Raw genomic sequence first — 51,856 nt, forward strand, 5'->3', positions numbered from 1 at the left:
AAAAGGTATCCAATATTATTGAATTGAGTTCAACATTTTTAAAATTTAACAGTCGTGAAGTTGTACCAAAAAATTCTTTCTAATTTTCTTTGTAGATATACCAAAAAAGATTCTATCTGAAATCAATGGATATCCAACAATATTTATATCGATGAAAAGAGACCTTATTTATTCAAAGGTTCAGGACGAGACTTAGTGTCACGATTATTTTGTTTAACGAGTCGACCGAGTGGGTTGCAATCTATCTGTAAAACAATTTTAATGCTCTCGAGCATGCTCTACGCCAGTGAAACAAGGTTTCGAGTGGCCCGGGAAGAGAAACTCACGGGTGGGATGATTTTTCGAATCGGAAGAGCCACTAGACCGCGCGAAGTGAGAAGTTAGCGCGGGGGTGTTCGTGAAAGAGGACGAGGGCCGGTGCCACGGCGTGGAATTTAAAGGGAGAGACAGGGTGCAACGAACTCTCGAACTCGTGGCTGGCTCGAATGACTTTCGTACGTATACACGCCTGCAAGGCGATAAATTTTGAGACCGTGAGACGATCTCAAGGATGGAGCGAATCCTCGTCAAACCTTCGTGCGTAGCTGCAAGGACAGTGTCGACTCGCGCTGAAATCAATGGGGAAAGGCGAAAAGAATCCAGGGGTGGATCACCGAAACAAGCGTAATGCATCCACCCTAATATTCGCGCGACTTTTCACCTCCAACCACCGCGACACTCGTTCTTCTTTAACCCCTTGACGTACTATTTATCACGAGTCATTTTTCAAGTGTATTAATTTTATTTAAATTTGTCCGTACCATCAACCATCAATTTTCCCAACTTTTCCTTATTTATTTTTTATCGTTTAGAATAGCTAAATGAGATTTGGAATGTAAGTGTACAAGTGTGGATATCGTTTATGCTTCAAACAAATTTAATAAAATGACAGCCTTGCAAAGTGCAAGTTTCAATTTGTTCGAAGTGGAATTAGGAGTAGAATTTCAAAATAAATCTTTAAGAATATAACACAATTAATTTCGTTTCACAGATTATGCTATAATCCCGTTCTTTTCCAAACTCCCCCCTGACCCCCATAATAATTATGTAAATTAAAACATTCTCTTTTCTCGAGGTAACAGGTTTTTGAAACGTTTTCTCTCATTCGTGGGATTAACAAACACAAAAGTCTCAAGGATTACAATACAGAACTCGCGTTAATTTCTTCTTTCAGAACTCGTGTTATAAAGACTAACCCTAAGGACATCGCGATCAACGTAAGAAACTTTCTAAAAAAACTCAACCCTTAGCAAAGAATATTGCTATGTCATTCAACCTGTATCTATTCTAATCAAACGATCATTGTCCATGCAGTTGCTCGATATCTTATCATCTTTAACCCCGAAATCGATGGATTTAATAATCTTTCTTAAGTTTTCATTTTTTCATTACGAGAGATTTACGAAAAATTCATCGACACGGTACGTTCAAGACTTTTATTTTCCTCTTTTTTCCACGGGACACGTGTATCCGTCCAACGGTTTCCATTATCTCGAGCTATTTTTACAGTGACTCCTTTCCTTTCAGAGGCCGGATCCTTTCGTTTCATACACGATTAGATCCATAGACGACGCTAAGCCGATCCACGATCCCCGAAACAGGATTTCTTTTTTTTCTCCGTCTCTTCTTTTCTCCGAGGCCTCGTAAGATCTGAAGAATTTCACGCGAGTCACGTTTCGAACGGGGGATCGCGCCTTCGGGGCCTCTGACTCGAGATTTTTCAGACTCTCCAACACCGGGAACCGTCCCTCTCGGCCACTCGAAGCTGTCCGAATTCAATTATCCAAACAACAACGCGCGAGCGACTCTCCGGTGACGAGAAGCGTATCTCCTAAATATTTGCCTGATAATGGCCGATGCGTGAGAAGTTCGCGTGGGACTCGCGCGATGTATCCCAACGATCGACCGAGTAATGTCAGCCTGCGATATAATTCGTGGAAAATGAGGTCGTTCTTCGTTAAAACATAAACAAATAATTCGATACAAAAGCTTCTTTATCCCAAGTTCACTTTCCCAGAAAATTGACTTCACACCCCAATTTGAGACTTATTCATACTCATCAATCACATCGAGTCTGGTACTTGTTTAATTACTCTAAAAACTCTTCAGAAATAAAAAAAAAGCGATAGTAATACTCTACAATTAGTCCGAACGTTAAAATTGAATATCAACTTTTTCAAATTGGAATCTATTGAACTTCTTGTTACCGCCATTAGTCGGTTCGATAAGGTATCTAAAACTTTATCTGGACAGCGAATCTACATGGAGTCAACGTGTATGTAAGACAAAACATAGAACGTGTGAAGTTGTTTAACAAATTTATGAACTGAATAGTGTCTCGAAAGATTTGAAGCACTTTGAATCGTTTGGAATTTATATAAGTGTATGGCGAAGAGTTAAAATCAAATCGAGTATGATTGGAAACTCAGGACTCTTGAAAGTTTTAATTAGCTCGGATATCTGGAGTAAAAATTATTATTTTTCTATATTATCTCTATTTTACTTTCTCTCATTTCCTTTTGTTAACCTTCATTAGTTGTATGTATTAAAAGCTACAAAAATAGATATTGAAAAAGAATTATTTACGAAACCAAGTTTCCCAGATATTTTTAAATATTGTATATTAGTGTGAACTGATAAAAATGCATATGAGATATTAAACACTGATTAATCTGTCAAAACTTAACGAAACTTTCAATACAATCGATACATTCGAGGCATTTTTATGATTTTCATAACTTCCAAGATTTACCAAATTTTGAAGACTTTCAAGAATTTTTAAAAATCGAATCATATTGCGATACACAAGATTCGAAGCAATGGGAAGCAATTCGAAGTTCCAGCAATACCCATCGCTACCAGACACCCTCTGTCTAAATATCAATCTGAAAACGTTGCTCGAACAATGCCAGGAATCTCGATTCCCTCCCGGAAGCTGCTTCCGTCTCGAAAACTACAAGAGAAACAAACTCGAAAATCCCATAAAGCGTGACAATGGAGATCGCGCGCCACCCCGTTCGACGGTGGAAATCGTTGGTCGATTCGAGCCGCGATAAGGGTCGCTGTGGATAATATCGAAACTCGACCGAACGACGTAACAGTTCACGCGTATGCGCGCGCAGATTCATGAGGCGCCGTGCACAAAGCCGCGCGCAGAGGCCTCGAGCCAGCCTCGACGTACACAGCTGTTGCGCGGCAGCTGACGGGAAAAAAGGGGTTAAGAACCCCGGATAGTTGTGTTCTGGAAGAAAGGAGAAAACGCGCAAGGAGGAAGGGGGTCGAAGAAGAAGGACCTTTGCCCGGGACGATAAAGGGGTGGAGAGTGGGAGCAAGGGAGAGAGAGTCGAGATCGTGCAGGGCCATTGAATCGTTCCACGAGCAAGAGAAAAAGAAAATAAAGGTCCCCCCGGGCTGGGCGAGCTTCGCGATTTCTGGATTTCCGCGTCTTTAGTAACCCGAGAAGCGAAAACAGTAGGGCAGGTAGCTTCCAGCAGAATGCCTTTGGCAGGGGAGAGGGAGAGGAGATCGAGGAGGAGGAAATCGAATACCCCTTCGGTGAACCCTTTCAATCTCTCTCTTTCGCGTCTGAATGAGGACCAGTTTTGGGGAAGACGCGGTTGACACGACGAAGAAAAAGAAAAAAAAAAAAAAAATTGCGCAAGATGTCATCTCACGGCCACCTTTCTCCCCCACTGTTCGTCCCTGCCACGTAAGGATCCCCGTTCCCCCGTTGCTCGATTCTTCCAAATTGACGGAACCCGCGTTACCTGCTCGCCAGCTGTGTTTTCTCAAGGGATTTCGAATTTTCGGACTTCCCTCCCCTCCCCACCTTTCTTTACGTCTGTGCCCGATACCACCTTCGGTTCTTTTTACCTCGTTCGACGAGCCGGTTCTGGACCCTCGAATCCCACCAGTGGCTTTTGATCGAGTTTGACGCTAGATCCTGATACTGTCTGCGCGCGAAGATCCTGATCCTGCGGCAGAATATCCTGGACCCGGCCGGTGTCGGTTTCGTTCGCGGCGATCGCGTTCCACCAGAACGAAACACGGACCCGCGCTCCTAACCCTAACCCTTTGTCTAAACCCTGGTCCTTGTCTTTCTGCGACTCGGACAATCGCGTTTCGCGACTCACTGCGGAACAATTTTATTGAGTGGTTCTTCGACGGTGTCGACGCAACATAAATCATATTTTGCGTCGAAAACAAGGTCTAAAACTTCAGGGACTGCGATAGTAAAGTCACCTCATATGGAATCTTACAAAATCTCATCATATATAGAACATGCTTATTATGATACAAATGCTTCTAGCTACTAAACAAATTGATGCAAGGAAGAAACTTTTTGACATATCTATATATTATCTATCATAGTCTGTTACATAACAAAAACAGAAATATAAATAGAATACGCAAAATAATAACAAAATGATTCGAGTATTTTTCAGTTATTAATTCGTGAATAAAGTTTGCCCTACTCTGCTTCTATTGTAAGACATGCAATTTTTGTGCAATAATAACACATTGTACATCGTTGATAAGTAAACTAAAGTCTCGATTAAAAACGCTTTGAAATTGTCGAATAAATGTAATAAAATTGATCGCAAAATATACGATGTGCAATGTGTACTGAACAGCATGCGCCCTTTCTACCAAAGGTTGTAATTACTATTATTAAATTACGAACTGGTATATTGGCAAAGATTTTCTTAATTACGTTTTAACAGAATTGAGTCTACCTTCCTTGATTGGACGATAATGTTTTTTTCCTTGTACATATTGGACCCTGGTAGTAATATGGTAATAACGTCTCGGATCTTTTGATTTAGGTTCTCTTCGATATATTAGAAAAGGAAAGGTGGCTATTAACGAGCAAATACGCTTGACAGTTCCCGATGTATATCAGGACAACTTCAAAGATAACTTCTGCAATACTCTATCTACATTTGTATATATAGTTCATTTGCATTCATTTACCTCTGAGTTCCCTATATCGTTAACATTTTTACCACGAATAACTCGTTGCTTTATCAAACTACGGACTTCATAATTCTTTCCGTCGATAGCCGTGGTGTGTGGTATTAAACGAAACGAGGGAAATTTCATAAATATCCTACGTGGAAAATAAGTTCGAAAAACTCCAGAATATTGGGACAATCAATGTTGGCTATTTTAGATGTCGAATACGAACGTCAAGATATAGATCTTCGTTATTCACATTTAAATGAACATAGAACCTGGGAAAACGTAAAAACTTGGGCTAGATATTTTTCAAAGATACAATACGATCCAGATAGAAGACAAATATTCAACGTAAACGCTAGAGAAAAGTAACTTTAAGATTTTAAGATGAGATCAATAAATCAAACTTTCTCGACCGTTTCGATTAACGTAAATAATTTTTATAAAGCAAGTTTGTACCTATATCGTGTCTTTCCCTTTTTAAATCAATTTTTACAAAATTCTATAGTTATCGATGACTCTGATTCAATGTTCCCGCGATACGAGAAATTGTTTATCAATTTCGAGACGCGGGTTAGAAGCCTTTTACCGAAAATTTTCCATTATTTCAAACCCTCCGTGGATGCTGGATTTAATCTGTGTATGCTTAATAAAAAAAAAAAGAGGAACGCTCGAAAAGTTGAAAGTCCTGTACCTTTTTCCCATGGCTCAGGTAGTCGCGGAGCGACTGGAGGATCCAGGGGGGGTTCCTCGAAAAATCCAGGATCTTGTCTTTCTATTTGAATAAGATTCACCCTGTTTATCATTTTCTACGATTTCACCCCTCTACCACGCCGAGCCGTTTCACCCTTTTGCATTCGCAGCGAGCCCGGCAACCACGCGCGCATAATACGTAAAAATCCTTTCCCAAGGGGTGAAACGAACCCCCGGCTTTTTTCACCCTTTTACTCGTCAGTTTCTAACGTCAAATTAGAATTTTGTACGGACCGGCTGGATAAAAATTCGATTTTCACCTGGACCTTCTCTTTTCACCCTTTCATACCCCGTACTAGTTTTACCCTCTCGTTTACCCTCTTCCCATGTCGCAAATTTTAAAGCCTCTAATGGGAATCGTTTTTCAGCTAACTGACCCGTATTTCAGAAACTTATACTTATTTTTTTTTTTAATTGTATTCGAGAATTTTACTGGTTTCAAGAAGTTCTTGCGAGAGGTTAGAAACGTTGAACAGAACCTATTGCTACATATTCTGATATTTAATAAAACAATCTATGCACCAATTAGAAACCTGAGACATTCCCTACTATTTTTATTCATCTTAAACAAACTGGTATTCCAAATATAATTAAAATCTGAAGTAACAAAAAGTATGAGTCAAAATATTAATAAAAGGATAGCTTGTTTAAGACTAGCAGTTAGTCGTCATTAACACAGATCGAGTGACTTGACAATTACGATTACATTTCCTTCGATCAGTTGCTTACCGAATTGTTCCTAACAGTGTATAATTCATACACGATTATCAACATTAAAGGAAAGTTGAGCAAGACGAAATGCACACAAACGTGCAAATATTAGCCTCCAAAAACATGTCGACGATCCCATAAAAATTGGAAAGGTGTTCCCTGTCGCCTCGACCATTAAAAAGCTTGTTTTCTTGGGGGAAAAACGACGATCAACGGTCATCAATTTCCCGAAGAGGCGGAAAGAACCAGTAACTTTCGCCCGGAAGGGAGAATTCTTGGCGACGAGCGAGAGAGTCGTGGAAAAGGGTCGATTTCCACCCAAGAACCAACGAAACACCCGACCCGCGTCGAATGACAAATGGATATCTGGACTCGATTATACCCGCTAAAAATCAGCGGGTTCCTCGTCGAAAAATTTGATGGATGGAGAGGCGCGATCATGTGTGGAAAATTCGCGCCGCGAATCGACGGCTCGATCGGGCTTTTCACGGGACGTTTGAGCGTGCTCGACGACGCACAGCGTCGATCCACGAATCGAAGTCATCGAAGAGTCCTAACCCCTTTTTTATCGTCCCGTGTCTCCGTCTATCCTTCGACCTGTCCCCGCGGTCTCTGTCCTCTGTCGGATCGGCCGGACTATTTATTTTCGGCGTGTCAAAACGAGTGACTGATGACGGCACGATGCTAATTCCGCCATGTGGGAACCGATCGTTACCAGATCTCGCCGCCACGGAATAACAAAAACCCGACTCTTATACGATTTGGCCACGAGACACGGAATCGTGCTCGAAAAAACCGCCCCTGCCTCGCGGACAGAGTTTCTCGGAATACTATTGGCCGCTCTGGCGACTCGGGGATCCTTGGCTCTATTAATTAATGACGGTAATAATATCGTGACGCGCGAGACTTCCAAGTTACCATTTAACACGTTCCCTGCCAGACCAAAACCATATAATTTTTTACGAGACCGAAACTTTCATTTCAGACGTTTGTAAACTGTTATAACTTAGAAGTCTTGGTACTTATTCTCATAACGTTAAAATTTATTTCCTTTAACACTTCAACTTGAGAATTGTTTTAGCTTAAAAGAGTACACCAGATACTGTTTCGCTTTAGAATACCACATTCAGTACCATCCTCAACATCCTTTCTTGCGTTTATTAGGTGTATTTGAAATACTAGTTTGCTTAAAAGGAATAATAAATAAACTGGAAAGTCGAGAAGAAATAGAATTATATAATATCATAGGAAATAAACTTTCAGTAATAATAAAAAACAGACGCTATCTGAAAATTTGAACCAACTGAAACTATCAGGATATCTTAGATTTTAAATATTAACGAATACGTTACATGATTTTCTCTAAAGTTTTTCACGTATTTTAGCCATGATTAAAATTACGGTTCATCCATAAATATGAATCGTTAACAGGTAATTTGCTCCTACTATTCGAGCACTGTTTCTCCACTATTATTATTTTTCGACTAGAATTGTATACGCTTGTGACTCTAGCCGATCAGGAGTAGAAGATTGGATCGACTCGTGAGAAATTTAACGCTCGATTATGGCAGATGCAGTCAGAAATTAAATCGCGAGGCAAGGGGTCAAGTACTTTCGTATCGAATTGCTCGAGTATCATCGATACCCTATCGCAGTGGTTCTCAAACTTTGTTCCGCACAGCCCTGCGAGGGCAACGCGGAAAGCGTTGAAACAAAACACCTACTACAAAAATGAGGATATCTCGGTCTTACGAACGTAAAAACCTCATAATTTTTTAAGCATATCGACACGATTTCTGATTCTGTGTTAAAAGCATAGTATCAAAACTGTTCGTTAATTTTGGTGCAACATTAAGCAAGAGTATGTATAATTATTAAAAAAAAGCTATTCTAGTTTGCAAAAACCAAACGTTGCAATCCTTTGCAAAATCAGACACGAGACTGTTTTCGATGAAACCAAATACAAAAGAACTTTGTGCCAAGAAAAAACGATGCCATTTGTTCCATCGAATTTATAAGTAGTATCCCTATAATTTTAATGAACGATGAAAGAAAAATGCGACCAAGTAAAACGTTTGGGCTCCGTGCATAATACGTAATACTAAACAAGTTTGAGAGCCACTGCCGTATCGTATCGGTCCTGTCGCTATTATTGCTTGTTTAAACGAATAAAACGTGGTCCGTGGCGGACGAGTTCGAAAACGGCCGATGGGTAGCGCGCGTGTTAAGCTAAAAATGTCGGCCCATAAACTCACCGAATCTGACAAATTGGCTGACGATGGACACCATCGGTCCGTGTTCCAAGGAAACACCAACGAAGCCTGGCCGATCCCCGCGGACCAACCATCGCGTGGAACACGCTTGAACCGAAGAGAGGAGACGCTCAATTTCCCGGTGAGCAGTAAAATGCATGTTATTCTCGTAAAGTGGCGTCTATCCGCTGAGAGAAAGAGAAGAAAAAAAAAATACCAGTTCCATCTTATTTACCTGACAAGGGTGGAAAAGGAAGAACGCGAAACGAAGATGCGCGCCCGGAGAAACCTCGAAATCAAATATTGATTCTCAGTTATGCGCGTGCAGAGGGTCACGCGATGCCGGGCCGCCTTTATTAAGTGATTACTCTCATTAGCTTGCACGCGATGCGCTTTGTAGCGGTCGTTACAAGCCGATGAGACACAAAATGGCGTTTCTCCGTTCGCTCCTCCTTTCGAGCACGAAGTCGGACGCGCGTTCGCCGCTCGACCATTCCGCGTTTCGAAAAGATACCATATCTCACTTTTTCCCGTATTTGCCGGTGGACACCGAAGGAAATGCTGTGATTAATTATAAATAGACTGGGAATAGACTGCAATAAAGATTATTGCAGCAGCGGATGAAGAAAGTTTATTGGATATTTTGGGTTGTAAAGACTTAAGAATGGTTTTTAGTATTTTAAGGGAAGAATGTGTGCAAGTACCAATTTTTGCGAAGAAAGGTTATGATAAGAAAAAACTAACAATCAACTGTATCGTGGGAATTACTAGTACCTACTTGGATTCGGATTTCGAAAGAAACTTGGAATTGCAATAAGTGTTTTGAATGTTCTCAAAAAAATATCATAACAATCGATTATAAAGATTTATCATTATAAAATACATATGGAAATAGTTTAGTGTCATTCATACCGTGTAATATAAAGTGCTATAATTAACGAAACGGTAACAGTGCTGTATTACACGCGACTCGCTGCGTAACATCTTCCTCCGTCGTGCATTATTGTCGACAGTGAAAAATACCGTAGTTTTCTTTGACATACGATCCCCGTTACGTTCTCATGAAAAGTAATTCCCTACCCCTTTTCGACCTATGCAAAATTGATCTTCCAAATGGAGGAACAGACGCCGCTGCAACTGGGTATCCCTCGTCACCCTGCGCCCAGTCGCCCGGAGAGTACCGGAGACCTACAGCCATCATTAATATTCCGATTTCGAGCTGGGAGCTTGTATTCGATGCTCTGTATCGCGGACAGGGTCCTTGTTTCTTGCTGGAAGAAACGAAGATGTTTTTACTGCGCTTTGTTTGGAAATCATCCCCTATTGTTGCACCGGGACAAAAGAGATATCTGCATTTCTTGAATCGATGATGTAGCAACGAATCATTTCTTGCTCCGATTTCTGAACACAGCTGGGAGTTCATTACATTCCCGTGGATAGATTTATAATTCAACGGAGGAGGTTCCTTACTTTTTATTTTAAAACGATCTTCGTTCGTCCCTTTTAATCCCGCGCGACTCCGAAGCCACGTATCTGTTTCAATATGCATCGAGACTATCGAGCGTCATTTTAAACTGATACCACGATTTCCAAACAATTTCGCAACAATTATTTCATGATTAGTAGACCGTGGTTGTTTATGCATTTATGGGAAATTTTAATTTTTACAAGAAACCACAGAGTGCACTTGATATGCAAAAATATAAGGAATACTTAAAGCAAGATACGAATTATGAATACTTAAGGGTTGAGACAAAGTTTCGATTTCTTTAATTCTATTGATAAAAATACGTATCTGCATAAAGATCCGCAGTCTAATAATTAGGCACGCCAGTGTACCATGACTCAGGGTCAACGAATTTCCAACATCTTACTGAAACAAATTTCTAAAATTCTACGATGATCGTCTAAATTACGCAAACGTTCGATCGCTATTACCTAGATTTGAGGTAACTAACAAAGTTAACTGCTTGAAAAAAACAGTCAATGAGGAGCACTAACAAGCAACTATTCGTATGCAAACATGTTTCATACTTAACTTACGTTCGCAAATAAAACAATACGCTTGTTAAAAAGAAGCGTCCGTTTTTTAAGCGTCTGCGAGTTAGCAACCCCAGACGTGACTCGCGTCTACCCAATTATGCAATTACTCCGATACGACGTGCGCGCCGAGCCTTCTATTTTGCGTCGCGAAGACGTCGCGGTAATAATAAAAATACTAAAAAAAAAGAAACAACAACAAAAAAAATCAACGCGTTCCACGAGTCGCGTCGTCTATAAATAGTCCCGATTCCGATGGGTCTTCGATCGAACCGAAGGGAGAGAACGGAATTACGTAAGGACTATTAGCCGTTTCACGGTGGGTTGCGTCCACGGCGACGACACACGGACCTCCAGAAAAGAGAGAAAACAACAAGGCCGAGGGGGCAGGAGAGAAACGGAGGCATCGAGAGAGAGAGTTCATCGATCGACCCGCGAACTGATTAGCCTCGTACGGGTTGCGGGGCAGGCCACGCGGTCGCCTTTTTGCGTCGCGATTTTCACCGCTGCTTATTTTGCCTGTCCCTTTCTTTCTCGGTTTCACGCAGCCACGGACCTCCCTAGCCCCCTTCGCTCGCCCTCCCCCGTTTCACGATCGAACGACGCGCGCTCTTGTCCATTTGCTCGTCACGGTTTGAATTCTTACCGACCGTCCGACCGGACGACGAACCAGCCATTTGGAATTCGATCAGAAATACTTAACGTGGCGTCCGCGCTACTCCACCTCGCTCACTCTCTGTCTCTCCTCTGCCCGTAAGTCACCAATCAGCCCTCCCCGCCACCCCCTTCACCCCCCTACGCCATCTCCTCTTCGTCAAAACTCGCTCAGCGTCGTCGGAGACGCGGTTTTGGCCTTCTCCTCTATCCGGGACCCGCGGGCTCACTCGATTCCAAAGGCTTCCGAAAGAATTTAAATTAAACCCGTCCACCTCACCCCTCCTCCTTCCCTCCCAACCCGCGGCATATCGAACTGGCTAAAATTAATTGATTTATGGGAGCGCGGTTCGACTCTGCTGCCGTTTGCCTAAGTCGTGTCGCGTCGCCGCGAGTCGAGGAAAGGGCGACGCGAGGGGGGAACGCGAGCGCGGGTTCGATGGTTCCGGATGACGGCCAATTACCGACCCGGGAGAGACTTCAGGACGCGCAAGAAAAATCAGACGGTCACGCTGGACTACGAGTCCTCCGCGATCCTCTCGCGGCGACGTGCCCCTCGGAGGGGGACACCGCGATCGACGTCCGAGGGAGAATTCCTCTTCTTCTTCGGCCACCCTTCGGGCCTCGAGCGGACGTCGGGGTGACTCGCGACGAGGATGGAAACGATAATTATTTTTTCACGAGAGTATAGAGATCCGAGATCAGAAGAATTTCTTTGGCGTTGCACCGAGATCCGAAGATCTCGAGCAGGGGTGATCTACCCCCAGGCTAGTTTACACCAGACACCATAACCATTTCGAGTACAATTAACCCCTTGCCATACGATAACGAGCCTGACCTCGTTGCAAGTTCTTGATGTCAAGCTTCACAATCATAAGGCTACTTATCATCGAGTCTTACGTATCAAAATCAACACATTTTTACATTCACGAGTTACTCGTAAAACAAATCTATCTTTTTTCGTGGCCATTCCATGTACGAACAAATTTAAACAAAATTAAATAGTATACGTTTGAATAATTATTTGGAATTAAATTGTATGTCAAAGGGTTGAATGGAAGGACGTTTTCACTTGGGTTTCATGCGTTCTGGTTGAGTCTATAAATTAACGCGTTGACTGCTATGCTAGTTTTTCCTGTCTTCATATTTTTTCAAATTATAATGTAACAGATACAAATATTCAATAATTTTAGTATTAGTTTTTTTTTTGTAGTGTTCGTAATGTCAATGCCGCGTAGGTTTGAAGTGAAGTATATTTATATCTACTCGAAAGGTTGAAGAGGATATCAAATTGTTCTTGGAACTGTTTTTTACTGAAAAAGATAACAATATTTTAGAATCTGTTATGAAGGTGCCTGAAGGATGGCGAAATGTAATCGAACAATATGGAGAATATTGTTTTTTTTTATAAAAAATTAATTTAATTTAATTTGTTTTATAAAAAGTGTAGAATAAAATTTGTTTACACGAGGCTCTACTTTCGAGACACTAGTCTATATTGTCTCTATTTACTATCAAAAATAGTTTTTCATAGTTTATATCATTCATTAACGATCTTATCAAGGTAAAAGCCATGATAATGTTGGATACACGATGTGCTCTTGCGAAGATGAGTTTGGCAAATTATTAGAAAAAGTAAAGTGTGCGAGGGGGATATTAATATAGAAAGTTAGAATGACCTACAAGAGAAGCGATGCTAACGTCGATCGTTCATCGAAGATAAGGATTGGGATTATGATTCTTGAAATATAGGTTAATTATGAATATGATAAATGGAATTCTTCAGACTAGAACAGTCTTTCACGGCATTAACAAAAGTGGCCTGATCGAACCACGACTTTGTTAAGTGTGTGACGCGTTTATACGATATAAAGTTGACTTTGACAAAGCATTAAAACTTTCAATGCAAATTTAAGACTTTACTGAACTTAAAATTTGATAAATATAGTACTTTATCATCGAGTACTTTAATAAATAGCTCTGCCACGAAAGAAGATAGCCTGATTTGTACTGAAAGAAGACTCGATTTGATGTTCATTTTAGAGTTACAGAGGCGATTCGGGTGGACAGGACGGATATTTTCGATGAACCTCGCCGAATACTGATTGTTTCTCGTCAAAAAGAGCCCGTGAACTTTCAATGAAAGGTGGAAGCTCATCAATAAGTTATGCACGCGTGAACATTGCCCTTTGAAGTGCCGCTCTTCGGGGTTTTAACCTTGCTCAATACAATTCGAAGAGTTGAACGATCGGGGGGAACTACGATACGAACGCCCAGAAATTCCCGATAAGGTAGCTCTCAAGCGTTTTAGTGGCAATACGTGATGCTAGTTATAATGGTTAGACTCGAGATGAATGAATAACTGCATATTTGAGAAGCGGAAGCAGTGTCCCCGAAACGTGAACGAACTGGGGAGTCGATTCGACAAACTGTTAGATGACTTTATTCGACTCTTAATGGTCTTCGTCACCGACAAGTACATTTTACAGTATTCTACGAAATTAATGTGTCAATGCCATCTAGTCGATCGAAGGTTACAATTCAGCCTTAGATACCTTTTTCAAACTGAACGGTTAATTTGTTCTAACGCAATTTACGAACCATCAGTAGGTGAAAGGCGAAGATGGTTGTCGATAAAGAAAATTCCCCTATGTAACAGGAAATCTGTGGTAACAGAATACATACAAAACGCGATGCCTGCGAAATTAATGTGTCCATGCTATTTAATTAATCGAAATTTACAATTCAGCATCTGATGTCTTTTTCAAATTGAACATTCGTTTGTCCTAACGCGATTTAGTGACCATCAGTAGGTGAAAGGCGAAGACAGTTGTCGGTAAAGAAGACTCCCTAGGGAATTGTATTCCCATATGTAACTAGAAATCTGTGGTTGACTATAGAAGGGATTGAAATTCATTTCTAAATCTGTTGGTAACGTTGCGAGTGACACGGAAATGGTAATAGGGGTTTGGAGCCCCATAAAAATGGGCCGAAAAAATACATTGGGGGAAAGATCTGCCCATATACCTCGTCTGTGACAATACTCTAGAATCTTTGACGAATCAATGAGAATCAAAGCTAACCTAGTGAAGAAACTTTATATTTATGACAACCTATGCAAGGCGGATCGCAGCCAATTTGTTCATATCATTTAGTTTTTAATTAATAATTGTATTACCCAGCTAAGAGTGATACGATTATTAATCAAACGCTAAATAATATTTCCCAGGTCTCACCACGTGGAGGTTGCTGCGAATGGAGACCCGCCCTAACCGAACCCCATCCACCCTCCATTATTAAACTTCTGTGACCAACAAACGAAAGTACAATCCAACGAAGAGAGCAACCATCGAAAGAATTTTCTGAATAAGAATCTGCCTGTTAATGCTCATTAAAAAAACGCAGAAGTAGACCAAAATATAGCCTGCCTAGTTTAATGGTTAATGTTGACTGCCAAACTCCTGCCTAACTATAAATCTAAATTTGTCCATATCCTACCTATTCATTCATCTAACAAAATACATAGAAAATATATTCTTGCCTGTTGATCCTTCGACGAAGATTTCCTGAAACAAATTTTTATTTTACAACGCTAATAACAAACCGTTATCGATTCTTATTCGCGACTCTACTCTGAAAGAAATCGCGAAAAGTTCTCATTGTTCGCAACTCTAAATGGAACTGTAAAATCGAACTTGCAGAATTCTCTGAACAAACAACGCGAGTATCATTTATGTTTCGCAACGCTAATAAAAAACCGTCATCGGTTCTTGTTTGCAACTTTAAAATTGACCACCGAGAAGTTAAAATAATTGCAACGCGATCATTCATGATTCGCGACTCTAATGCAATCTGCGATTTGCCCAACACTGGTCGTTGTGGTACGAGTGCAAGTACCATCTAGAGAACTACAAATACTACAACTACAGGCAAGTGCAGTGACAAAAGTAGTAACAGAGAATGACTCTCCATCCTCATCTGAAAGATGAAGATGAAGAGCCATTTGTTGCAGCCCACTCTTGCGACAGTTTGTCAGGGCCTCTTCGACTCCATCGAGTCTTTTCTTTCTTCGGCGGTCCTACCGATGCCTGAAACTTACGTAAGACTTGGCTCGAGATTTCGTGCAATACGTGGTCTTCCAACAATGTACGAATTGTTGGAAGAGCATGCGTGGTCAATCTCGAGGGGACGAGCGTTTCGAAAGGGGCCTAGCCACGATCGCGAGCGCGAAGAGCGACTTCGAGGAGTCGAAAACAAAGCCGAAACAAACAGCACAAGTGCACCGTTTGAATCAGCAAGATTTCAACTCTCGAAATCGTAACTACAGGTACAGGACTGCCACGCGAAAACGCGCCTACCCGAATGACTAATGTGGACAGTCCTGCCCTAACCCTACCTACTTAGATTTAACACACACACACACACCAGAAGGGAAGTTACCTACCTACCTGACCCTATATTTAAAAAATTGCAAAACTCTTTCTCGCAAACAAACACTCCACGGTTCTCATTCTTAATGTCCGGGCGCGACCTAAACTAGGGAGGAATCCCCGGGGTTCCTCCGACACCCGAACATTGCAAACATACACACTCTAAGATACGTACCAGACCCTGAAATCGACTGACAAAGGCTAGTGACCATTGCGTATTTTTATTATGTATATCACGTTATTTTATCTTTGGTAAAATGTACTATTCTATGAATGTTATTGTCGTAATCGACTTCCTTCAGTTTACTCTCGAAAATCAAGGAGCTATTTGTCATCAAGTATGCATTTTATGAAATATGTAAAAAATATCTATGAGGTGAAATAAAATTATCTTTGTAAATTATAATGAATATTTCAAACGACGTAATTCCACATCCTAACCACAAACACACACATGTGAATATTACGTCGTGCACGATACAGTTAGCAATGTCAGTCGCATAGGTGTATGATTATGAACTAAATCATCGTGCCCATTGCCTTCACTCACGCAAGTAGCACCTGGGCAGTCGGGTGAGATTAGGCAATGAACACGGAAAAATAATCTGAAAATCCTGACTATGAAAAATGGTTAGAATTTGATTAATAACATAATAACGGACTAGATTTTCCCGTTTCATTTTTACATTTGAAATTGATATTTAAAAAATGTATTTTAATGAGAAATGTATACTAGTCATTAGGTATACTACTCAAGATTTTATAATAAATTGCTTTGAAAATTTAAGGTAAAATATGCAAGTAAATTGATCAAAATATTTAACCCTCGGGCGATTCCGTCGTCAAAGCATATTTTCAAAATGTTTAAGTGCACAATGTATGTTGCTTTGACTCTGGAATGTATCCGTCGCGAAATATCTTCTTGCACATTGATCTAATGATAGATTTTTGGATATCTTCGATACCCAAAGTCGTAAAATCAATTGTGAAAGTGAATGTGATTATTGAAGAATAAAAAGGACGATCGAAAACTATATTCAACGCTTATTACAAAATGAATATAAAAGATGATCGAAGCAAAAATCTTTGATCCTCTCAGACGAAACATAATCTCAGAAAGAGGAAACGAGAGAAAGTTATATGTATATAACTAATGTATATGTATAAAAATAATTGATTATACTATGAAATTTTCATCTTAAAAATCGCGGTGTGCAAGAAGATTCTAATTGCAAGCAAAAGATCCTAAGATAAAACATGTGTTACTACTCACGGGTATAAAAATGCCCGCGGTCACTACACTTGCCAAAGAAAGCACGTATACAACCAGTCACCCGTGTCGATTCGGACCTTTCGTCCTACGACATGATTGGGGACCAGAGGAATCAAAATCATATTCGACTCACCGATCGTTGACTATGTTGGAGACTACCTTTGAAACACATCCGGGATGTCACTGGCCAAGTCGTCTGCCTGGTCCTGTAGTAGTCATGGATTCGAAGATGAGACTGAAAAACTAAAGGATAAGAAAACAATTATAATTTCTTGCTAAAATTATCGAGAGTTTTAATTTCATATAAGAATCTCAACATATTCAAAACTGAGCGATACTTACATAGTTCTCTCGTGGAGAATCGCTCAAAACTCCTCTTCGGTGGTGCACTGACTCTAATACCGATAGCGAATAAATTTAATTGTCAAAAATTGAATTTTTAAATAATATACGCGACCGAAAATCAACATCGGCGAACAAATGACTCTACAGTCGCGATTCGTAAAGGAAAAAGAGCCCCAATGCTCTGGAGGAAGTTTCTATGTGCGCAATAAATACTGACTCTACTTTCGCGTGTCCCTAAAATCCGAACGATAATTTATCAGAAGCAACTGTGCTTCGAAAAACACGAAACTCTAAACGACACAAGCACTGAATTTACTGACCGCATTGCGCTCGGTCAACAAAATTTCTGAAAGAAACGGCGGGAAGGGAACACGAGAAATACATGTAAGCACGCCTGTGCTTTCCTACTTTCTTTTTCTTTCTGTTATTGTTATGTGGGATCGGGAAGATAATGTCTCCGCTCTGTTCCGTTCCGCACAATTTTATTGTTGCTGTCGTACAACGACGTGACTCGTGGTGCGGGTTACGCTCGACTCTCTGGTACGATCATCGCCACCGTACCAAGAGGCCTTCAAAAACAAAAGACGGTCAGAGACGACGACAACGGCTTTTCGGCTCACGCGGCTCTGGTCGTCTCGTGTGCAACCATCGTCTCGTGTGCAACCATCGTCTCGTGTGCAACCATACATTGTAGCGGCTTCGAACGGCTAAGGCGTATGTGGTGCCTTGGCCGCCACACTACCCCCCTGCCAGTAATTGGCACAATTACGAAAAATTGACCGACTACATTACCACTACCATTTACTCTATTATATAAAATACGTTATCCTAACTAAGATTTACATTACAGTATTTGAACAGAGTTGAAAAAAAAAAGGAATTTACATGGAGTTTAATATATAATACGTAATACCTAAAAATACATGAAAGTACATAAAAGTGATGGAAAAAAATAAATGGTATATGATACTTATTATAATAATGCGCAAGCCTTAAGTACTACCGCGTAATTTGAAATCGCTCGGGAAAACGTACGCGTCTACCTGAACGCGTGACACGTTGCTGTATAACCGGCGCATTGTCAGGTACGTTTGTTTGTGTGACCGGCTGATTTTCTATGCTCACGGGATCCGGTCTGTTTTCTGCTAGCATATAAGCAGGCTTTAGCCTTTCAATTGATATATTTATTTCCTTACCTCTAATGTTTATTGTAAATGTTTTTTCGCCTCGGCGCACTACGGCGTATGGACCTTCATAAGCGGGTTGTAAAATAGTTTTGGCTGAATCTGTTCGGATGAAAACATGTGTTGAACTGCTAAGATCTTTGAAAACGAATGTACGATTAACGGAATGGCGTGATGCATTAGAGGGACTCAATTTAGAAAAATGGTTGCGTAGTCTATTAGTAAAATCGGAAGCATTTTCTGTGCCTTCCGCTGAATGCGAAGACAAGAACTCTCCCGGTAATCTTAATGGCTCGCCATAAACTAATTCCGCTGAGGTAGCGCCGAGGTCTTCTTTCCAGGCGGAACGAATACCGAGTAGAACCGTCGGAAGTATTTCTGTCCACTTGTCGGATCCGTGGCACCTTATAGCCGACTTGATCTGTCGGTGAAAACGCTCTACCATCCCATTGGCCGCTGGGTGATACGCCGTTGTGCGAAGGCGTGTGGATCCAATTAAATTGTTCAGCGCAAAAAATAATTTGGATTCGAACTGCCTACCCTGATCGGTGGTAATCCGTACGGGAGCACCAAACCGCGCTACCCAACCGTCATAAAAGGTTCGAGCTACGGTTTGGGCCTCCTGATCGACCATGGGGAAGGCTTCCGGCCACCGCGTATATCTGTCTACACAGGTCAGACAATACCTGAAACCTTCGGACACCGGTAAAATTACTATGTCTAAATGAATGTGTTCGAATCGCGCAGAAGGTTTAACAAATGTAGCCAATGGTGCAGTCACATGACGGGAAATTTTTGATCTTTGGCACGGTATACAGCAACGTGTCCACGTGCGAACATCTCTTTTAATCGACGGCCAAACATAACGTTGCGTTATGAGCTTGATCGTCGCGTTAATACCTGGATGTGATAATACATGTAACATATTAAAAACTGCGCGTCGGAAAGGAGGGGTGACATAAGGTCTTACATTCTTAGTCGAAATATCGCAAAAAATTTCGGAAGACGTGCCAGGCAACGAGACTTTGCGTAATTGCAGGCTAGATTCGCTATTCAACAACCGCTGCAACTCCTCATCCTGGGCTTGCGATTTTGCCAATTCTTCGAAATTAATCGAGTGGTTAACCGTTTCCACTCTGGACAGTGCATCGGCAACGACGTTGTCTTTACCGGAAATATGTTGAATATCTGTAGAGAATTGCGCAATGTAATCTAGGTATCGGAATTGTCGAGGAGAGCATTTATCTAATTTCTGTTTGAAAGCGAAAGTTATGGGTTTATGGTCTGTAAAAATCGTGAAATGTCTGCCTTCGAGCATATGTTTGAAATGTTTTATTGCTAAATAGATAGAAAGTAGTTCCCGGTCGTAAGCTGAATACTTCTTTTCGGCAGATCCTAATTTCTTAGAAAAGAATGCTAATGGTTGTCGTTCGTTGCCGACGCACTGATGTAAAACAGCTCCTACGGTGTAATCAGAAGCATCGCAGGTAACCGAAAATGGAGCGTTGACCGCAGGATGAGAAAGCAGGGTTGCGTTTGCTAAACTATTTTTGGTATTTTCGAAAGCCTGACGCGCTTCCGAAGTCCAGGCTATCGGGGTCTTGCCCTTTAAATTGCCGGCTAAAAGGTCGTTCAAGGGTGCTTGAAAGCGAGCGGCATCTGGGATAAAACGGCGGTAAAAATTAAGCATTCCCAAGTACTGCCTCAAATCCTTCGCGTTTTTCGGAAGGGGAAATGACTTTATGGCTTGTACCTTGCCGGGCAAAGGTTGAGTGCCGCTTTCATTTACCCGATAGCCTAGAAATTTAACTTCTTCCTGTCCGAACGTGCATTTATTCGGATTAACAACAATGCCATAATCTTTTAATCGTTTAAATAATAATTCTAAATGGCGCAGGTGATCGGCTTGGGATTCTGAGGCGACCAAAATGTCGTCTATATACGCGTAACAAAAATCGAAACCGCGTAAAATTTCGTCGATAAAGCGCTGAAATGTTTGCGCGGCATTTCGTAACCCGAACGACATGTACGGGAATTCAAAAAGCCCAAACGGCGTTGTAATGGCCGTTTTTCCGACGTCTTCCGACGCAACCGGAATCTGATTATAAGCTCGGACGAGATCTATTGTGGAAAATACCTTTTTGCCACTCAGTTGTTGCGCAAAATCCTCAATGTGACGCACGGGGTATCGGTCGGGAATTGTCCGTGCGTTTAACGCTCTATAGTCACCGCAAGGCCTCCAAGCTTCTTCGCCCTTCTTCGGAACCATATGAAGGGGTGCTGACCACGCGCTCTTCGAAGGACAAGCGATGCCCATCTTCACCATCGCGTCGAACTCCTTCTGGGCAGCCCTGAGCCGGTCCGGTGCAAGCCGCCGCGGCTTGCTGGAAACGGGTGGTCCAGGGGTTGTCTCGATGTAATGCACCGTTTGGTGCGTAGTCCTCATCGGGGTGCCGCTAGGCCGTGTAAGTTCCGGCATCTGCATCAGGAGCTGGTGGTAAACGGTAGTCCCTGCTACTGTCTTCACCGACGGCGTTTCATCCTCGGCTCGTGTTCCGCGGACCGTTAACGACGTGGTCCGATCGACGAGGCGACGATTGCGGATGTCCACCATAAGATCGAAGTGATCGAGAAAGTCTACCCCGATTATGGGTTTTGTAACATCCGCAACCACGAATCGCCACACGAAATCCCGTCGTAGGCCGAGGTGCAGGTTTAACGACACTGTCCCGTAGGTGTTAATTACACTCCCATTCGCCGCCGCCAGCTGGTACTCCGATCTTTCTCGCAATCCGCCTAGCAGGCGGCGCGGAAAAACGCACAAATCGGCCCCGGTATCCACTAAAAATTCCGTCTTCGAGCTGTTGTCTAAGATGAAGAGGCGGCGTGATGCTGGATTTGTGTCGCTGGCCGCCATCAACGACTCCCCAGGTCGTTTCCCTGATCCGTGGCGTTCCAATTGCACGGTGCAACGCACCTCTGCGCGGCCGGACCGAACCGCCAATGGTACCAGCATTTCCCTTGATGGTCCATTTGTCCTCCCGCGGGCCGCTCTCGCGATCGCGATAGAGATCGTCTGCGGTAGCGCGAGTTTGGATGATTTCGGTGGGTCCACCTGCGACGGGAAGATTGCCCCTGGTCCACCAAGGATTCACGGATGGCAGAAATTTCCTGCCTCAAGGAAAGAGCCAATTGCGACATCTTAATGTTTAACATGGCCTCGATGCTCGGGCCCGGCGGGGGTATTTGGCAGGATGCAGATACGCCCGTAGTCGCGGCCTCCGTGACGTGTACCCGCGGTGTCATCGTATCCGCGACAGCGTCTGCCAACTCTGCTACCTTATCCAGCGGGGTGTCCCGCTGCGTGGATAAAATCACCTGCATATTAGCAGGTAGCCGGCCCATCCAAAGCGTCCGCAATACACCGTCCGAAAAAGCCGTACCGGCCAATCCGCGCAGGTGACGAAGAAATTGGGACGGTTTTCTGTCCCCGATTTCCTCGTGTTCCAATAACCGCCGCGTTTTCTGTTCCTGCGACGCACTAAGCCGGCGAATGAACTCATTTTTTAGCGTCGTGTACGGATCCGCGGCCGGGGGATTCATGATAATGTCTCTTACTTCCGCGGCGTGTCGCGCACCTAACGCGCCGAGAATGTACCCGAATTTCGTGGTCTCCGACGTTACATTGGATACCTCAAAACTTCTCTCTACCATTGAAAACCACATCTCCGGGTCTCCCGGACAAAACTCGGGTATCCGTACAGCGACGCGATCAACTGCCAACGGCACACCCACGGATGTCCCTGCGTTAACGTTAGGGTCAGTCATTTTACCAGTCTTGGTCACAAAAAAAAAATAGTTTCACCGCACACACACACCGCGCTTACTATTTGTCAGACCGTGTCCTTTTCTTATGTCCTTAACACTATACACTTATTTCTCTACACTAACTAATATTGTCCGTATACAAAAAATGTCCAAATTTTCTTAAAAAAAACTTTACTTGCGCGGCGAGATCACGTCGGGGTCACCAATGTGGGATCGGGAAGATAATGTCTCCGCTCTGTTCCGTTCCGCACAATTTTATTGTTGCTGTCGTACAACGACGTGACTCGTGGTGCGGGTTACGCTCGACTCTCTGGTACGATCATCGCCACCGTACCAAGAGGCCTTCAAAAACAAAAGACGGTCAGAGACGACGACAACGGCTTTTCGGCTCACGCGGCTCTGGTCGTCTCGTGTGCAACCATCGTCTCGTGTGCAACCATCGTCTCGTGTGCAACCATACATTGTAGCGGCTTCGAACGGCTAAGGCGTATGTGGTGCCTTGGCCGCCACAGTTAGTTCATAGACGGAAATACTGTTACAAAGATAGTTGTTTGTTGTTTGTATTGTAATTGTAGGGGGTAGGTGGTGAAATTTTTCGGCGAAATTGAAACATTTAAATTAATCGACTGATACTTGATTTTAGACCTTAAAAATCCTGTTAAAAAATAATAAAATTTCTGTAATTTAATTTTCTGTCCCACTTCCTCTAGCGTTCATTTCTAAACTCGATGGTAAGGTTGCGAGTGACACGAAAATGGTAATGGGGCTCTAAAGCCCCATAAAAATGGGCCGGAAAAATACATTGGTTGAAAGGTATACTCATATACCTTGTCTGTGATTTTGCTTTTAATGCTATATCAACAAAAGTTTTGATCAAAGATTATTTACGCATTGTACGGTCATATGATTCTAAAATCAAGATACTTTTACCACAGACGAGGTATATGAGTAGACCTTACATCCAATGTATTTTTTTATTTTTCTGGGACTCTAGAGCCCCATTACCATTTCCGTGTCACTCACAACATTACCAACAGGTTACAGAAACTGAACACAAGGGGAAGTGAGACAGAAAATGAAATTACAGAAATTTTGTTGCTTTTTAACGGAATGAGAGCTATACAGACCAGAATTGCACATCAATCGACTAATTTCATTGGAAATATAAAATTATTAAACTAGACTTCATCACAGTTTCAGTCAACTATCATTCTTGAACTAGTACTACTTTGATGAATTTCTTGGTGCTCTTTAAGATTATAAAAAAATGCTTAATAGTATCTAGCCACTCATATTTTCGGGAAAGAATTTTTTTCTCAAAAGTGCGTAGGATTTCAAGGGTATGTGTATTCACAAAAAATCATGAGCTCTATTTCAGAAAAAAGTTTCATTGAAATATATTTATTATTGTAAGAGTTATGGCTGTTTGAAAATTTGACCATTTTTATGGGGTTTTTCTTATTTCGCGGGGCCAAGGATCAACTTTTCGAATATTTTTACGATTTCAATATATTCTCTACAAAAATACGCATCATTTGCCTTTCGAAACATTAAAATCCTTCAATCCGTTCAGAAGTTATGACGTTTTAAAGATACACATGAAATTTTGGAGTGACATTTCTGGCCTGAAATTATATTTTCGGTAAGGAATTTTTTTCTCGAAAATGGTTAGGATTTCAAGGGTATGTCTATCGACCAAAAATGATTGTAATTGACCCCTACAACCAAAATTAATTTTCTTAGAATGATTTGAAATCTTTTAATTTCGCCGAAAAATTTCTGCGCCAAACCCCCTGTCAATTTTTCTTAAAAATTAATTTCTAAGATTTTGTGACTATTATTTCGTGTCACATCTTCGAAATATATATTTTGTCTTATTATATCATAGTTTATTCGAAAACCGTTGTACATTATAATAAAATAAACTAATAAATATTCCTTAAAAATAAACGTTGCTTCAACTTTTTACTTACAAAACCTATAATTTTACACAAAATTATTTTGGGAATACATGCGTGACCAAAATAATATATTGTATATTACAAGTCTCTGAAATATAGAGAAACATACATCATACGTTAAGAATATTTCACAATGCGCGCGAATAAACGTTATTCGCGGGGATCTTTGGTTTCATTTCAACGTGATAAGAATAGTTGAGCTGCAGAACGACGTATCGATTGTTCACGAAAGCTCTTTTAAAAGGGTAGGCGTTCCCTTGAAAAAGTACTGGGCAGAGGGGTGGTTTCCCTGCGGCCTTCGCGGTCCCATTGTCCACAACGTCCCACAGATCGACCATCTGACACCCGATCGGTCTAAAATAGAAGAATCCTTTAGTGCAAGCACGAGTCGTGAAGCTTCTTATTCAATCGTGTCTACTACTAAAACTGTTCAATTACACGTTCGCGAAGCCAAAACATAGCGGCTCTTCCAGCACAACGTAATCGACGCTCATGTTCTTCAGAGTGAAGTACACGGACGCGACATCTTTTCTACTGAAGATCTCGTACACTTTCATCGTTCGATCTCTGAAACATAGGGCAACCGACCATACATATCGAAACGATGAAAATGGAGATACCGGGATCACTGAAACGATCAGTGTACCTCATTTCTCTGCTCTCGTAGTAAGGATTGTTAACAACGGGTCTTCCTGCGGAGAGCATTAAATTCGCCATCAAAGACATCTTTCCGGCGAACACCGCGTGTTCAGGAGTGTTGTTCTTTATCCAATAGAACAGCTCCTCCTGTTCGATATTGCTGTACTCGCCTATAGCACAACGCAAGTAGGCTTAAGGACGACGACAGTACGTGTATTCCGGACGTTTTAACACGTTGACTGCCAACACAATTGTAAACTAGATAATCTAAAATTTTCCTTAGCATTTATTTTCTTTATATTATATTATCACTTGATTTTTAAAAGTTGCACCACAAAATTGCATTGATATCACTAGTTGTTCGTGTTAATAAAAATTCTTGGACTGCAAAAGGTTAACGTCTCGACTCAAGAATTCATTTTTTTAGTTTCAAAGCGAAAAGTTCGTGATGTACGTGACAGTCAAAGTGTTAAAGCTTTGCGAGAACGGTATCATTACCTATGATACTACGTTCTTCCCTGAGATTCTCTAAACCGTGATAGGACATGGCGGATATCAGTAAAAGTATAACAGCTGTCTTCTTCATGTTATTCTTCAAGCCAAGTTTCTCTAAGTACCTGTTCGAGCAAACTGTGCCAGCTATTATACAGAGATGGGGATTCATGAACAGTTTTAGCCTCATAATGAAAACCGCCATAATAATGAAAGCACCAGTCTGTAGGCCATTGTAGGCTAGATCTGCTTCTATGCACTTAGGGTAGCCTTTAACTATGTAATTTCTGTACCAAAAATAAAGCGCCAACATGCCGGCGAGTATCGCGGACGACAAAAGCAAAGTCTTTATGATCGCCTCGTAGCTTCTGTATTGCAAGAAATCGAACTCGGCCGAACACGTGTACAGCATAGTGTGAAAGTCCTTGTAATCGGTCAATTTTGCTTTCAGTATGTTGAAGACATGCTCGTCGTGTTCGGACATGAACTTGCAAGACTTTAATAATTTTGTGCATACGATCACGAAAACAATTTCGAGACTCGTTTGCAGTTTTGCACCCATACGCGACGATTGTTTGTGCAAAAGGCTTGAAACCGTACTGGTTAACAGAAGGCAGAAGTACAAAGAGGAAAGTAAAGACGTATCGTCCATCACGACGATTAATATTATCATGGGCCAAACGTGAATTCCGCAAATGCATTTAAAGAGATCGTTCGAGATTATTCTCATCCATTTGAGTATTAGTAACGCGATGATTTGCGTGGCAAAAATAAAATGGGAAAATTGCCAACAACGCAAACTGATCGCCGTCGATATACCCATCGTCTGAAAAAAGATACAGCCTAGCGTTATTGCATTGGAAAAATTTTTCCAATTGATCGAACGCCTCCACGTACCAGGCACAATTCCTTCGATACTTTGTTCAAGTTTTGTTGCGTACCCTCTCGAAGAATTATAGTCAGTATGTACATCTGGCACAGTATGAAAGGGTATGCAAAAGTCTCGCGCAACGGCGGTGTCCACTGGACACGCGTGCACTCATTGTGATTGTAAAAGAACAGTAGCACCGTGACGATACCGCTGCTTACACTGTTACTCAGGTACACGGAGTAGTAAAACAGTATGGCTACCGTGAATATAGTAGATAACCACACGATCTCTAAATAAAAATAAATAGGAACACCTAGGCCTTCGCAACTTATCACCGGTGGCATACCATCTCCTCTTTCTATCTGAAAAAAATTTCTCTCTAGTTATCCTACAGGAGAGGCCATCTAGATTATTTCTTTCAATCACAGAGAGTCGATCAACAGGTTGAGTAAATTTCGTTAAAATTATTATGCAAAAGTTTCCATCGTTTTTATAGCAGATCTCTCTATTGATATGTTATAAGGTATACAATATTTTTAAGGGGGGAACACTTATTATTTTAAGACTCCCTTATTTCGTTTTGTTGCCAATTTTGGTCGTTTTCTCATTAATTTTTCATTTAATTCCTAAAGTTGTTGTCGGCATGGAACTGATGTAACATTTTATTTTACACTACTTAAGTACTTATCAATTCATAATATTTACTTACAAATTTTAGAATTTATTAATGGTAAACGTTCTAAGATAGCGTTGTATGTACATATATTCAAGCGTCAATCAATAGTAATTACTCAACCCATTAATAAACAGACTCTAAGACTCAGATAATTATACTGTAGGACGATCGAGAGAAATTCCAGCGAGATCAGAGGTAGGAAGTCAATGTTACTCTTATTAAAAATTTTTTTATCCGATCTTGTAACCATTAAAGAAACATACAACCTCATTGTAAACTTTTTCTCAATATCTCTTACTGTTCTCGAGATATTCGACATGAAAGATAATTCTACATTTTCATTAACACATTGTCTGCTACGCCAATTTTTTATCCTCGATATTTATTTAAAATTATAATAATATACGATTATTCAATGGTGTATCTGTTATTTTACAACATCCCTAATTACAGTAGCGTTACTTATCATTTTACAACGCGTTTAAAATACTCACCAGTGACCACCATGACAATCAAAATGTTAAGAAATTATTTCACCTCCTAAAAGTAAATTATGACAGGGAGGAAAATAGGTTTGTGTTATGGACGATCTATTCTAATTGTACACAAAGTTTCGTAAGTTTTTGAACATCCAGATTTTCAAATTTCAAATATTCGACCACATAGTCTTTCAGTCTCAACACATACTTCGACTGGAATTACTTTCCATCATTTTATATTAGGTTTCTATACCTAAAGGTGTCAATTCTTTAAATCTCAAACCTTCAGCAATTAACCCCTCACACAATGCATTTGTATGTATAACTTGCACAAGTCATATATATCAGTTTCTACATTGTTCTAAAGTATAATTTACGATTAGCTGCTGTTTTATTATAATATTCGTTAATGAAATTTTATAGCCTTACAAGAGTAACTAACAGTTGTGCCATCATAGATTTTTTTGGTAACATTCTATAGAATACTTGCAAAGAATATATTCAAAAAGTTATTTTTAATATGTTATCGAAGAAAAATGATTAAACTTTGAAAATAATTTCAAATTAAAATTTTAAAAGATGTTTTTTTATACCATTAGTAGAAATCTGATGGGTATTTGAATTCAAGACCCCTTTTCTTAAAAAGTAAATGCTCTACATGCTCACTCTACCCTGTTTTCAGAAGTCTAGCAGCTACGCCGATTAGTAAACTTTAAATTTGATATGTTGAAGGGTTAAATGCCTTAATGTGTGCAAATTTAATAGAAATAAGTCTCACTTGCCAACACTGGTCTATTGATATGATTCCTAGACTTTTAGCATAATGGTAAAGCCACCCAGCTACCAACTGTAAATAATTAATTGTTATTCTTCCAGACTCTTGTAAGCTACCTGATAAAAACCCACGAGCTGGAATAAAATACCTCTGGCAGTAACCTGTACTTTTGGGTAGCATCAATAATATTTCCATACTCTGAAATGTTATCGTTGCTGATTTTGTTTAAACCCTCCATGAATGTTTTTGACTCTGCGATTATCTTATAGTACGAGTAATACATTCCCTGAAGTAAAAACAAAAGAAGTCATACGTGCTGTCCTTACGAGAATTCCATCGATGCATCAAACCTTCGGGGCAAATACAGTTTACTTTTCCCCTTTGAATTGTTAGACTTCTTCAAAAACTAACCTAAACTTCACGAATACGAATCATGTGAAATTTTAAGTTAAATATTTTGAAATTGATTCCTCGGAATGAGCAATTGGATAAATAACTTTATAAATCGATTTATATTAAAAAATTCAAAGTAAAATGAAGACGTCGAATTCTGTTTTGTTGAACGTATGCATTTTTTAAATAAATGATATGGGGAAAGTATACTGTATTTAAAGCCCAAATGTGATGGGTACTCGTACCATTTCCGTACGAAAAGACATTTCCCTCTCGATTTCAGACAGATGCGAGAAATGCCGATCATTTTCGAAGAGCGTGGAGACATGCCACCGATGAAAAAATCCGAAACTCCAACCTGACGCAAAAAAATGAGAGAATTTTATGGTATGTTGGTGAAAAAATCATAAATTCTGTCGTCTTTGAATGCGGAGAAACTCTTACCAATTAAATTCACTGCCAATTGATACAAATCGATGCTTCCACGATGAGCTTTGGTTCCTACTCTACGCTTCCTGTCACTTTCCGTCGCCATTTTGGGAAAACAACTGTAGCTTCCATAATGCGCCGCGCAGACTGCTTTGCGCGCCACTTTCCGCGTCATTTTAAAATGTCTATCGCTCATCCAAAAGTCGTTCTTCGTTTCTTTTCATTAAAAATATCACACGGAGATTGTGAATTGTAACCTTGATATCTGAATAAAAACAATAAAACAAGTATGCACATTATTGAATATTCGTTCAGTATGAAACACATTAATTTACGTGAAACTTTGGGCCCAAAATTAGCAAAAATCCCTACCTGAACAAAGTAAGAGGACAATGTGCATTATGCACGAGTAAAAACATGTAAGTATACGTAAGTAAGTACACGATTAAAGAGTAAATAAAACAAATATGCTTAGGTAAGAAGGAGAACAGTAAAACTGTACATTTTATACTTAGAATAGAAACGATCAAATTAAAAATGTAGAAGGAATTTAAGTTCCTTCGATCTCCTTGTTTAGTCTTGTCAAGCAGTTATTTCGTCAAAGAAAATGAAACAAGGTACTTAAATCGAATCGTACAGGAAGAGGTTCCGCGTTTCCGAAAAGAGGTTCCCGTTTTTCCCAGCATCCCGCCTCGACTCAGGACTGCTAACAAAGATAGGGATCCCGAGTCGAGAACTTCCACCGATTGGCGCATGACACAATTGCCGTGCACATCGAAATATTTTCAGAAGAAGATATAAAAAAAGAATCGAGTTTTTTAAAATTCTAAACAGAAACATCTCCTTTTTATTACTGTAAATTGAGCTTTCATTACCACAATAAGGAATACACACACGAGCCTCAGAGAATAAGTAGACATAGTTGAATTGTGCGTGGACCACAAACTGAAATTTACACGACGAAAGGTTTCCTTTTCTGTGTACGATATGGATCCAGAGTTGGGAAAATTTTATTTGAGAGTAACGAATAAAAATTGTAATTTACCCGTAATTTAAAATTCATTAACAGATTCGTTAGACTGACGTTCAAGCAAACGAAGTCAAGGGTAAAAGTTAGTTTATTAATTTATTATAAATTTGCCCGCTCTGTATGTACCCTTGCAGACTACGCAGACGAGATTTCGAGGAGCGTTTTATTCTCGAGGCCGGAAATGAATTTTCGCCGACAGAAGGCTGTTTCTACGGCCCTGAATGCGCACGTATAGCAAAGCGTGCATTGGCACTCCCGCTATCGATCAGTCCCGTGTTAGTCCACCGTGACATGGAGGATCTCCTGCTGCAGATCGTCCGGGAATCGAGCAATGCGAAGTTACAAAATCTACGAAAATCAGCACAGGAAGCGTATGGTGAGTCGATCGCGTAAAATAATTCGAAACCGAATATTATTCGCGGTGTCGTTGCCAATAAGTATTGTCACGTTTTCCATCGATTCCAACTTGGCGGCCACAACTCGTTTAATAATTTACTACGATACAAAGTGAAATTCACACCGGTTTATTCCCCCGTTTGCGTTCGGTCGCGCGTGTAATCTTCGAATTAATTCGGTGTTCTCAGATGAAAAATTCGGTACTTTCCAGACTTCCTGGACAAGCAGCAAGGGTTGCTACGCGATCCACCCCACGAGCTGCGGGCAAAATGTCTACACACATTTCAGCTAGCACTGGAAACGAAGAGAAGCAAATTCGTCGCGTTCGGCCTCTCCGGATTACACGTTCGTAATGGAACACGTTCTTTTAATCCTATTCCCCGTTCGTATCGCGTACGCGTACAGGACACATCCGCCCGTCTAAAGGAACTTGGCGATAACGCGACAGATATCGACGAACAGCTGTGACACTCGAAATTCTTCTCTATCAATCGTGTCTTTTGCCTTGAATATCGTTGTACAATTTTCTTTTATCGCGATGACGGAGAGAATATTCATGCAAATTTAAGATCTCGTGACATTTGGAAGTGACATTGAGGGAAGTTCTTGCTACGTGAAAAATAGTGTAGGAAATCATTGATCTTCCACGCTTGAACCTTGAAGAAAATAGGTACATCGTAGTCGCAACTTGTCCATAGAAATGATAATAATTTATATCGTGCACGGTACGAGAAGTATTTTTATAAAACTAGTATTGAAATATATGTGAAGATTTTCGTCTCTACAGGAAATTGTTGAAGAACTCATGCTTCGAAACTACTAATTTAAAAATTACTGCCATTTAAATACGTACAATGTAGTTAAATTTTTTAATTGAAATAATGCAAACAAATGCATAAAATTAATATAAAAACATGCTCCATTTTAAATCATTTGATTTTACCCCACGACATTTTTCTCTATCCCTGTATACTTGCTCTGAAATCATACTCTTCGTTCGAATTTTCATAATTAATATTCTCGAAAGCGAAAAAATACTATTCTTCTTTATAGACCTATTTTTCTAGATAGAATACACCTGTCAGTTGTACCATGATTACCGAGATATCCCAGCCTCAATTTTCCCGAACATCCCTTAACCAATCCTAACATAACGTTTTGTATTCAGAGGATGTTGAGGGACGACAGATTTCAATCGCCCTACGAGCCAGAAGACGATTCCCTCTGGCTGCCCGCGCAAATGTTGCACGCGATGGGTTCGATGTTGTCACAGTCGGACGATACGCAGACGGATATGCTGAAAGTGAGTCGAAACTCGTAATTGTCGCCAAAGACGACACTAACGTTACAATAATTCTTCTCAGGTTCTGTTACAAGTCGCCTGTTCCTCGTATTGGACGATGAACGGCCGCTTGATAATCGCCATCCTCACTACCTGCTGCGAAGCTTTCGAAAATGGGAATCAAGCGGTGAGAACCGCTGCCCAGGCTGCGACCAGTCAAACGCTGCGATCCTTCTGTCTCTTCTTAGGTAATTGAAACAATCATTTCAAGATTCGAGGCTCTCGTGGTAGTAGTTAACGTTCGTGGTTTCTGGATAGATGTATCTAATCAAAATCTTGTCCTCGTCGATCTGAGAAATTGTTGATGTTACGGAAATTCCCTGAAATCGACAAATTTTGTTAAGTTACAAATTGTATTCTTATCAATCTGAGAAATCGTTGATGTTGGCATGTTAAAAATTTCGTAAATTCCCTGAAATCGACTTTGGAGTTTTCTCGATTAAGTTACAAATTTTATCACCAATCTGATTATGTCGAACGGCACGAGCTTACGGGATGATCAGATATTTTTAATTCGAATTCGACAAAGTGACGTTTCGCTGGCACGAATCGTGTGCGGATGTCTAATCGGTGGCTCGATCGCGGAGCCCGACAAAAGTTTGATCGATAGGCTTCTTGTTCGCGTGACGGTTGGAATGCGGTTTGCAAATTCCGTGATCGTCGCTCTTCCTTCGGGACAACTTGTCATCGGGCTTCCACGCAAAATAGCAATTAAATTGGAACGATGTTTGTTTGAACGCAGACGAGGAATGCCAAGAAATGGACGAGAACGCCAAGAAGAATAAAAATGTTTGGGAAAGGGGGGTCTCCTGTTTCAATGAGGCTCTACCGATACTCCAATACATCTGCAGTAAACTGGACGAGGCTCAAAAGTAAGGGGAACAAAATCCATTCCGCCGCACAGTGATCTTGGGTGGTCAAAATTAAAATCTTATTCGTATTCTTTCTTTAATGTATAATTTTAAGGCTGGCATTAATTTCAAGAATGACATCTAGACAAATTGCTGAGAATGTCGATGTTGCAAGAAATATAAAGAACGTACAGAGAGTCCTAGTATGGTGTAAATACCTAAACCTACAAAAGTTGAAAAGGAAATCTGTGTTAACAGAACAGCATAAAAATATTCGGTTAGAATTTGTAAAAAAGCATATTCGTATTCAAATGGGGATGGTAGAAATTAATAGGATATCTATCTTTTCGTCCCTGACTGTATGTAATAAGTAATTTAAAAAAATTGTTTCATTCTTAGTTGTCGAATCATTGGAGAAAACAGTTTTCTCGAAATATTAAAGTTGGAAAATCGGATTTGAGACACGCGAAGCTAGTTTTTGAACCACTGTGCGCTGGAATACCTTTGAATGTTTGACTTTAGGAAACCCTGTTCCAGCAATGGCAGAAACGGTAACACAGTGGTGTTCCTATTGGAGTGTCTGCACACGCTGATCTCGTCCCTACCGCAGAAGATTCACACGAATGCACACTTCACCACCTTCCTCTGGCAGAAATTCTGCCCCGCGTTGATCGCTTTTCTGGGCACCCCCAGAGTGGACAAAACCTTCATCTCCAGGGAGGGAAAGGAGAACGAGGTTGGGAGAGGCTCTGGATACCTGGCCACGTCTTTGAGCTTCGACAGCCATCAGGCAAAGACCGTCTACAGGCACGTCAATCTTCCTAAAAAAAAATTACTGTGAAATTTTCATCGTTTATGATATTTTAATAGTTTCGAGAATAACCACAAATACGTTAACTAGAAACAACGAATGGTTTGTTACGACTACACGCTGTGTTTAAAATTAAAATGTTTATCAGTGAACGAGTCATATCAGCGCGTACTCGACCAACGTGCCAAGTTGACATTGTTCGAATAAACTCTAATAAGTTGCTTCATGTAGATACTTTTTCAGATAATCATTATTCGTAATACGCAGCAAGAATGTCTGAATTTATGAATTTTTTAAACTTTTTCTTACGTTCCTTATAAAGATACAGAATTTGTATTTTGGCATCTTTGTTCTGTACTCGTCAGAAGGATATAAATTGGCGATTCACGTGACCCAATTTACGTTACTCGAATTCTTTATCTAAAAGTTTTATCCAGATAAAAATGTGTCCAACTCTGATGCATCTGTTGATTTGATTGCTATTGTTTACAGCATCGGGACGGAATTGGTGCGATTGGTAGGCTGTGTAGGCCCTCTCCGGCCAGTTCTGGAGTCCGTGTTCCACAGGATGTTGCTCTATCCGCCTCCCCAGCAGCGCTTAGAATCCCTGAAGGCTCTGAAGGAGCTTCTACGTAGTCCTAGTCGAATAGTAGACTTTGCTGGCCCGTTGTTGGTGGAAGAAGACAGATGCAGCCATATTCAAAGCGACATGGCCCTAATGAGGCTGTAAGAAATAGTTTTTACCCGAGAATGTTCCGAATCCTAGGAGCGAACACCATTTTGACTTTGTTTTTTATTTTTTCTAACAGTGCAATGGACTCGATCGAGGAATCGACGACTGGTGGTTTGAGTATATTGCACGCTAGCGTGTCGTGCGTGGTTGCTATGTTGTCGGCGCTTCAGGAACTTTGCGAAGGGAAGGCCATTAATCATACTTACACGTGCACGATCAATAGTCTCTACGACGACCTGGAATCCTGCGACTATCGGGGACCTCTGACCTATCAGAGCATGGCACGGCTTCCAAAAACTTATAGGTAAACTTTAAATTAGACACCAAGTTGAGGAGTCTTTGGAGGAGAGTACAAGCTGTTAGAATTCCTCTAGGTCTAAACATTCGCTTGTTTGAAAGGGTGGCAGCTGTAAGCAATTATTCGAACGAAGTTTAACGAAAATTACATATATAATTATACTATTTTTTAACTGAGCTACTATACGAAAATCATAGAATTTCTAAAAAGCAAGACAGATAACAGTTACAAATTCCCAGAATAGTAACTATTAACGAGGGATCACTGTACATGGGACTCTTTGTATTCACTTTTCTCGATTTCAGAGAGCAATTGGAGCTGATGAAGAAGGGCATAGGTTCCGACTCTGACTCTTCGGGCCACGGACCATCGGAAGATGGCGACTCGACGGATACAGAGGGCCCTCAGAACGAGTCCGACGAGAACCAAGAGGAGAACAGCTTGGAGGACAACGACTACGCCATTGAGAACGAGAGGGAGAGGCTACGATTAGAGAAGCTTCCAAAGTGTCTTCACGTTGGCCGTCAAGTAGCCGACGATTGCAACGTGGACGTGGAAAGACACAATGCCAGAAAGTTCGTCAGGACTCTTAAGAGCGATCTGATCCCCATGGTGTTGAGCCTCAGAAGCAACATAGAGGTAGACGAGGCGTTGCAAAACTTTGCCTCGGAGTATTGCCAAGGTACCAGAGTAGCAATTATATCACATATTACTAAGCGGCTGTGAAATGATTTTGGAATGTAATGTGTTCAGGCGTCTTCACGGCCCAGCAGAAACTCCAAGAGCAAACTGATACCAGCACAGACTCTTGCGCTCTGATCACGATCATGAACGCGGATGGAATCTACTTGGCCACTTACGCAGCGTTGCTTCTCAACTTGAAATTGATTAGGATCAGTTACTATCACGAAGACAGCCGCCAAGTTCCCATTAGCGAGGTATTATCGTTAGGAGAAAATAGATCTGTGCAAACTCTTACAAGGGTTTACAGGACAACCTGGTACTATGATTCTCGTCGATTTCAACGAATCCTCGTTTCAGGAACAATTTGTGGAGGAGGTGCACGGATCCGGAGTCCTTGTTTATTTGTCCGCGACTTGGCTGTCCGAACTGTATCAGCAAGTGTTAGCCTGCAACCTGTTGGAAAAGTGTGGCTACAATCCTCGTTACACGGAGAACAGTGCTTTGATAAACGTCCTTACCGGTGAATGAATGTCTTAAGAATCTGACAAAGACTTAGAAGTTTCTTATATTGATTTTTACCTTTGTCTTTTGTAAGATGTTGATGGGATTCCTGGTAGCCAGAGAGGCGGACAACTCTTGTCCGATTACATAAGGCTCGAGAAGGCGCAACTGTCCCGCAGCGAACCGACACCGGAAGCTGAAGCTGGCGCGAAACTCTCCAGGAGGGTACTGACCTGTTGCTGGGGAAGCATGATGACCGTTTTGACGACAGGACTGAATCCACCGAAGGAAGAGAATAACAAAGGCATCCTGAACAGGGATGGCGGCAGAAGGAGCATCAGGGACATCGTCATTTTGTCTCTGGAGGGTCTTCACAAGGCTGCAATTTTAAGCAACATACTTGGTTAATAAAATCATTCGACTTATCGACAATGTTAAAAAAAAAGGTCACTCTCCTTGCAAGATACACAGTGATACGTAATTGTTTGTACTTGGTTATTCAGGGCTACAGAATCGGTGCGGTTCTATCTTCGCTCTCCTGGCCAAAGCCGCTTGCACGGAACAGTCTATATCGAAAATCACCCGGACGAAGGACGTTCTGCGTCTGAAATTGCAAAACAGGGCTACCAATATTCACACTTCGCACGCGTTGAGTATGGACGTGCTGCTGGGCAAGGGTTTGGAGCTGGGTAGCCACGGCAGCGATTGCTGGCCGCACGTTTTCACGTGAGAACTCGTTCGTGCTTACCCAAACGTACGAGAATCCGTACCGAGGATTTTATTCGTCCCTTTCAATTTTCTGAAAAGGTGCTGTCTGTACGTGAGCAAGCTGGAACACGATTTCTTCGGGAGAAACCAGACCCCGTCGCTGCCGAAAACACAGCAGAAGAAAGAGAAGAAGGATGTCCCGAACGGAGATCCCAAGGGAAGCCAGGACAAACTTAGGCTCAATTTCAACATCGTCGACGAAGAGGAGACCTGGTGAGGCGTCGTCTACGAAATTCTTGTTCGGTATTCGAACAGCTCGTTTGATTGATCGAATCGACGTTACAGCGTCGACGTTTACAGCTTCCTCTCGAGCCCTTACACGCAGAACCCCAGCTCGGACGCCATTCCAGAGATCATCCAAGAATCGAACGCGGACAGTCAGTTCAACGGCATTTTGCCCGCGGACTATGCGGCGAAGATCGTTTGCGTTCTCTCGCAACAAGTCGACAGGCTGTTCGAGAACGCCGCGCTGAAGCTGAACCTTCGAGCTTTGTGCTTGTTCCTGACGGCTCTTTGCAAGGCCAGCAAAGCTCAGTTGTTCAAAACCACGGACGGTTCCAAGGACAACAAACGCTTCTGGTGGAGGAAGAGCAAGCCCAGAGAGAACGAGATGAACGTGTTGCTCCTAGCGCGGTTAGGGGAAGTTATGTTGAAGTGCGTGAAGAGTGGCAGGCCACTGATTCATATAATGAGGGTGAGAATTTTAGTAGTATCGACGCACAGTGTGTCGCGCATAGGAGAATTCGAAATTATTTTAAATTAACTTTTGGCATCAAAGACATTAATTCCTTGATGTATTATTTAATTACTAGAGGTGTTCAAATATTTAAAACTTCAAGCTATATTTGCTCATTATCTAAGCAAACTCGATTATATATTTTTACTTAATTATAGTACTATATTTGAGCAATAAAGATCGCTTGGATAAGTTCATAATGTTTGCTTGAACACATTAAATCATGACAACCAAGTCAACAATGGTGGATATATGGCCATGACACAATATAAGAAAGTGTTCTTGTTGGGCCAACAAACAGTCTTAAGTAGATGGCAGCCATTGTACATAGATTACAGTTTTTTTGTCTTTTTTCGTTTGTTGGACACACTGTGCGACGATTTCGATGAGACTTTGGAAAGAGACTCGAAGGGAAGGTAATCCGAAAACTGTTATCCCAGGTTTGGAGCATTTGGGGCCCACACTTCATGGAAGCAGCCTGCCACAAAGATCGCAGCATCTCCAAGAAGGCGGTTCAATGCATTCACGACTCGATGGCGGCATTACTGAACGAACAAGTCGAGCTGCCGCACTTCCATTTCAACGAAGCTCTTTTCAAGCCTTTTGAGAACCTCTTGTGCCTAGAACTCTGCGACAGCGATGTGCAGGACCAAGTAGGTCGTTTTGCTTCGTCAACCTAGTAGCGAACAGATTTGGAACTTGTCTTCAAAATTAATAGACGATTTCTTCAATTTTTTTGGCTTGTTACTTCACGATCCACAAAATAGAAAATTGTTTAAAAGAAATAAGAAAAAAAATTTCAATTCTGAGTTCATCCGAAAACACGATAAATTTATCCCTGCCAGATCGTCAGCTGTATCTGCGAGTTCGTCGAGACCAACCGAACAGAGATTCGTTCTGGATGGCGACCTCTGTTCGGTGCTCTGCGCGTAGCCTCCGTCGGTAATTCAGATTCCGTCGAATCGGCGCCACTGCTGGAGGTTTTCAGGGTCTTCCTATCAACGGACAATACGTTGGTCTTCGCCAATGCGGCGTTAGATTGCATCCTGTGCCTGCTGAGGCACGTGCGCGGCATCGGGGACGCGGATGGACACCAGGACGAGCAGAACCAGATCGATATAGCAGAATCGAGGCGCATGAGACTGTGCGTCGAGAGCCTCAAGTACCTTCTGAGCTGCAGCGACATTCTGGCCTCCATGTACGGGATGCCGGCCTGTCCCATCTTCCATTCTGCCCAGAGGATCCAGGTCTCGACCATACCCCAATACGTCGACCCCAGCATACCGAACTCTGAGCTGATCAGATTCGACAAGCACGCCGAGTCGATTCAAGAGACCATGCCCGAACGGCCGCACGACGTCTTGATGGACAACGTTCACACGGTCACCACTTTGCAAAGCATGGACAAGCCCAGTGGCATCCTGAGGGTCTGGTACATCCTGATCGACGGTCTGGCTAGCGCCACGATGATATGCCCGAAACGTTATCAGCCTCATACTCTGGAAACTTTGTTCCACCTTCTACGAGACACCCTGAACGTCCCTGGACCAGCGTTCGGTCTTTACTGCGTCAATCATTTGCTACTTCCGATGGTTCAGAATTGGCTGAGGAAAACGTCCAAGATCTTCAGGGGCTGGGACAACTTTGCACCGAACTTCAAGCAGTGCTGCGGCCTCACGACGGATTTGGTTGTCGATTACTTGATTCATTTGCAAGGTGATTGAACCATGCTCGCCTTCTTTAAGATCCGTCCAGACTGGCAGACAGTCTGCGAACAAGCGACATACAAGCAACGACTGGAAACTAGTTCCGTTCGATATTGTTCACTAACAGATGTTTCTATGAACAAATGTCGCTATTTGTTTGAATCTCCAGGCTTCTGTTACGTCGCTTGTCCGTGAATTGTCTGGCCTTTAGGATAAAGTAGGATAGGGACTTATAGGTGCAAGTAACTGGGCCTCATTTCATGGCTTCTAGGTCCCGATGTTGTTCGAAACGATGCCTATTTGTCAGCCACGACGCTGATGTTGAAGCAACTTTTACTGGTGATGGCGGAATGCGTCGTTCAGCCCACAGAGAGCATAGCTCGTTTGGGTTGCGCCTGTATCAGGTAAGCTTTTATTTTCCATGGAATTATGTATTGGGTTATGGAGAACAGAAGTGCATCACACTTTTATGCCTTTCGAAAATATTTCTATCAATACCTTGCCACAACTTGACAATGACTTGTGTCAGACATCGAACTATCTGAGTATTTTCTATGGTACCCTGTCATTGTTTGTAAATACTAGCACGAACGGGGGCAATCTTCAATAGAATGCACGATAAATAAATCGTATTGCATTCCCTGAGTAAACTTCAAAATCGATTTTCTCGAAAAAGAAACCACGAATGAAGAGATTGTAGGATTCTCCACCCGCCCTGTATAGCATTTGGTAGCGAATAAACGCAAAAAGAAAGTCTCGTCCCAGGCCAGCACCTACCGGAGCACTGTGTGCCAATCGGAAAGGGACGGCGCTAGCGTGTCGAGATAGAGTAGAACGATCAGAAGAGAGAAAGGGTGAATCATAACGCGGAGGTTCGATGGAATGTACATCGACGGAGGTTAGATATATCGTCGTTACGGGCGTAGCGTGCGTGTAAGATGATAACGAAGCTTGACAGGCTGTCCGGTGGGATAAGGTAGCCACCGACACTCGACACCCCCGGAGCGTCGTGCCAACAACACACTCACACAAGGACACGTGAGTGTGGCACGCACACGTTACAGACCCCGTCCAGGGCGTTCGTCTTTCTCTATCTCTGGCACGGCTGTATCCACTCGCGCGTTTTCTCCGTATTAATGCACGGCGTACGTCGAGCTGTGTAATTCAATCCTGACCGGGGTCGGTCGCGAGGTATCGATGTACAGGCGTGCGCGAAGTTTAAAAACGGGACAGGTTCGCGGGCAGATAGCTAGCCTGGCAGTGAATGACGAACGGGATCCTGATCTGAAATTCTAGAGTCACCCACTCTTGGTAGCAATCCGCTTCTCTCGCCGACCCGGACTTGGATTCGTTCCTCTCGCGCTTGCTTACAGAGAAAACGGACCCTCCTAGGGGTCTGAACTTTGGGAGAAAGGACAACAATCGTCCAAATTGAAGTTACGTACCTTGATACTCTTTTAAAAGATCATCGATGGATTTTAATTTAGAGACTTTACAAATGAAACGTGGATAAAGTTCAGAAAGGTTCCAGGGACCGATCGTTGCGAGATTTGAAGGAGCAGGGGTGGATGAAGAAGAAGTTCTAGATATTGATGAAAAAGCTTGCCATAGAAAACGTCGTTTTTTGTAATAGTACTGTACCCCAACTGTCGAATGACGCATAACGCTATAATTTTGCATGTATCGATCGTCGGTGGTTCTTAAGGGCTGTAACAGTAATGAGAGTTTGAAGACTGACATTTGAAGAGGCGAAATCTCGTTTTGCACAGGCACGTTCTCGTGAGCAGCGGTCCGCTTCTCACCCCAGAACAATGGGAGGTCTGCGGCGTCGCCTGTTACCGCGCTTGTTCAAATTCTCTGCAAGAATTGCACCAGCTGACCATGGCTTTCTCACCGAGATCAGAATCCTTTTACGGTGACGTTGCTCAGGTCAAGGTTGCCGCGCGACGGGATGCAACACTCGAGGAGTCGGAACGGCTACGGCAGCTCGCCGCCCAGGTAGGTTGCCCCAATGTTGCCTCTTATGTTTGAACATCACTATCTGGAAGGAAATATTTCACTTCTGGCTGTTTGACGTTCGTTGTGCTTCTTTGTGCCTTCACATTCGCCACGAGCTCTCGGCTGAGTGTATCCATTCGACTATCCTGACTATTCGGTGATCAGCGGACAGCACAAACTAAAGACTGATCCTTGTAATCGATGTTCCCTATCTTGCATCGAAAACATGGTGTTCAGGGTTTTAGGGTATTTGGAACTCAAGAGTGTGCAGGCGATTTCTGATCGTACGTAAGTACACGCGAACAACTCGAGAGGAATTAAATTTGGAATCATATTTAGCCTGGTAACCAGACGAAACCACCTTTCGGAAATAGATCCCGAAGTTCGTAATTTTGATACCGGCTGATAAAGGATGTTGAGAATCAGGAGACTGTAGACGATACTGTACTATTTTTGGACATCAGCATGTTAACCCTTATGATAATAATCAGGGTACCTTGGTTAGGGAGACCGTGGACAATAAAGTGCACCTTTTACGCCCCCATCAAGAACAGCCTTGCATATACGTATAATAGATAGCAACATAAATTTTGGAATATACATATAGTGTGAAGTGACATTTGAAACACACCCATCTACGATAGTTGTGTAAATATACGATAAGCATATCTATAATGAAGAAAATAACTTTTCGATAGCCTAAAATAACTTCTTCTTGCTGCTTTAAAATTACTATGTAAATGTTCTCTTTGCAAATATATTTTTTCCTTCTTTGGCACCTTTAATATCTCCTTTCTTTAAAGAGATACTGGTCTTACTTAGCACAGTTAAGCGTCTTGTACAAGTTTAAGTTAGCCACGTTATTGCATGCAGTTTACGAAAAGTGTGCGGTTGGCAAAGAGTTAAGGGCTCAGAGTATAGCAATTGTAAAACATGTCGGCGGCTTGTATCCTTAAGGCTATTGCTTTTCCACTCGAACGCGCGTCGAAGTATCCTTAGAAATACATCGTCCAGAAGCTTTTCGCGATCCCTGTTGCCAGCAACCATCGAAGTTACGAACTTCGATTTCATTTTTCGAGAGACGTTCCTCGAATCGCACATTCTGAGGTACGAAGTTCCCTAGAAGACTGAACATTGTCCCTTGTCGCTTTTGTACAAAATCAATTGACCATTCGACCATTTGTTCTCGATTGTAATTTCAGTGATCCGTTCGATGCTCTTTGTCAAAATTCCGTCGTTTCGGCGGGGTCGATCGATCGTACGCAAGCGAGTTCACGTATTTTTGTTTCTTTTTTTTTTAGAATTTGTAACGTTCAAGTAACTTTGCTCAGGTGTCAATGTGAATGTGTGAGAGAGCGTTGTGCGCATATAGGGTGAGTCAATACGAACTATTGTCTAAAATGTTTCGGTATCTATTAGTTTTAATAAAAATATTTCGATAGATTTTGTTGTATTTGGAGACACTCGTAAGATGAATTGAATGTCTTTCTTTAAATTTGCTGTTTAATGAGACAGTATGGTGATCAGAGTTTTTTGAAGGACAATGCTGCATTGCAGCCAATAAAAAGACAAAGTGGTTGGTTTACAGAAAATGCTAGAAGAAATACTTCTACTACTTTGTTTAATTTTGAGGTTCAAGGTTTAAGTTCATCTTATTGTAGATGGTTGAATTCGTATTTTTCATTCATGAAAATGAATCTGCATAGGATCCACGAATTTCGATGAAGTCACAAAAATAAGTACTAAGACAAACTCTAAATTAAGTAACATCCAATTGTTCAGAAACTAAATGTTGAGCTCGTAGAAAATTCTAGTTTGATATGGTAGACAGTACTAAAAAACGAATTCCATCAATCTCGTGAGGTTCTCCAAATACTGCAAAATCCTTTGAAACGTTTTTTAATAAAACTAATAGATCGCAAAACATTTTAGATAATAATTATTATCGACTGACCCTGTAGAGAAATAACTATAGGGTTTTCCAATAACAGCTATGGAACTTTGAATTGAGATAAAATCTACGAAAGATAATCTGGTGCTCGTTGCTTTATTTCGATATACATGAAATGCAATTTAAACGGCCACCACGATTGCGTTTAGTGGAGCGAGTAAACCCAATTTTCAATGACTCTGGCACACAAATGGGACTCTATCTCGCCAATAACACGAATTATGTTTGCTTTGAAATCGCCAATAGTTTATAGCTTGTTTGAATAAATAATTTTGTGGCCCCAAAAGAAAAAATCTAATGGCGTCTCGTCATGAGATCCTGATGGCCAGTTGACAGCTGAATTTCTCGAAATAATTTTATGATTGAATTTTGATTTGAATAAAGAGATAGTTTCAACAAAATTCGACAATTTTGCTTAGTAATAAGTAAACTTCACGTTTTTGAAAAATCAGAATCAAAGTCCAATCAGCAAATTGAAGTTGCATACGATGATCAGCAGGCTTTGATTCCTGAGTTAATTGGATCTTGCAAGGACAAAGATCTAAATCTTTCTAAAGAATTCGCCAGACAGAAGTCTGAGCCTAATTCTTGAGAACGTCCTAGAATCGATAAATTTGCATTTTCAGTAATACTTTCCCTTACGGTAGCAATATTTTCTGTTTTGCACTACGTTGATCAACAATCGAACCAGTAACTTCGAATTTTTCCACTAAACGTAATAACGTTACTCGAATCGAATAAAAATTTTGATAATAAATCTTAATGATTTCAACGCGATGAGCAACCGTGTAACTCTCCACGATGGCATTGAAATCACTAGCGAATAGAATTGTCACGCGACTGGAACAAGCGAATAGGAAATATGGCGGCCATGGCGATTGAAAATTCTATCGCTCTTGTTGGAAAGCCCTATAAATCGGTAATTGCTTGCGAGAGAGACACACGTGGTGCCCTCCTGACCTGACTTGCTCTCAGGTGAGCCAGCTGCGCGAGGTATTGTCTGCCATCAAGAGGCAGAATGCGGCGTCACTGCCGACGACACCTTTCCAGGATTCGATGACCATTGAGACGACACTGCTCGACCAGCACACTACCTCCTACTCCGTCGGTTGTAGGCAGCACACGACACCCCCCGATTACACTAACACTACGTCGAACACGGGCCCCCATTGGCTCTAGCCGCCCACGGTAACTCACGTCATGGATTTTAAGAAAAAAAAAAAAAAAAAAAAATACAAAACAAAACAAAAAATTTAATGAAAACGATAGGGCAAAGCAAACAGACGAACGAATGTACCGCATCGATTCTTCTTGTACCGACCAACGGAATTTGGAAAATTATACGAAATTCTCTACCGAGAGATCAATGACTCTCGCGACGCGATCGTCGTCGACAGGCCTGCTAATCGATCCACGTTCATCGCGACGAAAAATCGACTGCAACCGCTTTCTGCCTTCGGAGACCGTTTCTCTGGAAAGGAATCCTCGCTCTCGCAAATTGTGATCGTAGACGATTTCTCAGATTCTCTATATAATTATTTTTCCTTCTGCTACGCCGTGCCTAAATGAATTGTGCGCTTTGCGTGTGTTCGAGCTTGCATCTACATGGCTGATGGCATACAGCGGCGTAGAATCCAAGTTTTTTCCCCCCGAAATAAGTACAGTGGTGTCCAGATATATGAAGCTAAAAATATTACATTTGCATAAATTTAAGACTGCTTAATGTCGTTTAATTTGTATTTTAAAAAAATATAGCCAATATTTTAATTCAATTTTAGAGTCACAACAGGGACTAGAATTGATTGCTTAAATGAAGTGTTACAAAAACATACACTCTTGCTCAATATGCAAACAGAATTTTTTTTAAAATAGTTCATTGCCTATACGAATATTACAAAACTATTTTTTATATTTTATCCATGGCAATAAACCAGCCAAAAATGATATGAACTTACAATTTTGGCTAGAAGTGCAAATAATGTTGAGGCTTGGCTCGATCCGCCATCGCCAGAAACGATAGTGATCATATAAGCGGACAAATTCGTTGTCATATATCCGGACACCACTGCACGTGTAAATATCCGTTGCGTTCGAGGCGATTACTCGAATTCTATGCCGCTGCGCAGCGTTACAATTAGACGACTGTCAGAGTGTTCGAAGGGGGAAAAAGATATTAACGAAACGATAAAACGTTTGTGCAAGAGTGCGCATTGTCGAGACTCCCGTGTCACGTTAAATGTGTATTTTTGTACTGCTCGATGCACACTGTGTCAAATACAGATGCTTTTATTATCTGCTGATTGGTTCTTGTATTGCACCCTCATACCTTTTTAACGGCCTTCGCAACGGGAGCGAATGAGAAGGACGGGGAGGAATCGAAGTAAGCCTGTCGACGCTGAGACGAAACGATTGGTAAACCGATCACCTCGTTTAGATGTTTGCACTCGCTGGTAGAAGGCACAGGTCAGGCTGCAGAACCTCCTCGACGAGGTCCTTTGTCATAGAATTCATCCTCGTCCATGGAATCCTTCAAATTCTTTCATGCATTCAATCTACAAAGTACCGTAGACTTATTGGCAAATAAAATCATTCGAATGATCAACACGTTCACTGTCACGGTGGTCACCGATGGCCGACGCTTCGAACTCGCAACGCGTTGCTAGATTTATTACAATGGCAGAATACATTTCCGTGTTTCTCGCTCGAATTCGAGCAAACGTCGACTGGCGTGGCAGTGAACGTGTTAACGCGTCTGGAAAAAATTGATCGGAGCATAGAAGGACCCCGTCGTTGGCCGAGATATCATTTAAACTTAACTTGGCACGGTCTTGCGTATCACCATTAAAATCCATGGCTTGAGTCCATGGCTAGAATTTCACTGTCACATAATATGTACGTGATGAGATATACGACACCTATTCTAGAAGCTGCAGCTTTCGTAGAATGCACACGTATTTAACCGACCGATCGAATTAACGAAATCACGTTAGGTCGAGCTAGAACCACCGTCGATTACTTTTTACGATTAATCACGAACGGACCGTCATCCTTAGTCACGACATCACGATATCATTGCAACAGGCTCCAAACGTCACGCACGATAGCTTCCGTAGTTCCTCGAAGATTCCTAGAACTACCTGAACCGCCTAATGCGCGAATACCAAGCGTCCTTCGAGGATCTACGAAGAATCATGCGATGCAATATCGCCCTCGATCGCCGAAGGGCTGACGTTCTTATGCTCGTCTCTTCAGGTGTTCCTCCTCGAGGAACAACGCACCGAAGACACATCAAGAACGTCCGACGACAGATCGTACGTGTTCCTCTTATATCCACCTTCGGTGGCCTCCACCCTCAACCCCGACCTCTATATTGTCAGAGTTCAGCTCAGAGCACTGGTGGTCGGTCTTTTGGTTCATCAGATGCTCCTCCATTGCATCGCCAGTGTGCTCTTGCAGGGCGCTGATTCCTCTTTTCCCAGGTACGTACTCTTCTCCAACAAGATTACACATCTTTGCAAATACACTACTGCAAGGTTTACTTTTGCTCAAATCTGCACGGTTAACTGCAGTTCTGACTCAATACGTCGTGTCAACGTCATCGTAATTTCGTCCAAATTTTTAGCCTGTCGCACGTCATTCCGCACTCACTGTCATCGGCGTCGCCAAAGCCCTTCGTGCAAGGTTGTCTTTCGTGCCTGACCAGCCATCACGTGGACATTTTCTTCTCTGCGCTGGACCTCTCATACGCAGCCGCCTTGAAGTTCGACTGCCGCCCTGGTTTGAAATTCTTGGTCCAGAAGGTGGCGAACCTCCGACAACCGGCGAACCTCTATCGCCAGGCCGGAGCAGCCTGGACCGTCAAGATAGTCACTCTGTTCGAGCTGTGTCTGCGCGAAATGGACGACACCGAGGTGACCCTGGAGACGGTGAAGTCGATGCTGACCTCGAGCCCCGACGACAAGTGCTTCAAGACACCGAGCCTGAGAAAGCTGTCCAGGTACCTGAGACAGTTGCGCAACACGTTCGACGAACTTTGCGAGAGCTACGTGGAGGTGGTCCTGGACGAGGATGGAAGACACACCAAAGTCGACAATTTCTCGGAGAGGAAGATATTTTTGTTGGTAGCTCAGCCCGATGACTTTCCGGAGATCACGAGAAAGGAACCCATCAACGACAGAGCGATTCTGGCGCAGCCACCGATAGTCAATTCGGAGGATCTGACGGGCCAGGAGGAGCCAGAGGATATCGAGGACTACAATATCAACCTGGACGACGAGAGTGGGCTGGAAGAACTCGGCCCAGAGTCTGACGAAGACGCTAGGCCCTTCAGACTGTCTGACCTAGCGGTGGAGTACTCCACTGATTCTGGTCCCGAGTCCGAACCGGAGACCGACGACTCCAGGCCAGTGTCCAGGTTGGGCTCGGTCACGGAGAAGATCGTGTATCCCGATCGGTCCGGCGGCACCTCCAGCGAGGGATACATCGACGGGAAGTACAGTTCGACGACTCCAGCCCCGCCGCGGTTGATCAACAATCGCGACGACTTGTACTACAAGCTAAGCCCGCTGAGAAGAACCGAGTCCGCGTACTCTTTCGCGACGAACGCGCTCGAAGCAAAGGCGACCGCTGCTAGTTTGACGTTCGACGAGTTCTCCGGGTATCGGAAACCGAGACCAGAGAGAAGGAAAAGCGACGCCTGCTTGCTGGCTCGCAGAGACTCTTTTAAATTCGTAGATGCCGGCGAAACGGACGACGAGAAATTTGAACGCTTCGACGCGGCAGCGTTGAGGTGCAGATCGGTGATGGAGCTGAGGAGGACACGGGGATCGACCGTGTCCAGCTCGTCCAACGACCTCGAGGCTTCTCCTCGCCTGTCCCTGAAGATCGACAAGAAAGAGGAAAAAGGATCGCCAAAGTTTTTGGATAATATCGACGAACTGTTGCGCGATTACGAGCACAGCAAGAGAGGCTTCAGGACCAATCCGTTTCTCAGGGACGGCGAAGAGGAGTCGAGCGTCGACAACCAGGACCTCCCGACGCGGGAAACCGCGTTCCAGAGGAAGAGCAACATCCACAAGGACAGCGAGGCGCACAGGAAGGCCTGGGCCGAAACTCTTAGCACCGTTTTGGATTGGACTTTGGCTTTGCCGGTGAGTTGAAAATACTTTCATAATTCTCATAAAAACCGATATTCACGAATAATGGTATGTTTACCTACAGTTACTCCTGCTCATATTCGTACACTATAATGAAAAGAATCTTGTTTCTTATGAATTCTTTTCATTTATTTTTATTAAATGTTTAATTGCCAACAATACGCAGTGTTCCAAAATGGTCACCCATTCAAGTACTATTGGGAGACGAAATGATGGCACACTACCTACAATCTAAACAACTCAAGAGGCCCCACGTAATCCCCTCCATTTGTTAGATTCTTGGTTATTATTGAGTAAGTCGATCTCGAATGAAGCTAAAAACCTAAAAAGTAGAGGGCATCAGGGTTTAGCTTGTGGGTAGCGTGCTAACATCTCCTCTCGTAATAGTACTAACTGCGCCCAACGTTGCTTAACTTCGGTGATCGGACGAGAACCGGTGTTTTCAACGTGGCATGATCGTTGGCAAGTTTTGTTTTTAATTTATTCAAATACATATACCTTTAAATAATAATGTATGAACAAATGAACTTATACTAGTTTCAAAAAGAACGGCGCAATTCATGAGAAACAAGCTTCGTGAATGATTGCGTTGACGATGTAAAAACGAAAAACTGTTTACAGGATAACCAACTGACCCCGTTACTTCCGGTTTTCGTGAGCGGTGTGCGAGTCCTCACGAGGCACGCGGTGGACCACGTCCTCAAGCAGCGTTTATCGGCCCTTTTCCACCGAATTGCCGTGTTATACGGGTTAACGAGCAATTAGGGGCAACTTCAATACATCTGGGAACAGATGTATTTCCACAAATCGTTCTGAAACCATTTCGGTGCCTACCAGCGAACTCAAAAATGTCAATAGGACACCGAGTGAACGTTTCTGTTAATCATCGACAACTTCGACTCGAGCAGCAACGTCTATTCAACCCCATGAACATCGTCGAATATTTATAAATCTTCTACATCTTCGCTCTCGAATAATCGAAGTATACTTTCGTACGCTAAATATATTACGAACAGCAAGAGATCTGCGTTAACACTTCAATGGCCGCACGTTTCGCACGAAGACTGCTATCTGTTGACAGTCAATCTGGTGGAGGCTCCCTAACTGTTTTTCGAAGCGATATTTTCAAGTTTAACATTTTATAGATATTCAAATATTAGCTCTACAAGCAAACAGATGAATATCAATTTTATTCAATTGTTTATTTCTTCAGTCTCGGACACTTTCGTTACAAACTATTTCTGAATTTATGGAAGTTGAAATTTCTGATTAAATTCTTTGAATCTAAATCGACAAACTTTCAACTGCATTCGTACGAGCAGCAAAATGAAGCACACGAAGATGCTAGAAATATTATTACAAGGAGTTACAAATATTGGGACACCATAAGGAGTATACGAAATAAAAAACCTTTACAAACGTGACACCACACACGCGAGACAGTGGCCGTGAAAGTGTTAAGAACTGTATCTCTAATCGAGTCCCAAAGAATGAATGGATCTAAGGTGGATGATCGAGGACCATTCGGACGCCATCGCTGCTAACGAAGTTGAACGTCGAGCCAGAGTTTCAGACAGGAGTTCGAGGATCCCAGGTTCGCCGAAAGCGGCCGGAAGTGCAGTGCACACGACCGACAATAGCTCATCCTAGCGAAAGAAACGATGTCCCGTTTTCAGCTTGTCTCTAGTTCACCGCGCGCCCAGACGCGTCGACACGGAGAGACAAGGATTTTATTTACGATCCACTCTGCACGCACATCTCTCGATTCTCATTTTATGCTCTTTGCGCTTAACTGTAGTTTGCGGTCCAGTCGCGGAGTCGAATGTATCCGGAGCCTTGCTTCCAGCGTCGGGCGAATACGCGCGGCGTCGCGACGAGCCCGATCGACGTCGCGAGCTGGCACCATCCCTCGAACTTTCAAGAAACAGCGTACAACTCTTTCCCAAACGAAAACCCAACAACGATTCTTGGATGATTTTACCCCATTTTAAGGGAGGGACAGACCCTTGGAGTAAACCCTAATTCCGAAATGGTGTGCAGGGCGATTCTTAAGAAAGTGTACCTTCGTCGCAGGAAATAATTATTCCACTAATTTTACTATTTATTTATTATTTGTAGGACGTAGTAGTCGATGGAAAAAAATTCACGAAGATCGCTAAATTTTATAGCTCTCAAGCCAGAATGAAAGAAGGTACCGTTTCTAAAAATTATACGAGAAAAGTTATTCCAGAAATTGATTAAATTTTTTTTTTATTGGAAGTGGGTGTAGATTATTTTAAAAAATCGAACCTAACTCAAATTTAACCCCATATTTGAATACATCACAAAATACGATGATATGTTTGTATCGTCAAAGGTCGCTTCTGTGCCAATAATTTACGTTTTTAAGCAGTTCATCTCCCTTTTACTAATAATTTCAAGTTTTATCAGGCATCGAAAACTAAAGTTTGATCAAAACAGATATTTTAGAATCGTCCTGCACACAAATTTCTTTTCAATCGTCAGCTGTATTTCCCTCCTTTACCTAAAAACCAATCCAAACGGACATCCAGGAATTAGTCTATTAAGGAAAATGGAGAACGGGAGTACTTACTAAGTTAAGAATTAACGAATGCTGTTGAATCTGGAAGTTAGAGAAACGTTTAGAGCAAAAAGTTATTATATTCTTCGTGCGAATGGAGGGATTTCGAGGAGTCCTTCCGATTTTGCCAAAAAAAAAAAAAAAAGAGAACCGCAGAACTGTAGAACTGCAACACGCGAAAGAAAATAACAATGTTATATTTTATTGTAAATAATACTCTTGCTGCTGGTCCGTAGCGACGATCAGCGAGAGAAGCTAGATATTTTTATCGTTAATTTTCATATTCTGGTCTTTAGCGACTAGCCGACGACTTTTCAGTTTATTTATTGCTTCGATATAATATATTATACATATATTTTGTATATCGTTTGTAAGTTAGTGAGGAAGAAAGATATAATTACCGACTGTTGTATAAATCGACTATTGCCACGCGAGTGTCTCCATTCTGTCCTGAATTCCATCGGTGTTGTAAGTATTGTTGAATGTCAGATCGTTTAATGAAAACGCGGAGGTGTTGATAATTGATAATAAAACGTGCCTACGTAGACCCCGTTCCGTTTCTTTGTTTTCTTCCGTCGGGGAGAATAAATTTCAAGATTTTAATGCCGAACGTTTCGCCTAAGTGTACAAGACACACAGTATGAACGAGTAAAACGTACATTTATAACGCACTGTCGCGGCAGTATTTTAAATTGTTGCACTCGACGGCCGAGTGAGAATGAAACGGCGATTAACGAACAATTGAAACTGCATGGACAAGGAATGTACGAACGTTGAATAATCAATTACTGCGAGTTAATAAAATTGTACGATCGAATATACGGGTGTTGGAGTTTGAGAAATTTGATGCAGCCGTGTAAAACTTTTAATTATATTACAAGGTACGCTATATCCAATTTCGCTTCAGTAGCCAGACTTTTTTTTCCCTCCACTCTTTGACACATTGACTGCCACGGTGGTCACCGGTGACCGACACTTTAAACGTATGATATTAGATTAAAACTTTGTAATTACGTTACTGTTATCAATAATGCCATAAAAAGAGAAATTTAATTTGATATTAACAAATATTAAGGACATTCTTAGACGTAAAAAACTAGCGTTAAATTAAAAATGATCGAACTTCTTTTA

General features: G+C 41.9%; 2 protein-coding genes across 2 annotated transcripts; one reads left to right on the forward strand and one right to left on the reverse strand.

Moving 5' to 3' along the window:
* Nucleotides 1-24,557: 24,557 nt before the first annotated feature.
* On the reverse strand, nt 24,558-29,289 carry LOC122400657 (probable C-mannosyltransferase DPY19L1). The gene is made up of 9 exons (XM_043402213.1): nt 29,199-29,289; nt 29,000-29,112; nt 28,510-28,647; nt 28,365-28,433; nt 26,458-26,793; nt 25,567-26,386; nt 25,076-25,238; nt 24,868-24,996; nt 24,558-24,783 (listed from the first exon to the last, which is right to left on the reverse strand). The coding sequence occupies exons 1-9, from the start codon at nt 29,287-29,289 to the stop codon at nt 24,558-24,560; spliced, it is 2,085 nt and encodes a 694-aa protein (XP_043258148.1).
* A 1,194-nt stretch (nt 29,290-30,483) lies between these two features.
* LOC122404390 (brefeldin A-inhibited guanine nucleotide-exchange protein 3) lies at nt 30,484-51,474 on the forward strand. Its single transcript, XM_043408329.1, has 22 exons — nt 30,484-30,589; nt 30,821-30,954; nt 31,778-31,912; nt 31,974-32,139; nt 32,694-32,823; nt 33,340-33,609; nt 34,106-34,339; nt 34,423-34,650; nt 34,950-35,326; nt 35,398-35,582; nt 35,686-35,848; nt 35,924-36,232; nt 36,333-36,555; nt 36,637-36,810; nt 36,883-37,291; nt 37,774-37,986; nt 38,179-39,049; nt 39,311-39,443; nt 40,809-41,037; nt 46,241-46,467; nt 46,611-48,138; nt 48,766-51,474. The coding sequence occupies exons 1-22, from the start codon at nt 30,505-30,507 to the stop codon at nt 48,907-48,909; spliced, it is 6,567 nt and encodes a 2,188-aa protein (XP_043264264.1). The 5' UTR covers nt 30,484-30,504; the 3' UTR covers nt 48,910-51,474.
* Nucleotides 51,475-51,856: the final 382 nt, after the last annotated feature.

Source organism: Colletes gigas, unplaced genomic scaffold (assembly GCF_013123115.1).
Source record: "Colletes gigas isolate AHSC1104 unplaced genomic scaffold, ASM1312311v1 Colletes_gigas_Sc00002, whole genome shotgun sequence".
NCBI lineage: Eukaryota > Metazoa > Arthropoda > Insecta > Hymenoptera > Colletidae > Colletes > Colletes gigas.

Bases quoted from the DNA above. Each gene is read 5' to 3' on its own strand.
- LOC122400657 (XM_043402213.1), bottom strand. From the start codon at position 29,289: ATGGCGACGGAAAGTGACAGGAAGCGTAGAGTAGGAACCAAAGCTCAT. The intron at 29,113-29,198 runs GTAAGAGTTTCT...TTTTTGCGTCAG, and splicing joins ATTGGCAGTGAATTTAATTG to GTTGGAGTTTCGGATTTTTT. The intron at 24,784-24,867 runs GTAATTGAACAG...CTTCTATTTTAG, and splicing joins TGTTTTGGCTTCGCGAACGT to ACCGATCGGGTGTCAGATGG.
- LOC122404390 (XM_043408329.1), top strand. From the start codon at position 30,505: ATGGAGGATCTCCTGCTGCAGATCGTCCGGGAATCGAGCAATGCGAAG. The intron at 30,590-30,820 runs GTGAGTCGATCG...GGTACTTTCCAG, and splicing joins ATCAGCACAGGAAGCGTATG to ACTTCCTGGACAAGCAGCAA. The intron at 46,468-46,610 runs GTACGTACTCTT...CCAAATTTTTAG, and splicing joins GCTGATTCCTCTTTTCCCAG to CCTGTCGCACGTCATTCCGC.